Source organism: Nicotiana tabacum, chromosome 11 (assembly GCF_000715075.1).
Source record: "Nicotiana tabacum cultivar K326 chromosome 11, ASM71507v2, whole genome shotgun sequence".
Taxonomy (NCBI): domain Eukaryota; kingdom Viridiplantae; phylum Streptophyta; class Magnoliopsida; order Solanales; family Solanaceae; genus Nicotiana; species Nicotiana tabacum.
Window position 1 is genome coordinate 99,421,174 of NC_134090.1, and position 72,089 is coordinate 99,493,262.

A 72,089-nucleotide genomic window follows, 5' to 3' on the forward strand; every position below is an offset into this window, starting at 1 on the left:
ACGCCCTCGATCTAGTTTCCACCGCCTTGCAGCAGGCCCTTTAAAGCAGTATTGACGACATTGAGCTTGTCTGTCAAGTCGTCAATAGTTTGTTGCATGGCAGTCACTTTGTCTGCCTCTTGTGCCTTGTAAGCTAAATCCTCGGCACGCTCCTATTGGAGTCCATTGAATTTGCCAAAAATTTTGGCTGCCTCTGTGGCTGCCATTTGCCAGTCTCCCTCGAAGTCACGACTGATGTTTTCTATGTCAATTTCGGCCTGGAGCACCCTGCGGTCCAGGTCGTCCAACCTTTTCCCTAGGCTGGTTCTTAGTTCAGGCACCGTATCCATGATGGGTAGTAATCCGTCGACCATCTGTTCAAGGGCTGCAATGCGGTTCCCATGATTCACCATGGTCAAAAATGGTGGTAATGGCAATGCGTTCCCTCGTCCGATGTCGAGCCTAGGCTCTGATACCAACTATTACACGACGCCTTCCTGAGATTCCTTGGAAGGGCGACGTAAGGCTAAACAATTGATGTCAGTGCAGTTGTTGTCCGCCAACTGAGGTGTCCTCCGTACGCTAGACTAGATTGTCAGTGCCGTACGGGAAAACCAATGTCAAGAGCAATTGAGAGAACAGGAATGAGAATTGAGAATGAAAGAAATCTTGATTGAATTAATGAAAGCTATTACAGAAAGACAACACAGTGTTGAGGGGGAGAGACACCAGTATAGAGAACTTTTGGCTTGCTAGAAAGTTTGATTGCTTGATCCCCCCTAATAATACTTAAAAAAATAAACAAAAGCTTCAAGACTAGACTTGATTAAGCTAGAGAAACATAATGGAAGTACATGGAATAAAACTACTCTCTATTTACAATGAAAAAGACTTAGTTTTCTATAAGGCAAAAACAGGTCCGTTGTCAGCAGCATAGTCTTTGGCATCAGGGTCTGCGCGCGCGGCGCTGTTGGCATCCGCCTGCGGTTGGGCGCTGGTGAGGGATATCGGTGGGGCGACAGAGGCACATGTGCGCTTGTCACTTGGAGCGGCTAAGACCCCGGGGTTATTCGTGGCGCTAGGCATTGGGAGGCTTGGTAGGACGGGGCGCGCCCAAGGGGTCATGGTGCACGGCTGGAAGCCGCCCATGACATTATATATGCATACGTATGCTATTTTGAAAGTATTTTGCATATGAAAAATATATAGGAAAAAATTGGATATCAACACACAGTCTACAATCATATGTGAATCCATCTTCAAGATGCTAAGAAAGGATGCCGCAACAAGCTGGTCCGAGGATTGCCAGAAAGCTTTTGACAAGATCAAGGAGTACCTGTCCACACCACCAGTTCTACTCCCACCAGAACCAGGATGACCTTTGCTACTTTATCTATCTGTATTCGATGGGGCCTTTGGATGTGTTTTGGGACAACATGACGAGACATGAAGAAAGGACCAAGCCATATATTACTTGAGTAAGAAGTTCACACCTTATGAATCACAATATTCTCTACTTCTGTGCCTACACTATATACCTCATATCCAGGATGGATCCTTTGAAATACATATTTCTGAAACCCATGCCTACTGGGAAGTTGGCTAAGGGACAAATACTACTAAGTGAGTTCGATATCATCTATATAACTCAGAAGGCGGTGAAGGGACAAGCATTGGCAGATCACCTTGCTAAAAATCCGGTGGGAGGAGAATACGAACCCTTGAAAACATATTTTCCTAATGAAGAAACATCATTCATAGGAGAAGACATTACCAAAGAATATGACGATTGGAGTATGTTCTATGACAGAGCCGTAAATTTCAAAGGAGTAGGCATTGGAGTAGTTTTGTATCAGAAACGGGTCAGCATTATCCGATATCTTCCAAACTCAGATTTCCCTACACAAACAACATGGCAAAGTATGAAGCCTGCATATTAGGGCTCAATATGGCAGTTAACATGAACATTCAGGAGCTGCTGGTGATCAGTGATTAAGATTTGCTTGAGCACCAAGTATAAGGAGAATAGGCCACCAAGAATTCCAAGATATTGCCATATCTGCACCATGTGTAGGAATTGAGAAGGAGGTTTACAAAGATAGAATTCCGACATGGGCCCAAAATTCAGAACGAGTTTGCTGACGCATTGGCCACTTTGTCATCCATGATACAACATCCAGATAAGAACTACATTGATCCCATTCTGGTGAGGATCCATAATCAGCCGGCATATTGTACTCATGTCGAGGAAGAAACGGATGGAAAGCCTTGGTTCCATGACATCAAGGAATACTTATCGAAAGGAGAATACCCGGAGCATGCAAATCCCATCTAGAAATGCACACTCCGGAGATTGTCAAACCACTTCTTCCACAGCAGAGGAAACTTGTACAAAAGAACTCCTGATTTGGGTTTACTAAGATATGTTGACGAAAAGGGAGCTTCTAAGCTACTTGAGGATGTGCATGCTGGGACCTGTGGTCCACACATGAATGGTTTCATCTTATCTAAGAAGATACTCAGGGCAGGTTACTTTGGATGACCATGGAGATGGATTGCATTCAGTATGTCCGCAAATGCTTTCAATGTCAAGTTCATGACGGCATGATAAAAGTGCTGCCAAATAAGCTAAATACAACAAGCTCACCTTGGCCATTCGTCGCCTGGGGAAGGGATGTTATTGGTCCGATTGAGCCCATTGCTTCAAACGGACATAGGTTTATTCTGGTAGCCATTGATTACTTCACGAAATGGGTTGAAGCTGCATCTTACAAAGCTGTAACTAAAAAAGCCATCGCAGATTTTCTCAAGGATTGTATTTTCTTCCGATTCGGACTTCCCGAGTCCATTATTATTGACAACGCTGCCAATCTCAACAGTGATCTAATGATAGCTATATGTGAAGCTTTCAAAATCAAGCACAAGAATTCCATAACTTACAGACCTCATATGAATGGAGCCGTAGAAGCCGCCAATAAAAATATCAAGAAGATACTAAGGAAAATGGTAGAGAACCACAAACAATAGCACGAAAAGTTACCCTTTGCTCTATTGGTGTACCGCACCACAGTTTGCACATCAACAGGGGCAACTCCCTACATGTTGGTTTATGGTACCGAGGCTGTCATCCCAGCCGAGGTGGAGATTCCTTCTTTAAGAGTCATACAAGAAGTTGAACTCAGCGATGTGGAGTGGATAAGAAGTCGCTATGAAAAATTGGCCCTTATCGATGGAAAGAGGATGAACGCAGTGTGTCATGGCCAACTTTATCAGAGTAGAATGTCCAGAGCTTTCGACAAAAAAGTCAAACCAAGACAGTTCGCCCCAGGCCAGCTGGTATTGAAGAAAATCTTCCCACATCAAGATGAGGCCAAAGGAAAATTCTCTCCCAACTAGTAAGGTCCATACATGGTTCACAGAGTACTAATGGAGGAGCACTCATACTTGCAGAAATGGACGGAGAAGTCTGGCCAAAATCGATCAATTCAGACGCAGTCAAGAGATACTATGCTTAAAACTTTATATTTCCTCATTTGATATAATTGAACTACGCTTGACCTGATTCCTATTTAAGTGGGGATACATAGGCAGCCTGATGGGTTCGGTCATATCATAATAAAATTTTCATTTCCCCCAAGAGTAGAAACTGGGGTAGAATTTTGAGGAGGACCCTCAAAATTCCGGAGCAAGTCTAGTCAATGCCAACATGTGTCAGACGGTCAATAATCAGTTAAGAAACTGGGGCAGAATTTTGAGAAGGATTCTCAAAATTTCGAAGAAGGTTCAGCAAGATCCATTATCCATAAACAGCCGAAGGATCATCTACTAAACTGGGGCAGAATTTTGAGGAGGGCCCTTAAAATTCCGACATAAGAGAGTTGCAATGTCTTTGAGATGTGTTACAGTCACTAGTTCATCTATTTTTTCTGAAATAACTCTATTTTTATCAACAATTGCGTATTTTTCGAAAAACTCTATTTCCATAACAGTCAGGTGTTACCTAGGGGAACTCTAAAAAGGATTTCAGAACGGAGCATAGCAAGGCCAACGGACGAAGCACGAACCAACCTCCCCCTCACAAAACTTACAATTTTTCTTTGAACGCAGGCACATTTGATGTAACGATAGAACTCTCAAAACATGTATACACAAAGATAATTTACTATCAATCAGGCCATCAGACATCGAATACATCTTCAGCTAATACATATGCTACTTTTACTTATTACTTGCTCTCTACATGAGGCTAATCCTTGCCTTCATATTTGTTTGAGGCTAATCCCTGCCTCCATATCTGCATGAGTCTAATCCTTGACTCCATGAGGATAATCCCTACCTCCATACTTGCATGAGGCTAATCCTTGCCTCAATAACTACATGAGGCTAATCCTTGCCTCCATACTTGCATGAGGCTAATCCTTGTCTCCCATTTGCATGAGTCTAATCCTTGACTCCCTATTTGCATGAGGCTAATCCTTGACTCTCTACCTGCACGAGGCTAATCCTTGACTCCCTACCTGTACGAGGCTAATCCTTGCCTCCATATCTGCATGAGTCTAATCCTTGACTCTATAAGGCTAATCCCTACCTCCATATTTGCATGATGCTAATCCTTGCCTCCATAACTGCATGAGGCTAATTCTTGCCTCCATACTTGCATGAGGCTAATCCTTGCCTCCCATTTGCATGAGTCTAATCCTTAACTCCGTATCTGCATGAATCTAATCCTTGACTCCATATCTGCATGAGTTTTATCCTTGACTCCCTATCTGCATGAGGCTAATCCTTGCCTCAATATTTGCATGAATCTAATCCTTGACTCCATATTTGCATGAGGCTAATCCTTGCCTCCACATTTGTATAAGGCTAATCCTTGCCTGCACATTTGCATGAGGCTAATCCCTGCCTCTATACTTGCACGAGGCTAATCCTTGCCTCCATACTAGCACGAGGCTAATCCTTGTCTCCATACCTGCATGAGTCTAATCCTTGACTCCCTATCTGCATGAGGCTAATCCTTGCCTCCCTACTTGCATGAGTATAATCCTTGACTCCATACTTGCATGAGGCTAATCTCTGCCTCCATACCTGTATGAGGCTAATCGTTGCCTCCACATTTGCATGAGGCTAATCCCTGCCTCTACATTTGCATGAAGCTAATCCCTGCCTCCATATTTTCATGAGGCTAATCCCTGCCTCCATACTTGCACGAGGCTAATCCGTTCCTCCATACCTACATGAGTCTAATCCTTGACTCCCTATCTACATGAAGCTAATCCTTGCCTCACTACTTGCATGAGTATAATCCTTGACTCCATACTTGCATGAGGCTAATCCCTGCCTCCATACCTGCATGAGGCTAATCCCTGCCTCCTCACTTGCACAGGACTAAGCATTGTCCCTCTTTGCACAGATATTGCTCTATTTTACTAGCTATTTGCTTTCCAATCGGGATAAGCACTGCCCTCCATTTCAGAAGACTACATTGCCTTGATGACATCATGACTATTGCACATCATGGGCTAAAATATCGCCAACCTATCCAAAGGTGTCATAGTCTAAAATGCATCATCCTCATGGCCGGAAGACACCATGCCATGGCCTGAGGATCTCTCAAATTTGCATATCATTATTCAAAGGCATCATGGTTCGGAGGCACCATCTTCATGGCCTGAGAAAATCATTTCATGGCCTGTGAATCCCTCACTAAACAATTCATGGTGCAGGACGTCATGGTCTGAGGATGTCATCTTTAACCGTCCGAAGACAACCTTCATGGTCCAAAGGGAATTTGCATCAAGTTTAAAATTTTCGCAAGTGCATGTTTGTAGAATCTTTTATCTGTAGGTAACCGGCAAGAAACCATTATCCTAGCAAGAGTGATCTCGCTCCAGTTCCCTACAACCGTCCCGAACTTTAACCGCTCACCGTAGCCGCTTCTGAATCGCATGTCCGTTCTTGCAGTAATTTCATCGGCTTATTCTGCAGATGAACCCAGAACTACACATGGACTGATTCTTGTAAAAGCAGGGATATGTAGACAACCCAAAAACCAGAGCCTGTCCCCTGTCTTTCAAATATCCCCGTCCGGTCAAAATTGGCCATCATTTCTTTACCCGAAAACTCTTTCATCCTTCCCGTGTAAAGAGGGGCATCTGTTGATACTCAGTTTTCCCTATATATTTTTAATATACATAAATACTTCCAAAATAGCATATATATATATGCATATATAAGTATGCACAAGGTTTCTATAATTTTTCCCATAATTTTAAGGATTTAAATCGATTTATTTCCTTCCCTTTTACTCATAAAATCCCCAATAATTATCCCTCAAATTAGTGTTGTAGCGATTTAGTCATTTAATTTCTATATTTATGCCAAAATATGGTTAAAATATTTTGTTATGCATTTTATAATTGCATTTTGTATTTTTAAAGCTAAATTGCATATAATTGCAATATTAGCCCCATTAATGTATAATTACATTTATATGCGTAAAATTGATTTCCTATATTTTAAAAATGTTAAATATATATTTTAAATCATTTTAGTACATGAAATTATTTTTTAGAAATTATTTATCATTTATTATAAATTATATAGGGAAAATTGTCTATTTAAAATATAGCCAGATTTGCATTTCAATTGTAGCCCAATTTAAACCCACCCCAGCCCAATTTCAGATTAAAAACACCCGACCCAAGCCCTGAACCCCCCTACCCGACCCAAAGCCATATTAAATCCTGGTCGTTGATCTTTTAGATCAACGACCCTCGTCCATTCTTACCATTTTTAATTCCAACGACCCCTAACCCTAGCTCATTGTTCAGGTACCACCGTCTATGTATTCTCTCTTCTCCTCTCCTCTCTCAACCACTCAACCAAACCCTAGCTCCTTCAACCACCGACCTTTTTCTTCGGTCTTCTCCGGTGATCTCCCTTCAACTCCTAAGCCTCCAATGGCTCCTCTATTGCCATGCTCGCCTTCCCTAAGGTCTTCAAGGGCCGTGGGCCATGCCGACTTGTATATAGGGTTTTCTATTTGTCTTATTTTGGATACTTCAGTGTGATTTCAAGCAAAATCATGATATGCTTGTAACTATCCTTGGGATTCTAGACAGGTTCTTTCATCTCTATTTGGGTTTCTTCTGACACCCTAATTTCTGCCTACATCTCCTTAATCTGTACAATTTTAAAATGATTTGAGTTTTCTTCTTTAGAATTTTACACTGTTCTTGGGACACTTTACAAGAAACATCGATTTCAAAGGGTTTTCATCTTCTTCTAAAATTAGGGTTTTTGGAACTCCTTTTAAAACTTTGTTTAAACTAATTCCTTATGTTTAAACTTCCATCTCTTGCATATTTCGACTGATTCTATGATTTTACTATCTTTTCAACTCGCCTATGTTGAAAGCCCTAATTTTCTAGACTTCTTTGTTTGGTTATGTGTATTAGCATGACTGCTCGTTTCTTGTTTGAGTTTTTATGACTATCTTGCTTCGAATATGTTTTTACTGTGTTTTTAGCCTAATTTATATCACCTCTATGTGCTTATGTTCATCTTGATTGTTCAGACTTGCCTCTTTCTATTGATAATGTTTAACCTGCATGCTTGCTAGGTCTGGTTATTCTTATCTTCTCTATTTATATGATGAATACAAAATCGTGACTTCCTCTTTGATTGATTCTAGATTCCCTATTTTTTGGGTTTGGTTGAATGACCTTCCTTTAAACCCTCAATTTCTACCTCTTCTATTCAAATTAACTGATTCGTCTACCTTGTCTGCTGTGGTACTTTATTCTTACTACTATTTCCTTAATTAGAGTGTTCTGAACTTAGCCCTAGTTGTTTACCTTATACTTACTGAATTTGACTCTTTCCTTATTAGAAATACACTGATTTCTTTCCTTATCTGTTACTTGTTAGTACTGTTTGAATTAATTCCCTTAACTTAAGGGAGTACTTGTCCTGATTTTGCTCTAATTGATTCTGAGTTCCATAATTACTATGCTACTATGATTCTTACCTTATTTTTATCTAATTTCGAACTACTATATATACACACTCTCTCATTAACACATACACCTGAACACTTTGGTTCAAAAGCTCTCTCTCCCACACTTAAACTTTCTGCTCTCTATCTTTTGTGCTACTTGCTACTATTCTACGTTAGCCGGCTGCAAGCCAAGGCTAACTATTGTGCACTCCTACTCTTTTACATTTGCTTAGTATCTTCTTTACTAGTATGTTCTAATTTCGTTTCAAATTCCAAAAAAATATGGTTCTTTTATTGCTTCAGATCATTTACCCCCTCTATGTCTGATCAATTGTTTTTGTGCATGTCTGTACCAATTACATTTTTCTGTTATGTGTTTACAATCATGTGCTCTATGTATCCCAAATCCCCATCACCCCTGTGTGTAGGTTTATTTTGGTCCTATGAGTATTGCTGATGTGGTTTTGGACTCCCTATTTGATCTACTGTTGTCTAATCATATAACTCTCTCTTTTCAAAGTTGTTTTACTCCATGACTCCCTCTTTTACTCCACACACTATTTCAAACAAACCTCCTTTTTATACTGTTTTCCTGCTGAAACCTTTCAACTTGTGTCAAGCACTTTTACTCTACTCCTAAGTCAATAAGTTTTCCCCCTCCAGTATGTGTACTACCTTGGGATCCTCTTGAGAACCCTCTGAACTCTGGCATACTGAGGCTGGCCCTTCCACACTGTACTCATTTTATTTGGTTATTAAGTCTAGGTGTAAGCACTGCCCGGAATCCTTGAGATTCTTAGGGAACTTTGATGCACCTAGACTATGACATTGTCTATAGAATTAAGGCTATTGGAGGCTTTGTAAACCTGGGCCTATCTGTAGGCTCCTTATAGAATAACTTTTTATTTTCTTATTTACTTATGTAATTCATTCATATGGTATGTAATAATTTGTAAACGAATATTAGGGTAACTAGTGAAAAGGGGTGGGTAGTTACATGTTTGGGGGATAATATGGGTAGGAACCATGCCTATAGGACTTTACAATTTGCTGTGTTTGCCTTTATAAGTAGAAACCATGCTTATAGGACTTTATAATTTGTTGTGTTTGCCTTTATATGTAGAAACCATGCCTATAGGACTTTTGTATCTTGTTATATTAGAAGTCATGCCTATAGGTCTTAATTGATTTCATAATAGAAATCATGTTTAATAGGTCTTAAATCAGTTTCACAAGTAGATGCCATGCCTATAGGATATAATTCAATCCAGCTTCTGTTATAACAAGTGTTTACATTCTTTTCATTTGTAATCATGCCTACAAGTCTCTAAAATCAGTACTAAAATTAGATATCATGCCTATAAGGAACGACACCAGGAATTCTGCCTATAGATCTAAACTAGCTTAGTTTTAAAATAAATCAATCCAGTTAACGATTAGCTCACTTCTAAACTGGTTTTATTAATGGTCAATTTTCTTGAAACGAGTTCTTTCAAAAACTGCCTCAATTTGTCATTAGACAGCATGCCTATATGGATTAAAGAGTCCATTTCAAAACCTGCCTTATTTCACTATATAAAAGGTAGTCATTAGTATTCCGTGTATAAGTAAGCCTGTAGGGCGTTTTCAAAACTTGCAATTCTGAAGCTGTTTCTGTGACTTAATGTTGTTCTGGTTTAAACAAGCTTTAAAATTAGTAGGCAACTGATAGGGTCATTACTTCTGAGTTTATAAAACAAACTTCCTATTTTTTGTACATTCACTTAGACATCATGCCTTAGGATACTGTTGTCACACCTCCTTTTTGCGCGCCCAGCCCTGAAGGATTAAAATGCGCGGGTGGAGTTTTTTCCAATTTAAGTGACAATATTCGAAATGGGATTATTTATTTAATTCAGAGTCGCCACTTGGGAAAGGTTTGGCTTTTGGTGTCCCAAGTCACCGGTTTATCTTGAATCCCAAATCGAGGAAATTTTCGACTTTTCCAAATGAAGTCTGCGAACCAGAAATTCTAAGTAAGGAATTCTGTTGACCCAAGGGAAGGTGTTAGGCACCCTCGAATCCCGTGGTTCTAGCACGGTCGCTTAAATTGTTATAATGGCTAAATATCTGATTTAAATACATGTTGTGACTTATGTGCTTTTATTAAGTTTTAACCGCTTTTATTATTATCATTTATTTTACAGAATTGCAACATCGTGAAAATGCATCTCGAACCACGTCACAATCAATGCACCCGTGATTGTCGACACATTTGGACTTCGTTGAGATTTGGATTTGGGTCACATCAATGTGCACCCGAATTTAAGAATGTGATTTAATTAAGCCGCGCCAACAGAGTCTAACGCGTTATTATCTTTGTAGAAGGCCATGAAATTTATTAAATGGCCTATCTTGAATTCTAAATAATTATCATCAGTTGTTGAGGGCCCCGCAATTGTTTTTTATTTTTATTTGGCGAGGCTTGTCTTATTATTTTTAGAAGGGTATCCTACAGTGACTACATTTCTATTATTTTTATTTCCAGAGATAGAAGAAAGGAAAGTGTGTGTGCTAATTGAAGTATATACTTCAGCTTAAACCAAACTCCTGTCAATTTTGATTGATTACTTTTAAAGTAAAAAAAAGACGTCATGCCTTTTACGAAAATGATTTGGTCGAATAAAAGATTACATATGAGATAGATGAAATGCAATACTTAATCCGAACATTTCTTAATTTGAACTTAACTGAACTTATTTGAATTAGGTTAAAGGATAAGTGGCGAAGTAAAATGCTTTAATTTGACAAGGAATCATATACGAGTTAGCGAAATACAACGTTTAATCTGAGCATTTCTTGTATTGAACTTAACCAAACTTATATGGACTAGTCTTACTAAAAAAGAACTAAATGAAATAGAAAACAATATTGTGTAAAGTCGAAATATGCATACTTATACTAACAGACAATTGTCGAGCTCAAATACAGAGGGGTGAAACTCAGTCGGCTATCAGTATACTCTTTTGAACTATTGAAACATAAGCTAAATCAATTTCCACAAGGCCTGTTAATGTACTATGAATATTACAGCAAATGCTTGAACTTCTTCAACCTTTTTCATTTCATGCTTTCAAACTGTTCCAATTACATCAATATGGGACTTGAAATGTGTACCTGAAAATGCTGAAAGTGCAAAGGAGAAGAAGAAGAAGATGGGAATCAGCAGCAGCAAAAAGGCAGAATTAACAGTAGCAGCAGGACAAAAATGCAGCAGCAATAGCGACCAAGATAGCAGCAGCAATCAGAACAGCACAACAGAAAGGATTCTGTTGCGAGATGGAACTAGAGTTGAAGGAGAAACAACTCGATGAAACAGCACACAGTGCGATACTCCAGACAGTCCAATTCCGGAATATACCAAATGCAGCAGAACACTAACAATAATCTCGATTGAAATTTAGAAGAAAGAACACTGCCTAACGTATTGACAATAAATGAACTTCAGACAAACAAGACCAAGTTTCTGATTTCTTAATCTGTTTTCTCTCTTTCTTGCTCTCTTTCTATTCCTGTCAACTCTCTCTTTTCTTTCTATCTTCACAGTGTGTGTGTGTTTCTTTTTCTCCTCCCTCTGCCTCTAATTCTGTCTCTCTTTTATAAGCCTAAACCTCAGCCCTTTATCAGCCTGTTGGATTAATCAAATACCCCTCCCATGTGCTGCCCCTTTTCAGTTCCACTTAGCTACTTAAGTATTAACCCCATCAATATTCCCTAGCAGGCTTTCCTTTCCTATTTTATTAACTAAAAGCAAGCATGGGCAGTAGAATATATCTGACAGCATATGCTGTCAAACCATTTCTAAATCAAAAGCCCTTTGTACAGGGACCAGGCTGTGCACAATGCACATGCTGTGCACAAGTGCACATGCCATCAATTCAGATTTTAGTTAAAGACCAAGCCTTAGGTTTCTGAAATCATATTAACGACTATAATTAACAGGACTTGGTTCTTAATTGATTCAGGCAAATGTTCAACAGAAGCAACTCGATTTGTTATTGTTTGGACAGTTGAAACTAATTGACGACACATGTCGACTCGACTATATTAGCATTAACACATACAATCGTAGCCAAAAATCAGACATTTAACAGTATCACATAAGGGGTTCATTTTGCAATGTCAAACAGAAAGGCCCTAAGAACTAAATGGATGACCAGTTACGGATTCAATTGAACATACATTTATACACACGCATTATGAAGAAAGAAACTGACTGAATACAGAGGTCCGGCCAAGGTGGACAATAGCAGTTCAAAAACACAAAACAAAAAGTTTGGCCATGCGGACAGGCCTTTAACAACACACAGACATACGAACTGAAATAAAGAAAAGAAAATTAACTCACCTTAAAACAAATCAGAAAAATCCACTGGCGTTTGGACGGACCTTCTTTAAGGTTGAATGGACTTTTAAACGAAGTATTTCTCGGATGAGAAACACCTCGATTAAGGTCCATTGGGCCTTAATCTCTTCAGTTTGAACAAAGCACGGAACATGCACAGGGAAAACTAGAGTTCAAAAACTTAGATTTGGGATTCGTGTTTCCCTGGTTAGATTCGGACCAAACCAAGTATGGTTTGGTCACGAGGGGGGCCTGGGGAGTGTCTGGTATGATTTCAAGGCAGATCGGTGTAGATTAGGTTCCGACTCGAATCTTCAAATGAAGATTCGAGAAGGCGGGATAGGATTCGAGGTATGTGGTTGGTAGATTTGGGTTCAGGACGTCAAGGGGGTTCTATGGTGTTAAGGGGAAGGTCACCGGCGTTCATGCCGCCGGTTTTCATGGTGGGGGATACTAGGGCGGCTCTAGGGTTTGGGGGTTGTGGTGAGGACGACGAAGGCTGGGGTTTGGATAGGGGGGGCAGGGTAGTGTTAGGAGTTTATATAGTTAGTGAGCAAATGGATCCTGGCCGTTGGATGAGATGAGATGAAGGGCCAGGATCCTTTGGCTAACCAGGGACGACGTCGTTTCAAGGATAAAGGTTTGGGGTCGGTCCGGGTGAGACGGGTCGGGTTTGTTGGTGGGTTACGGGGAATGTGATCTTGGCCGTTGATCAATTTGAGATCAACGGCCCAGATCAGACTGCAGTAAAACGGTGTCGTTTGGAAGGCCCCCTGAGGCCAGCTGGTCTGGACCGGGTTTACATGGGGTTTGGGCTGAGTTTGTTTGGGCTTGTTTTGTTTTAAAAACCGGACTGGCCCAAGTCCGAAACTCCTTCTTTTCTTTTTTTTTCTTTTTAATTCCTTAAAATAATTTGCCAAATAATACCATGTAAACATTGGACAACAATTATCACACAATTAACATTTAATTATACTAAACACTTAATGACAAAATACAATGAAGGACGCACATATTTTATTTTTCTTTTAATAAACAGATTGCGGTTCACACGACATATAGACATATATATTTTTTTATATTTATTTTTTTGAATAAAACAACCATGGGCAAAATCAACAAATAACTAACAAAAAATGCCACGTAAAAATCCAGCAAATGTACAGTAAAAACCAATTGCTATTATTTTGTTTCTTTTGGAGTGATTGTCGCGTAAAACAAAAATCACGTGCTCACAGCTGCCCCTCTTTGTTCGGAAACACGAAGAGTTTTCGTGCAAAGATAAAGTGAGCGTGTATGAGCGATTTTTGCCTATGGATCACTCCGTACGAAGCATTTTTGAAAGATCTGACCGAATCTTGCTTCAAAGATTTCCTACATATCCTGGGCTAAAAAGGAATCGGGTCAATGTAGTTCAGGAAGTTTTGGTAGCTGGGACTACCATGGGATGGCAATGCTTGCTGCTACTGCTGTTGCTGTTGTCACTGCTACGTCACTGACCGCCTTACTACAACCAAACGAAAATTGGAAACTGAACTAACTACTTATATGCATGTCAACTGCTAGTTACAAGATTCCTATCTATGATTCTCTTACGACTTGATCTTGGGTCTTAGCTGCTCCTGCTTGTAGACTCCGATCTGAATCTTGATGCTTGCGAGTTGCGGCGACTCGTTCAACCTCTGGGATACTGAGTGAGACACGATTGGCAGGGTTTAGGACCTTAGTCAAACGTTGGAGTCGATCTGCTCTCCATTCACTCTGATATCTCTGGATTTCTTCTCTTTTTTTTTTTTGATTTTGAGTTGAGACTCATCTCGTGGGTCATTTCGATCCGTGTAGCTCGAGGTTAGACCTGCGGGAAAAAACAAACAAACGAACGAAATTTTCTGCCCCAGTTTCACTAGGAAAATTTCGTTAATTATTCACCAGGAAGTTCATAAAATTGATGAAGAGGATATGCATGCTCAGTTTAGGGCTGGAGTCCTAACACCGGCTAGCTGGGGAGAGGTTCGGTTTGGGGTTTAAAACCCTAACGCCGATCAAAGGAAGAACTCAGTTTAGGGTTTAAAACCCTAATGCTGGCTGGAAGAAAAAGTTCAGTTTAGGGTTTAAAACTCTAATGCTGACTAAAAGAAAAAGTTCAGTTTAGGGTTTAAAACCCTAATGCTGACTAAAAGGAAAATTCAGTTTAGGGTTTAAAACCCTAATGCTGATTGCATGAAAAAGCTCAGTTTAGAGTATAAAACTCTAATGCTGGCTGAAAGGAAAATTCAGTTTAGGGTTTAAAACCCTAATGCTGACTGCATGGAAAAGCTCAGTTTAGAGTTTAAAACTCTAATGCTGGCTGAAAGGAAAATTCAGTTTAGGGTTTAAAACCCTGATGCTGATTGCATGAAAAAGCTCAGTTTAGAGTTTAAAACTCTAATGCTGGCTGAAAGGAAAATTCAGTTTAGGGTTTAAAACCCTAATGCTGATTGCATGAAAAAGCTCAGTTTAGAGTTTAAAACTCTAATGCTGGCTGAAAGGAAAATTCAGTTTAGGGTTTAAAACCCTAATGCTGATTGCATGAAAAAGCTCAGTTTAGAGTTTAAAACTCTAATGCTGGCTGAAAGGAAAATTCAGTTTAGGGTTTTAAAACCCTAATGCTGATTGCATGAAAAAGCTCAGTTTAGAGTTTAAAACTCTAATGCTGGCTGAAAGGAAAATTCAGTTTAGGGTTTAAAACCCTAATGCTGATTGCATGAAAAAGCTCAGTTTAGAGTTTAAAACTCTAATGCTGGCTGAAAGGAAAAAGTTCAGTTTAGGGTTTAAAACCCTAATGCTGATTGCATGGGAAAGCTCAGTTTAGAGTTTAAAACTCTAATGCTGGCTGAAAGGAAGATTCAGTTTAGGGTTTAAAACCCTAATGCTGATTTGCATGAAAAAGCTCAGTTTAGAGTTTAAAACTCTAATGCTGGCTGAAAGGAAAAAGTTCAGTTTAGGGTTTAAAACCCTAATGCTGATTGCATGAAAAAGCTCAGTTTAGAGTTTAAAACTCTAATGCTGGCTGAAAGGAAAATTCAGTTTAGGGTTTAAAACCCTAATGCTGATTGCATGAAAAAGCTCAGTTTAGAGTTTAAAACTCTAATGCTGGCTGAAAGGAAAATTCAGTTTAGGGTTTAAAACCCTAATGCTGATTGCATGAAAAAGCTCAGTTTAGAGTTTAAAACTCTAATGCTGGCTGAAAGGAAAAAGTTCAGTTTAGGGTTTAAAACCCTAATGCTGACTAAATGAAAAAGCTCAGTTTAGAGTTTAAAACTCTAATGCTGGCTGAAAGGAAGATTCAGTTTAGGGTTTAAAACCCTAATGCTGATTTGCATGAAAAAGCTCAGTTTAGAGTTTAAAACTCTAATGCTGGCTGAAAGGAAAAAGTTCAGTTTAGGGTTTAAAACCCTAATGCTGATTGCATGAAAAAGCTCAGTTTAGAGTTTAAAACTCTAATGCTGGCTGAAAGGAAAATTCAGTTTAGGGTTTAAAACCCTAATGCTGATTGCATGAAAAAGCTCAGTTTAGAGTTTAAAACTCTAATGCTGGCTGAAAGGAAAATTCAGTTTAGGGTTTAAAACCCTAATGCTGATTTGCATGAAAAAGCTCAGTTTAGAGTTTAAAACTCTAATGCTGGCTGAAAGGAAAAAGTTCAGTTTAGGGTTTAAAACCCTAATGCTGATTGCATGAAAAAGCTCAGTTTAGAGTTTAAAACTCTAATGCTGGCTGAAAGGAAAATTCAGTTTAGGGTTTAAAACCCTAATGCTGATTGCATGGGAAAGCTCAGTTTAGAGTTTAAAACTCTAATGCTGGCTGAAAGGAAAAAGTTCAGTTTAGGGTTTAAAACCCTAATGCTGACTAAAAGGGAAATTCAGTTTAGGGTTTAAAACCCTAATGCTGATTGGCCGGGGATAAAGCTCGAGAATATCACACGATCTATTTTTGAGTTTTCTTGTTTTAATAGAAGATACAAGGGAGTTTTGCGGGAACTTACCTTTTGAGTGAATTCCTTATTGCCAAAATGTTTCTTGTACCCGTGTACCTTCTTCTTTGGGCGACACCTGCTTCTTGTACGGTTGTCTTGGATTAACACCTGTTTCAATTTCTCAGACAAAGAACAATTGTTAGTTCGAAAATGACGGTCGGTTTGGTGACCTTGATCGTTCCCAATTGCTTCGTTGCGTCTTTACTTCTGTTGCGAGGTCCCGCCATTGATTCGAATTGAATGGCGAAACCTTTAGACTGCTCAGGTATGTATTTCCGGATTCTGTGATGATTTGCCCCGTAAGGCCCTTTTTTCTTTTTGTCCCGTTTTGATTGAAGGTTCTCAACGGGGATTTTATTGGAGGTGTTCTGTGGGAACTTGTACAAGAGGAAGCTATGTGGGGGAAATATTTACAAAGTGGATTCTTTGTGCAGATTCTGTACAATGGGGTATGCTGGGTTTTGGTTTCAAAACGGGTTTCCCAGGGTTTGTTGGGGTAAGCTTGTTGGGGAATATTTACAAAAGAACTCGCTGGGGATGTGCTGATGAAATTCCAACAGGGATTTTTTTTTAATGCTTGGTGTACTTTGTGGGAGATTGTACAAAAAGAGAGACTCTGTGGGGTTTTGTACAGGGGGAGACTCTGTGGGGATTTGTCCGAAGGTGGACTTGCTGGGGAAGATTTCAAGATTTCTCTCTTTTTCCTTTACTCCGGAACACCATCAAACGTCATGATTCATCATGCTTGGGTAATCATATCAACGAGATGAGGTGTTTTCCTTCATGAGACGGGATTCCGTGCAAACAAACCTGCCACCTGTCCTTTCCGGTGTGTCCTGAACTCGGGGTTAAAATGCGAAAGGGATTCGAAAGGAAAACAAAGAAAGGGAAAAACAAATCAGAAAAGGAATACCCTTTTCGGGATGAGAAAGACTTATCTGAGGAAGATAAAGCTGGCTTTAAATGACATGACATGCTTTTTGGACTGGACGTTTGACCTTCTAAAAGTTTGCGTTTTCCTGAACCAGAACAGATCTGTGATTCCAAACTGGTGGCACTCTGCCGAAACTTTCTTGGGATGGAGTCATTCTCTTCGGCCAACAGCGCCCTTTTGCGGGTTTTCGCTGGCTGACCTCTCTCATTTCTCTTCCTGTCATCGCTTGATAGCACTCTTTGCGAGTTTTTACTAAACAAGCTCTCTCATTTTGGTTTCTCTACTGTCGTCGCCTCGTGGTGCCCGAAGGTTTTCACCGCCGAGACTCTCTCATTTTATCTCTCTCAATTCAGAGTGTGATGGTCTTCGTTTGTGACGCTTATTGATTCCCCACCATATTTGGTAATTGATTTGAAGGCTTGTGCTTGGTAAAGAGAGGTAGTGATACTAACTTCTCAACTGCTCGACGTGCCCCGGTTTTCAATTTCAGGGTGGATGGGATTTTATTGTTGGTGTGACTGAACCTCAGGGAGAGGCTGCCTACGTATCCTTTCGGAATCAAGTCAAACGTAGTTCAGGCCTCAATCAATGTTTTGTTTTGTTTTTCTTTTCTTTTTTTTTGTTTTGTTTTCTTCTTTTTTTTTGTTTTGTAAGCGGCTCAAAAGTTGGTAGAGAGAATTGGGTAGTTTTTTTTTGGGGAGTAGTGGGGAATAAACACCTTCGCCATTTTCAATGTGTCAGGACTATTGGAGTATGATTTAGACGTAGTACCTCTTGACCGCATCTGCATTTACTGCTGTGTCGGGGTCATTTCCTTCGAGATCACCTAAATACAATGCTCCTCTTGGCAATATTTTCCTTACGATGTATGGGCCTTTCCAATTTGGGGTAAACTTTCCTTTTGCTTCTTCATGATGCGGCAGAATACGCCTCAGTACCAGCTGACCTACTTCGAAATTCCGGGGTCGGACTTTCTTGTTGTAAGCACGGGCCATCCTTCGTTGGTATAACTGTCCGTGACAAACTGCAGCCATCCGCTTTTCATCAATCAACGTCAATTGCTCTAACCGAGTCTTAACCCACTCGCTGTCCTCGATTTCTGCTTCGACAATGATTCGAAGCGAAGGAATTTCTACCTCTGCCGGTATTACAGCCTCGGTCCCATAAACCAAAAGATAAGGAGTCGCTCCCACCGATGTGCGTACCGTAGTGCGGTACCCCAATAATGCAAAAGGTAACTGCTCATGCCACTGTCGGGAACTTTGTATTGTCTTCCTCAAAATCTTCTTGATGTTTTTATTTGCAGCTTCCACAGCACCATTGGCTTTTGGCCGATAAGGAGTGGAATTCCTGTGTGTTATCTTGAATTGCTCGCACACATCTCCCATCAAGTGACTGTTCAAGTTTGCCGCATTATCTGTAATGATAGTCGCAGGAATACCGAAGCGACAGATAAGATTTGAGTGTACAAAATCCACTACAACTTTCTTGGTGACCGACTTGAGAGTGACAGCCTCTACCCATTTCGTAAAGTAGTCTATGGCAACTAGTATAAACCTGTGTCCGTTTGAGGCCTTTGGTTCAATTGGTCCAATGACGTCCATGCCCCAGGCGACAAATGGCCATGGTGCGGACATGGGATGCAGTTCCGTGGGAGGTGCATGAATCAAATCACCGTGCACCTGACACTGATGACACTTCCGAACGAAACTAAAGCAATCCTTTTCCATGGTCATCCAGTAATAACCTGCTCGGAGGATTTTCTTCGCTAAGACATACCCGTTCATGTGAGGTCCGCACACACCTGCGTGTACTTCGTGCATGATCTTTCTCGCTTCCTCGATATCGACACATCTTAAGAGATTGAGGTCCGGAGTCCTCTTATATAACAATTCACCGCTCAAAAAGAAACCACTTGCATGTCGCCTAATGGTCCTCTTTTGATCTCCAGTAGCGTGCTCGGGGTATTCTTGCGTCTTCAGGAACCTCTTGATGTCATGGTACCAAAGCTGCGTATTTGATCCCGCCTCGATTACACTGCAGTAACCGTGTCTTTCCTTGATTTGGATTTCCAAAGGATCGACGTGGGCGTTGCCCGGGTAGGGTAGCATAGAAGCCAGAGTAGCAAGTGCATCTGCCAGTTCATTGTGACACCTCGGAATATACCTGAACTCTATTGAGGTAAAGCGCTTGCTGAGGTCCTCTACATGTTGTCGGTATGGGATAAGCTTGACATCCCGAGTTTCCCACTCGCCTTGAACTTGTCGGATGATCAGGTCAGAATCTCCCATAATCAGTAAGTCTTTGACATCCTGATCGATTGCCATATGTATGCCCATAATGCAGGCTTCATATTCAGCTGTATTATTTGTGCAGAAGAAACGAAGTCTAGCTGTGGCGGGATAATGCTGACCGACAGGTGAGATCAAAATTGCCCCAATCCCTATACCCTTGGCGTTCACGGCTCCGTCAAAGAACATCTTCCAAACATGAGCTTCCTCCGAGATCACTTCTACGGTGTTTACCTCTTCATCTGGAAAGTAGGTATCTAATGGCTGGTATTCCTCATCGACCGGGTTTTCGGCCAAATGATCTGCTAACGCCTGGGCTTTCATTGCCGTGCGAGTGACATAAACTATGTCGAATTCCGTAAGCAAGATTTTCCATTTAGCCAGTCTCCCAGTAGGCATTGGTTTCTGAAATATATATTTCAAGGGATCCAACCTGCTTATGAGGAATGTAGTGTGGGCTTGGAGATAATGCCTCAGCTTTTGAGCAACCCATGTAAGAGCGCAGCATGTCTTTTCCAACAGGGTGTATTTGGCCTCGTAGCTGGTGAATTTCTTGCTCAGGTAGTAGATCGCTTGCTCCTTCTTTCCGGTTATGTCGTGTTGCCCGAGGACACAGCCGAAAGAGTTCTCTAAGACTGTCAGATACAAGAAAAGTGGCCTCCCTGGTTCTGGAGGGACCAAGACTGGGGGATTCGAAAGGTACTCTTTGACTTTATCAAAGGCTTCTTGACACTCCGTTGTCCACTTAATCGCCGCATCTTTTCTTAACAACTTGAATATGGGCTCACACGTTCTTGTCAGCTGGGCAATAAACCGACTGATGTAGTTCAGCCTGCCCAAAAGACTCATCACGTCTTTCTTCGTTCTCGGGGGAGGTAGATCTTTGATAGATTTTATCTTAGTCGGATCTAGCTCGATACCTCTCCTGCTTACGATGAAATCCAAAAGTTTACCCGACGGAACTCCGAAAGCGCACTTGGCTGGATTTAGCTTCAAGTCATACTTCCTTAGCCTCTCGAAGAATTTCCTCAAGTCTTGGATGTGATTATCCTGCGTCCTGGACTTGACTATTACATCGTCCACGTACACCTCTATTTCCTGATGCATCATGTCATGGAAAATGGCGGTCATGGCCCTTATGTAAGTAGCCCCAGCATTCTTTAGACCAAATGGCATGACCCGATAACAGTAGGTGCCCCAAGGCGTGGTGAAAGCGGTTTTCTCAGCGTCCTCTTCATCCATCAGCACCTGATGATATCCAGCGTAACAATCTACGAAAGACTGTATCTCGTGTTTGGCGCAATTATCAACGAGGATGTGGATGTTCGGCAGCGGAAAATTATCTTTAGGACTTGCTCTGTTCAGATCTCGGTAATCTACACATACCCGAGTTTTCCCATCCTTTTTCGGTACTGGAACCACATTCGCCAACCACGTTGTGTATTGGACTACCCGGATCACTCCTGTTTTCAGTTGCTTGGTGATCTCCTCTTTAATTTTGTCACTGACCTCGGTTTTGAACTTTCGTTGCTTTTGTTGAACTGGAGGACAATCAGGATGAATCGGCAATTTGTGAACCACTAGATCGACACCTAGTCCCGGCATGTCATCATATGACCAAGCAAACACGTCTTTGAATTCGAAAAGAAGTTGAATTATCGCCTCTCTCGTTTTCTTGTCCGTGTGAATGCTTATCTTGGTCTCCCGGATTTCTTCCGGGGTTCCTAAATTTACCGGTTCAGTGTCATTTAGATTCGGCTTAGGTTTATTCTCAAAATATTCCAACTCTCGTTTTATCTCCCTAAAAGCCTCTTCCGCATCATATTCTGGTTCTGGGTTCATTAATTCGCAGTTAAATAGCTCATTGTGATCTGGGCGTGAAGTCCGCAAGCATGTCATATTTAAAGCCGCATTATTAGGACTGAAAAGGAAGATAAGAGGAAAAGTAATAAAAATCAGACCAAGAGAAAGAAGAGGAAAGCAATGATGATTTTTTTGTATTTTTGTATATTTCTTTTGGAAAGTTGGAAGACAACAATGTTTACAACTAGGAATTCAAAACAACAATCGAAAAGAAGAAAACGTTCAAGTTATGTCCCGGGGATAACTTGTGATACAGGAAAGGTGGCAGGGTAGGTCTACCCGGACTTCCGTCTAGTCGGGAATGGCGTGGCCTTCCAGTTTTGAAGTTGGGCGTTCGGTCCCATGTACAGCATCTCAGCAGTGCTTGTGCCTTCACCTGGTTGAACCATGTGGACCTCGTAGAGCATTTCTCTCATCGCCCCACATATTTCCTCGATTTCCTCAGCTGTGAAGACCTCATCATCTTCTTCTTCAGCGTACCTTGGCCTGACGAAAGTCGCATATAAATCTGGCAGCGGTTGAGGCAACTTCCAGCCCTCATTTCTCCTTTTCTTTGCCCATTTTTCGTCTGCTGGAGTAGGTTTGAAACCTAGTCCAAAAGGTTTCTTGATGACTGGTAAAGTAATGGGTTCTGTCATCCCCTGAAGGGTTCGTCCAAGCCCCTTCCCCGGCCTAAATCCGTGTCGGATCATCTCTTTGGCCACCATAACCGAAGCGTTAGACAAGAAAGGCTGGGGGCAAGGTACTCCCTCTTCGTGCTGCTCTGCCAGTACCACTTCGAAAGCTTGATAGACCGTATGTTCGCTCCCTTCTCTCGGTTCAAGATACGGGATGGATGGGTCCCGATAAATGGCATGTTCGTCTTCCCCATGGACCAGGATCTCTTGGTCTTCGTACTCGAACTTCACCATTTGGTGAAGAGTGGAAGGCACGGCTCCTGCCGCATGGATCCAAGGCCTGCCAAGGAGGAAATTGTAGGATGTGTCCATGTCGATCACTTGGAAAGTGACTCGAAATTCGACTGGTCCTATGACCAGCAGCAGGTCTATTTCTCCCATGGTGTCTCTCTTGATGCCGTCGAAAGCTCTTACGCAGACGTTGTTGGGTCGGATTCTTCCGGTCTCAATTTCCATTCTTTGCAGCATGGAGAGCGGGCAAATGTCAACACCTGATCCCCCATCCAGCATTACCCGCTTGACATAGTAGTCCTCACATTTGACTGTTAAATGCAATGCCTTGTTGTGTGCTGCTCCTTCCGGGGGTAGATCGTTCTTGCTGAAGGAGATTTGGTTGACGGCGAAGAATCTTTCTGTCATCCGCTCTAATTGCTCCACCGAGGTTTCAACCGGCACATATGCCTCATTCAGGGTCTTCAGTAAGATCTTTTGATGCTCGGCCGACCTTGTCAATAATGATAGCATGGACACCTGCTCAGGGTGCTTGCGCAACTGATCTATCACTTCGTAATCCGGCATCTTCATTTGTTGGAAGAACACTTCCGCCTCTTCAACACTCACAGGCTTCTTTGGAGGAAAGCGCCTTTGTGTGGCGTTGTTCAGTTCTTGGGTATTTGAGTACCCTCTAATGAAAGTATTTTCTGGAAGTTCTCCCACGACCTCTTTTCCTTTGTACATCACCAAGGTCTTTTGATAATTCCACGGCACTGTGGTCGGGTTGGTCATTGGCTTTTGTGGCACGCGTCCGATAACCACTGGCTCATTCAGCCGAGGTGGTTGAATCGTTCCCCGGACCACATAGGCCCCTTTTGGCACGTACATAGGTTTTGTCTTTTTGATCCCGGATTTCTGCGTCTTCTCAGCTTGACCTCGCGGTACGTAAAGAACTCCTCCCTTTGCTGGTACCACTTTCTTTTCCACCTTCTTTTCAGACTTGCTCTCTGTAACCTTGGCCTCCTCCCCCTTTTCTGATTTTTGGTCTATTTCAGGCCTCTTCTCCGTGTCGACAATGGCAATTATGGCTTTCAAAGCAGGGTCGAACTCTTTGTCTTCAAAAATCATGCCGATCAGCGGCCCATTATTGTGAGCGGGCAGTGGATTGTTTGTTACATTCGGGATCTCCTCGTCCCTTAGCACTATTTTCCACTGCTCTATCAAATTTTCGACCACTCTTTTCAATGACCAGCAGTCGTTTGTATCATGTCCCTCGGCCCCTGAATGATAGGCGCATCTGACTCCGGCTTTGTAAGAAGGAGATGTCGGGTTTTGCCTTGTTTGAGGGATGGGTTGCAAGAAACCCAACTGGACCAACTTTGGGAACAAAGTTGAGTATGGCTCACCGATGGGTGTGAAAGTCCGTCGTCGAGGTGGCTCTTGGGGGCGGTAGTTATTCTGCGGAGGTTGTGGGTTATAGTGGTTGCGGTAGTGAGGCTGATTTCTGGGAGGTGGAGCTGGGCCTCGGTTGGCTTGTTGTGGTGGATGGTTATAAGGTTGGGCATTCATGACCATATAAGGTTGATGAGCATATGCCGAATTTGAATGGGGGTAATAGTGTTGTGGGGCTCTTTCCGGAAAATGGGGCCTGGGATGACGATACTCCCTTGCTTCAGAGGCTGCCATAGTCGTTTCTTCTTTCTTCTTCCCCCTTGTTGTTCCTCCAGACCCGCTTTGGACGGCCTGGGAGGTTGCCCTTATGGCTGCTTGACTCAAAATCCTTCCCGTTTTCAACCCATTTTCCACCATCTCTCCAATCTTGATCGCTTCCGCGAATGGCTTACCCATGGCCGACATCATGTTTTGGAAATAGTCAGACTCTTGAGCCTGGAGAAAGGTAGTGACCATTTCCACTTCATCCATGGGAGGCTTCACTCTCGACGCCTGTTCACGCCACTTAATAGCATACTCTCTAAAGCTTTCCGAAGGCTTCTTCTTTAAATTTGACAGAGAATTTCGGTCTGGCGCAATGTCGATGTTATACTGGAATTGTTTTACAAAATCTCTGGCGAGATCATCCCATATATGCCATCGGGACATTTCCTGATCCATATACCATTCCGAAGCTATCCCTACTAAACTTTCCCCAAAGTATGTCATTAGCAGTTCTTCTTTTCCGCCGGCTCCCCGCAATTGGTTGCAGTATTTCTTAAGATGTGCAATGGGGTCACCGTGCCCATCGTATTTCTCAAACTTGGGGGTCTTGAAACCTGTTGGCAGGTGTACGTGAGGAAACATGCATAGGTCGGCGTAAGAGACGCTCTTCTGCCCGCTCAATCCTTGCATATTCTTCAGACTTTGCTCAAGGCTTCTCATCCTTTTGGCCATCTCATTTTGTTCTACGATTCTGGGGTTCTGATCCTGCCCTAGTACAGGCTCGCACTGAGGCGGTAGAGGATTAGTACTGGTGGCAAACCTAGTTGGTTCCATTGAGAACGACGGTGCTTGGAATGTAAAAGAGGGTGAGTCAAGGCTTGGCTTGTACGTGGCAGGCTGTGCCGTAGCTGGGCAAGGCGATGCAGTAAAGATGTTCATGCTTGCATCATTGGCCGACATTCGGGGATGAGGCTCAGAAGGTGATCCTGCAGAGAAGGCGGAGGTGGCTGGGTACCCAAATGGGGTAGCAGGGTAATTTATGGGAACATTAGAAGTCCCACTTGACCTGGAGAATAGTTCAGGGAATCCGGGGACGACACTTGGCAGCTCTTTCCCATTGTTCCAGTCATCCAGCATTTCCAACATGCGGAGCCGTAGGATCCTATTTTCCTCCGTAGTTGCGGATTCAGGTGTGAGGACGACTGAGATTGAGCTCTCATCAGAGACGGGGACTGTTTGCAATGGAATTTCCGAAGACATTTCCACACTTCCTTTTGACCTGGTGAAGTAAGTGTGAGTACTGCTTCTGGTCCTAACAATAGGTAGTTGAACACCTCTCCTTGATCTCGTGAAGTATGAGTGCGAGGCCAGACTTTCACCAAACCAACCGTCTTTTCAAAAACCCTGAAAAAAAATGCTCAATGACAAACGCACGGTTAATTCTGCAGCAAATAATAGATAGTTAATCTCACATTGGGCATGATGCACCTATACAGTTAAGTGGATTACTATATGTTTGCTACGAGAGCATGCGTCATTCCGGCATTTTTTCTCTTATTAGTTTTTCCCCTTTTTTTTTCTTTTCTTTTCTTTTCTCTTTTGTTTTCCTTTTATTTTATTTTTTGTTTTCCTTTTATTTTTTTTATTTTTTTTATTTTTGTAGTAAAAGAAATGCGATCGGATCCGATGAGGATTGCCTACGTATCACGATGCCTACGTGAATTAGATCATTACGTAGTTCGAAAAACACAAATGGACGTAAAAGAAACAACCTCTTCATTGTTGAAATGTTCTATTACAAGCTACATTCTGCAAAAGAAAAAGCAAACTTGGAAAATGAACCTAGACTCAAAATAGACTGAAAATCGCCTTGATGAAAAAAAACAGGCAGAAGATGCTAAAATACAGATTTGACCTATGAATGCATTATGGTTTTAAAAATTGGTTTCCGCGGGGCATCGTTCGGCCTCGCCGCGGTCCTAGGCGTGAGATCCCTCTCAAGTTGCTCCAGCTCGTGCATAGTCTGCTTGACATAACCCATTACTGCCGAGAGGACGGTAGCGCTGGACATGTTCTCACATCGTAGACATCGTCTGGTGATGGCATGGGCAATGGCCTTGATCCTATCTCTGGTTTGCTTCTTCTCTATGAGTAGGTGCCTTATCTGATCACTGCTCGTCTTGAATACCTGTGAGTCCTGTATGTGCTGATCCCTCAACTGCCGCACTTCTTCCTTCATTTGGGCCAACAAGTCGTAACAGTATCTATTCTCCATTTGGAAATCCCTGGCCTGCTTAACTGCTTTAAACTCAAGTGTAGCCATCTCCCTTTTTATTTTGGAAACAACCTTCTCGTGATCACGTTTCAATTGGTTCAAACATCGGCGATGCTTATCTACTCTTGTTTCCCACCGTGCCTTGAATTCTGTCATGACCTTTTCGGATTCTTCTAACCTGTCTCGCCATTCCGTGATCTCTCTTTTCAAACCCTTTATCAACCGCTGGTCTGATTGACTTCTGGGTTGCTCATCAAGAGACAATCTCAATTTTTGGACTTGGGCCTTAAGTTCTTCATTCTCTTGGATCAACCTATTCTTTTCGCTTCGATCCGCCGCGATTTGTACGCTGTTATCGAATTTCAAACTATCTATTTGTAGCTTCAAATCGCCAATCTCTGCTCGATAACCCTTCTCTTTTGCTAACCAGTTCCATTGCCCTTGGGATGATTCTACGAAATCTTTGAGATGCGGCCTCTTAGCCGGTCTTTCGTAAGACAGTCTACCTCTAAACCAAGCGTGATATCCTAGGGCGACTTCCCCTTTTGCCGTATCGATCACACAAGTGTTTGCTGTCAGATGTTGGCATTCACTCCAGATTTGGCGAACTTCTTCTTCAGGGAAATGACCGTGCGGACTGATTTCAATCACTTGGGTACTCAAATCTTCATCTTTCGGTACCACTTGCTACCTCCCAAGTTGCCTCAAAACTCGATACGGTGCATAGGGTTGGATACTTTTCAGTCCCATCAACAGAAAGTGAGGCCGGGTTGCCGGCATGTATATGATTTCCTCGATAGGTGACCATCCGAGCGTCCATTGGATTTGGCTGGCAGTGAGAGTTCGGAGAAATGAGGTCCATGATGTGACTCCCTCAGGTAAATTGAGCCCTTTGATTCTCGTGTAGAATTCTCCAATACAAGTTTTCTCTGGCGAACCATAACCCACAAGTGAGGAGCGATGACATAAATGATCGGTCATCCATACTTGCAACAGTAGGTTACATCCTTCGAAGAAGTCACCCCTGGCTCGACAAACAGTGAGAGCCTGGAAAATGTCAGCCATAATCATAGGCGCCAGAGTACTTTTATCTTGGGTAAGCAAAGTACTGACAACCCCATTTATTCTTAGATCGATGTTGCCGTCCTTCCTTGGGAACACTATAAGACCTAAGAAAGCCGTCATGAAAGCCAATTGACTGTGTTCGTCCCATTTTTGCCGGTTGCCTTTACTACATAGTTTGAAATCCGGCTTATTGAACCCACCCTCATGACCGTATCTAGCATACATGAGATGGAGACTGCAGAAGCCTTTGGCAAGATCTGGATGGTGAAATGTTCGGGGTATTTTCAGAAAGTCCAAAAATCGGTGTACCGTGACGGCTCTAGGTGCAATCAAGTACTTGAACCTTAACGGAGCTTCATCACCCCCAATGTATCCCGCTATTTCCTCCAGCATCGGGGTGAGTTCGAAGTCTGAAAAATGGAATACATTGTGTGCCGAGTCCCAGTAAGTGACCAATGATCTGATAATATCACCCCGAGGCTGAATGTCTAGTAAATCCGAGAGATTTTTCAGATATTTCCTCACTTTGCCTTGCCCTTCTTTGCCTAAGTCGTTCCACCATAATCGCAACTCAAAAGGGATCTTGGTCATTATTGAAAACGATTCATTTTGTATCGTGCTCATCCTGCACATTTATTTAAGGCGATAAACTTTATTAGACTCAAAAATTAAAATTATCTAGATTTTTTTGAAAACGGGAGGTTGGACCCGCCGAGGGTTGCCTACGTATCTCACCCCGTGCGAGAATCAAACCGGCGTAGTTCGGTCATATCGCGAATAGAGAAAATCAAATAAACCTAGTAATCAAGAATAAGCATTTTTATTGTTTTTGGAGAAAGATAAATAATAAAAATATTTTTTTTTGTTTTTTTTTTGCAATATTTGGACTATTAGTCCGAATTTATAAAAGGGTATTACAAAAGAAACAACACATTTTTTTTTTGAATTATGAGTTTTCCATTTTTTTATTTTTTTGAAATAAATACCCTCTTTTTCTTAAAAGAAAAGAACAATTTTTATATGTTTTTTTAATCAGACTAAAAGGCAACTTTTGGTTTTATTCTTTTTTTTTAGAAAAATTCCGACGAGGTTTCGACACTACTTGGACATTGGTTTTATTTTTCCAAAATAAGTAATTATCTCCCTACGCTGCTATTTTTTTTTTAGAAACCGATCAACATGCGGAACCGAAGCAAATAAATGCGCAAAACAAATAAGATGCAGCAGGGTGGCCTTTTCATTTCTGGTTGCTTGTCCTAGACGGACCCAACCCCTGTGTTGAGCCCCCTAAGTCAAATGCAACATGATGCAAATAAGCGTTCCTACTAGGGATCCGGCATGAAGTCGAGTTATACTAGGTTTAAACCTTGGTATTTGTTCTAGACTGTGTACCCGAGCGGACAACTCGAGTCAAGGAGGGGCAACTTACCGGGAACCAAAAGGCCGTCCGGCTTCGTAACTTATCCGTCCTCTTTCTTATTTCGGGTATTGACACTAACAGAATAGGGAGTCTCGACCAGCGAGCTTCTCCCCGGAGGTGAAGAGAGAAGGGTTTCGGCACAGTTTATATACAGTTCAGATAATATCAAAGCGGTAAAAGACAACATTTAGCACGTTATGCAAAAATATGTAATAAAGATCAGATAATAAAGCCGAATATAACAATTATTCTAAGCTCGAACTCTTGAACCCTGAACCAGTGGTTCTGGGTTTTAATCCCCAGCAGAGTCGCCAGAGCTGTCACACCTCCTTTTTGCGCGCCCAGCCCCGAAGGGTTAAAATGCGCGGGTGGAGTTTTTTCCAATTTAAGTGACAATATTCGAAATGAGATTATTTATTTAATTCAGAGTCGCCACTTGGGAAAGGTTTGGCTTTTGGTGTCCCAAGTCACCGGTTTATCTTGAATCCCAAATCGAGGAAATTTTCGACTTTTCCAAATGAAGTCTGCGAACCAGAAATTCTAAGTAAGGAATTCTGTTGACCCGAGGGAAGGTGTTAGGCACCCTCGAATCCCGTGGTTCTAGCACGGTCGCTTAAATTGTTATAATGGCTAAATATCTGATTTAAATACATGTTGTGACTTATGTGCTTTTATTAAGTTTTAACCGCTTTTATTATTATCATTTATTTTACAGAATTGCAACGTCGTGAAAATGCATCTCGAACCACGTCACAATCAATGCACCCGTGATTGTCGACACATTTGGACTTCGTTGAGATTTGGATTTGGGTCACATCAATGTGCACCCGAATTTAAGAATGTGATTTAATTAAGCCGCGCCAACAGAGTCTAACGCGTTATTATCTTTGTAGAAGGCCATGAAATTTATTAAATGGCCTATCTTGAATTCTAAATAATTATCATCAGTTGTTGAGGGCCCCGCAATTGTTTTTTTTTATTTGGCGAGGCTTGTCTTATTATTTTTAGAAGGGTATCCTACAGTGACTACATTTCTATTATTTTTATTTCCAGAGATAGAAGAAAGGAAAGTGTGTGTTAGTATATACTTCAGCTTAAACCAAACTCCTGTCAATTTTGATTGATTACTTTTAAAGTAAAAAAAAGACGTCATGCCTTTTACGAAAATGATTTGGTCGAATAAAAGATTACATATGAGATAGATGAAATGCAATACTTAATCCGAACATTTCTTAATTTGAACTTAACTGAACTTATTTGAACTAGGTTAAAGGATAAGTGGCGAAGTAAAATGCTTTAATTTGACAAGGAATCATATACGAGTTAGCGAAATACAACGTTTAATCTGAGCATTTCTTGTATTGAACTTAACCAAACTTATATGGACTAGTCTTACTAAAAAAAAACTAAATGAAACAGAAAACAGTATTGTGTAAAGTCGAAATATGCATACTTATACTAACAGACAATTGTCGAGCTCAAATACAGAGGGGTGAAACTCAGTCGGCTATCAGTATACTCTTTTGAACTATTGAAACATAAGCTAAATCAATTTCCACAAGGCCTGTTAATGTACTATGAATATTACAGCAAATGCTTGAACTTCTTCAACCTTTTTCATTTCATGCTTTCAAACTGTTCCAATTACATCAATATGGGACTTGAAATGTGTACCTGAAAATGCTGAAAGTGCAAAGGAGAAGAAGAAGAAGATGGGAATCAGCAGCAGCAAAAAGGCAGAATTAACAGTAGCAGCAGGACAAAAATGCAGCAGCAATAGCGAGCAAGATAGCAGCAGCAATCAGAACAGCACAACAGAAAGGATTCTGTTGCGAGATGGAACTAGAGTTGAAGGAGAAACAACTCGATGAAACAGCACACAGTGCGATACTCCAAACAGTCCAATTTCGGAATATACCAAATGCAGCAGAACACTAACAATAATCTCGATTGAAATTTAGAAGAAAGAACACTGCCTAACGTATTGACAATAAATGAACTTCAGACAAACAAGACCAAGTTTCTGATTTCTTAATCTGTTTTCTCTCTTTCTTGCTCTCTTTCTATTCCTGTCAACTCTCTCTTTTCTTTCTATCTTCACAGTGTGTGTGTGTTTCTTTTTCTCCTCCCTCTGCCTCTAATTCTGTCTCTCTTTTATAAGCCTAAACCTCAGCCCTTTATCAGCCTGTTGGATTAATCAAATACCCCTCCCATGTGCTGCCCCTTTTCAGTTCCACTTAGCTAATTAAGTATTAACCCCATCAATATTCCCTGGCAGACTTTCCTTTCCTATTTTATTAACTAAAAGCAAGCATGGGCAGTAGAATATATCTGACAGCATATGCTGTCAAACCATTTCTAAATCAAAAGCCCTTTGTACAGGGACCAGGCTGTGCACAAGTGCACATGCCATCAATTCAGATTTTAGTTACAGACCAAGCCTTAGGTTTCTGAAATCATATTAACGACTATAATTAACAGGACTTGGTTCTTAATTGATTCAGGCAAATGTTCAACAGAAGCAACTCGATTTGTTATTGTTTGGACAGTTGAAACTAATTGACGACACATGTCGACTCGACTATATTAGCATTAACACATACAATCGTAGCCAAAAATCAGACATTTAACAGTATCACATAAGGGGTTCATTTTGCAATGTCAAACAGAAAGGCCCTAAGAACTAAATGGATGACCAGTTACGGATTCAATTGAACATACATTTATACACACGCATTATGAAGAAAGAAACTGACTGAATACAGAGGTCCGGCCAAGGTGGACAATAGCAGTTCAAAAACACAAAACAAAAAGTTTGGCCATGCGGACAGGCCTTTAACAACACACAGACATACGAACTGAAATAAAGAAAAGAAAATTAACTCACCTTAAAACAAATCAGAAAAATCCACTGGCGTTTGGACGGACCTTCTTTAAGGTTGAATGGACTTTTAAACGAAGTGTTTCTCGGATGAGAAACACCTCAATTAAGGTCCATTGGGCCTTAATCTCTTCAGTTTGAACAAAGCACGGAACATGCACAGGGAAAACTAGAGTTCAAAAACTTAGATTTGGGATTCGTGTTTCCCTGGTTAGATTCGGACCAAACCAAGTATGGTTTGGTCACGAGGGGGGCCTGGGGAGTGTCTGGTATGATTTCAAGGCAGATCGGTGTAGATTAGGTTCCGACTCGAATCTTCAAATGAAGATTCGAGAAGGCGGGATAGGATTCGAGGTATGTGGTTGGTAGATTTGGGTTCAGGACGTCAAGGGGGTTCTATGGTGTTAAGGGGAAGGTCACCGGCGTTCATGCCGCCGGTTTTCATGGTGGGGGATACTAGGGCGGCTCTAGGGTTTGGGGGTTGTGGTGAGGACGACGAAGGCTGGGGTTTGGATAGGGGGCAGGGTAGTGTTAGGAGTTTATATAGTTAGTGAGCAAATGGATCCTGGCCGTTGGATGAGATGAGATGAAGGGCCAGGATCCTTTGGCTAACCAGGGACGACGTCGTTTCAAGGATAAAGGTTTGGGGTCGGTCCGGGTGAGACGGGTCGGGTTTGTTGGTGGGTTACGGGGAATGTGATCTTGGTCGTTGATCAATTTGAGATCAACGGCCCAGATCAGACTGCAGTAAAACGGTGTCGTTTGGAAGGCCCCCTGAGGCCAGCTGGTCTGGACCGGGTTTACATGGGGTTTGGGCTGAGTTTGTTTGGGCTTGTTTTGTTTTAAAAACCGGACTGGCCCAAGTCCGAAACTCCTTCTTTTCTTTTTTTTCTTTTTAATTCCTTAAAATAATTTGCCAAATAATACCATGTCAACATTGGACAACAATTATCACACAATTAACATTTAATTATACTAAACACTTAATGACAAAATACAATGAAGGACGCACATATTTTATTTTTCTTTTAATAAACAGATTGCGGTTCACACGACATATAGACATATATATTTTTTTATATTTATTTTTTTTGAATAAAACAACCATGGGCAAAATCAACAAATAACTAACAAAAAATGCCACGTAACAATCCAGCAAATGTACAGTAAAAACCAATTGCTATTATTTTGTTTCTTTTGGAGTGATTGTCGCGTAAAACAAAAATCACATGCTCACAACTGTTTAACAAAAAGGACTTTATTTGTGTTTGAGTTGTTCTGTTTACATGCCTTTTCTGTGGAGGTAAACTGAGCCTCTTATTTGCTCCTTCCTGCTCTTGTTTGCTAAGAGTCCTATGTATTACTGCTTGTCACCTTAGTATTTTCACCTTTAAAACCTCAGGGGTCTGTCTAGAACCACCTATAGGTAGAGGTCCTAAATCCCTCCAAGACCATTAAGAAGGGACAGATAACAGCACGCAATAGAGGTCGCTGACCAACACTCGCTTTAAATGACCACTAAGGGGATGGGAAGGGTAGATATGGGATATGATGACTACGCACTAATGTCACGTGTAGCCCCTCATTGAGGAGTGTTTACTGGACCTTGGGTAATCCTACAGGCTAACCAACTTAGGACTACTCCTTTTCCAAAATTCCTTTTTCTGTTTATAACTTTATTTTATACAACTTATTCAAAATATCTTTACCTTATTATTTGAGTTATCCAACATGCTTTACTTGCAACTTATTTGATTCAACTATTTATTTGTAATGGACTAATTTGTGAATATAAGTTCGGCCGGAACCCACAGTTGTGGACCAAGAGGGGTGCCTAACACCTTCCCCTCGAGGTCATTTCGTTCCCTTACTCTAATCTCTGGTAATGCAAACCAATCCAAGAGTTAATCACTCTAGGTTCCCTAACGTACCATAATCCGTTAGGTGGTGACTCTTCAAATACCCAATTCCCAAAAGGAAATGAGTTATTACCCCCATGAATGTCGAAACCCGGACCTCTCTCCGCGGAGGAAGAAAAGGGGGCGCGACAAGTTATAAATATCTTCTCAAAACCATTCTAAGTGTTTGGCTTAGCATAACAAGTGATAATTCTCTTACATGCCTAGTAGCCTACATATTATTCTCTGTGGGATTCGACCTCGACTCATAATTGGATAAATTATATTGCATACGACCATGTCCATTTACTTTTTAGTAGTAGATTTGGACGTCGTCACAGGTGCTTTGGCTGCCCTATGTAGACGTCCTCGGCATCTACCCCGGCCTCTCGCAGCTCTAGCAGCGGGAGCGGGTGCCTGGTCATCTGATCCGGATGTACGTGTCCTCACCATCTGTGAGAGAATAGAAGATAGAAGTTTACAATTCCAAAGTCAACAATTTCGCACGACAAAGAATCAAAGTAGTGAAATTTTTCCTAATAGTTCCATAGCCTCCCAAAGATAAGTACAGACGTCTTCGTACCGATCTGCGAGACTCTACTAAACCTGCTTATGACTCACGACACCTATGAACCTAGAGCTCTGATACTAACTTGTCACGACCCAATTCTCCCTTCGTAAGATGTCGTGATGGCATCTAGTCTCTACGACTAGGTAAGCCTAACATTCTTAGAATAACGAAAATGAAAGAAAAATTTAACAACTAAACTGCAATTGATAATGAAATAACTAATAAAAATACCGCTCAGCATGTACAATAACCAACACTCGAGTATACACAATATTCCCAAAACCTGGTAGTCATAAGTCACAATCTATAGAAGAAAAACTAAGTATCTCCATGCACCAGAGTCTAAGAAAGTACAGAAAGGTAAATGACATAGGTGGTAATAGAGGGAGACTCCGAGGTCTACGGACGCGAGCAGATATACCTTGAAGTCTCCACAATCTCACTGCTCACTGATATCTGTTGATTCCCAATTTTTCCCTATGTATGTTTGCATACAAAATACTTTCAAAATAGTATGTACATACATATATAAGCATGCCCAAGAGTTTTGGTATTTTTTCCTAATTTTTAAGATTTTAAAATCAATTTATTATCTATTTTTAGCGGTACAAAATCCAATAATTATTCCCAAGATTATCATCTTGGTGAATAACTTATTTTATTCTCATATTTACACCAAAATATAATTAAAGTGATTTTTGTATATTTTTTACAAATCTATTTGGTATTTTTAAGCTAAATTGCATGTAATTGCAATTATAGCATATTTCATGATTAGTAGCATTTTATAATTATAAAATTATTTTCAGTATTTTTAAATTAATATTTATATAGTATTTGTTGGCTCAGTGTTTTAATTTACTTTTAAAATTATTATTACTATTTTTATAAAATAAAAAGGGAAAATAAACTATTTAACACTTAGCCCATTTCTATTTCAATTACAGCCCTTTCACCTTTCAATTTTGGCCCTCAATTTGACCCAATTCCACACCCAAATTAAACCAGCCCAATCCCCAAATTAGCCGACCCCTGACCCGATTTAAAAACTCACCCGACTCCCCTTTGATCCTAGTCGTTGATCATTTTGATCAACGGACATAAACTCCCCTTTACTTTTTAGTTCCCAAACCACCCTTAACCTAGTTCATTTCACCTGAGACGCCGCCTTTGAACCCTCTTCGTCTCTCAAACTCTCTCAAACCTCTCCGAAACCCTAATCATTTCCCACCTTATCTCACCATGTTTCCACCAGAATCCATGGCGTCTCCGGCCATGGACGGTTTGTATTCATCCTTTCTCACTATCAGACCTAAGCTGTTCAAGGTTTGAAGCCCGACTTCAATGTCCTTCTTCATATCCTTCTCAGATATGTAGATCTATGGCTTCTCCGGCCATTATTCCGGCATGTTCAAGCAATATGAGTCTTTTCGACTCAGGATCTGACTTTCCTCAAGACCTTTCTCATTGCTAGGGTTTTATCTGCAACTCTAAGTTGTTTGAGGTTATGTACCCACCTATTTTCTTAGATCTGTGATATGTCTGGGCTTTATTTGACATTTTAAAGGTTTTCCCCAAATTTCCTTTTTAAAATCGTTCAATTTCGATTTTAAGGTTTCTGAAAAAGTTTCTTCAAATATCTTTCTTATTCTTTCCATTATTTCTTTATGTGTGTTTATCTATGTTAGGCTCGTATGTTTTCTTTTCTACTACAAATGCGTTTGCTCTCTTGTTTCTTTTCTATTTTGCGAGACTCTTCTATTTTTTGTTGTCACTCCTATGCTCTCATGTTAATCCGTGTTGTTAATCCTTATTCTTTGCTATATGTGTTTATGGTTGAGTTCTTTGATTTTGTTTACTTTACTGAGTTCTGTTTGTGTTCCTGCTAAGCATATTTCATCTACTTTTGTTTAAAGCTTATATCATCTCTTTCTTCTGAACTTGTTTAAACTCCAAGTTTTCTCGAGCATGTTCTCATGATTTTGAATCAGTGTTCTTTCTGTCATGTGTGTTTGTCTCTCATAAGTCTTTGGAAAAGATTTCTGAGCCTCTCTCAAGTGACATGCATTCTCTTCTCCATTGCCTGACTCAATTTGAAACCCTAGGATTTGGGGGTTTCTTTGGCAAGTGGTATTAGGGTTCCACTTTGGGAACCTAGGCTTTCAGACTCACTATGAGTCTGTAACTGAACTCGAATCCCTTTTGCTTGTGGCTCTAAGACTTTCAATGTTAGACTCTTTTTCTATGAAACCTGACGATTCCTTTTGCATGATCTGTGTGCTTTATATATGAGAAATTCCTCTTTCAAAAGTTTTCACCAACTAAGTGATTGATTCTGAAATCCCTTTAATAAGGCTGATGAATTGTCCCTAATTTTTCTTCAATTGAACCTCTTTTACCTTTCTTGACTTGGTTCATTCGAATTGAGCTTGTAATTTTGGTTTCATGGCTGTTTGATTGATTCTCTTGGCATATTTGGCACAAACCGTATGTCGTTGATTGTTTTCCTTAAATAACTTCTATGTACTTACCCTTTTTGTGCTACTTTGAATAGGTTTTAATTAAAACTTCTTTCCTTAACTAATTTTTACCCGTTGAAATCAGAATCCCTTAGCCAAAGGGAGGTTGATTTCAATGATATTTCCTTGCCTTTCTTACTTGCTTTCTGCACTATCAAAGGGACTACCCTTCTGCACTTTTAAGACACCTTACACCTTCATCTCACACGACCTACGCACTAGCAGTCCTTAACTCCAATTCAATACTTGCACATTTGCAATATTGCTTTGAATTCAATACTCTTTCAACACTCTGCTTTTGCTTGAGATCTTTTGGAATTGCTTGGCTTGCAACTTGGCTTTTTCTCAAACTACTGCTTTTACTTGTTTTCTCCTGAAATTGGTATGTTCTGATTTAACGTTTCTGCCTCACCTCTATGTGCTTATTTACAGTTTTCTGCAATCCTGTTTACTTTACTGCTCATGTTTAATGATTTGTGCTAATTATGTTCATTCCCTGCACCTGTTTCTATTGTGAATCCCTACCCCATATTCCCTTCTACGTGTTTGAGTTAAGGCTCATGGCCTGGCAGTATTCAAATTGTTGGTCAGGTCATAACCTGATCCACAATGGATCCTAACTCTTAAGATTTGGTTAATAGGCTGGTCGGGGGTGTGCCAGCATTCCCAATTGCTGAGCTTGACCACCAGCTTGCCATGGATTTCCCCTAATTCGCCTATGCACTTACACTTATTCTTAGACTCTTAAGTTCTACCCCCTCTTATGAGCCTTGCTTTGGGACCTTGAGTTCCCTCTGAACATGGACATCAGAGGGTTGGCCCTTCCACAGTGCACTATGATCTCAATTCTGCAATGTGTTTGGGCTGTAAGCACTGCCCGGGGCCCTTTGATACTCTTGCGAACTTTGACACATCCCAAATATGAGAAAGGCTTTTGGAAATCTGATCCTGAAAGTTGGTTTATCTCATATTGTTGGACATTGAGTCTGAGTTAGGCTATTTGGTTGTAGCTGGAATTTCTGATGTAATTTTACCTTTTTCTGATTCATTCGGGTCTGTAATAATTTGTAATAACTATTGGGGTTGGCTAGTGAAAAAGGATGGGGATAAATGTATGCAAAGGGTAGAAAACTTGCCTATAGGATTTTTTTTTTATTTCTGCATTTTCATCTTAGAACTCATGCCTATAAGATTTTCTGATTTCTGCATTCTCATCTGAGAAACCATGCCTATAAGTTTTTCTGCACTTCTGCATTCTCGTCTCTTAGCACCCATGCCTATAAGTTTTTTCTGCACTTCTGCATTCTCATCTTAGAAACCATGCCTATAAGTTTTTCTGCATATAGAAATCCTGTCTCTAAGATCTGCATTTCTGCATATAGAAAATTATGATCATAGTTTTCTACACTTCTGCATGTCATTAGGCAAACAATCATAGGTTTAATAATAATCAACTTCTTTCTAGATACCATGCCTATATGACTCTTGCATCTATGTAATCATTTAATACCAATAACGCTTAGATAACTTGCCTATAGGAGTAATCAATTGAATCAACTTCGTCTATTTCGTCCATGAGTCTAAAATCAGTCATAAGGTCGTTTAAAATCTGCAGATCTTTTGTTTATCGAACCAGTAATCCTCTCTTTTGAATCAGTACGCTCTGTTAGATATCATTCCTATAGGTCTCACTTAGGCAAACCATTAGGTCATTAATTAATTGTGTCAATTTTGATAACTACAACCAGACAAGGCTAGTTCAGACTCCTCATATGAGAAATATGTGATAAATCAGCTTGTGCTAACGCTTTTAAAATTAATTGAGACTATAACCAGCATTTGAAGTCATGCTAAATAATTTGCTCCTTTAAGTGAGGAGGCCTGTTTGAGCCCATAAACTGTTATTTGTTTCCCCTACTTGTTTATGTGTTTTGTTTGTCGCATTAGAATTTTGTCCTTTTTAAAAACTCTAAAAAAACCCAACCTCCCTCCCTTTAGGATTAGTAGTCCCAAATGCCTCGGGGACTGATAGGATCGGGATGGGTAATACCATGCATTAAGCAACGACACTATTCCGCGTTTAATACCTTAATGGGGTGGGAAAGGGTAGATATGGACATGATGACCGGTGCGCTAATACCACGTGCGTCCCCTCTTTTGAGGAGTGATTGTCGCGTATTGCATTAATGTGATCCATATTGTTTGTAAACCTAGGACCCCTTCCCCTTTACTTGTTATCCCTTCTTTTTAACTGTCCAGACTATTTGCTTAAGATTTCTGTTTTCTTTATCTCTCTTCAAACTTTTAATTCACTTGCAACATTATGTGTAAATCCCCTTCTATTTGAGACCTTTATTTGCTTACTTGTTAGTTAAAGTCACAATTGTAACATGGTCGGGAACCACACTAGTGGATCTTGGGGGGTGACTAACACCTTCCCCTCGAGATAATTTCTAGCCCTTACCCGAACTTTGGTTTTCCAACTCGAACTCTTCTTGAGTGTCCTAATGCACTTTAATCATTAGGTGGCACTCTTCAACCCAAAAAACTCAATTCCCAAGAGGGAACGAGTTGTCCCCCCAAATGTCATGAACCCGATTTCGCCTTTAGAAAAAAGGGGCGCAACAATATCGAGGCTGATAAGAAGTACCTAGATCTACACACAAAAAATGTACATAAGAGTAGTATGAGTACACCACAACGGTACCTAGTAAATTCCATGCGTAACCTCGGTCGAGTAATGACGAGGTCAAGTCAGGGCCCTTATGGTATATAATAAATAAGGCAAAAGAATATAGCAATGTAATAAGACTGGTAAATTAACAATAGAAACCCACAAAAAAATAGCAGCACAACACATAGGGATAAACAACAGGGGATCTCCGGAGATACCGTTTCGTAGTCCCAAAAGTAAATATGCAAGGAGATCTCCCGAGGTACCGTCTCGTAGTCTCAAACATTAATGTGTAGGGGGATCTCCTGAGGTACCTCCTCGTAGTCCCAAAAATAAATGTGCAAGGGGATCACCAGAGGTACCGCCACGTAGTCCCAAAGTAAACACACAGCTCGAAACTGATGGAAGCGACAATTAACAACAAGAACTCTACAGTTAAGACTAATACAAATCAAGGAAAAATAGGAAATCAACTTAACATGATGAACCGATTTCAAATAAGCATTTAAGATATGTAGACATGCAATATTAGGCTAAACAAGATAACTACACATGCTGGTATAACTCAATTAAAATGTAACATGTTACTACTCAGTGAAAAACCGTATTTTACAACAATTAGCCCATGTATGCACTCGTCACCTCGTGTACATGGAGCTCCCATATCACAGAAGTATCACAACAGTACCAGATCCTAAGGGTATTTCCCCCACACAAGGTTAGGCAAGCCACTTACCTCGAACCAAGCTCAATCAATCAGTAAGAATGCCTTTTTCACAATTTTCCGACTCCAAATGGGCCAAATCTAGCCACAGGAAATTACATACCATAAATATAACTATAAGGAACTAATCTAATTAATGACATCAAGACTTTAACAAGAAATTAGAAAATCGCCCCAAAAAGTCGACTCGGGCTCACTTCTCGGAATAGGGTAAAAGTCAACAATACAAGCACCCATTCACTCGCGAGTTCACTCGTACCAAAATTACTCAAATCCGATGTCGAAATCTCAATCAAAACCCAAATATTTTGTTGAAGAACTTTTTCCATTTTTTTCATAATTTCTCAACTCAAATCTTAAATTAGAAGGTGATAATGATAGATTAGTGGAATATAACCATAAATGAGTTAAGAATCATTACCCAATGGCTTCCTCTAAAAATCCCTCAAAATTTTGTCTAAATCCGAGCTCTCTATCTCAAGTTTTGATAAAAATAGCTATACCCTTGTTTTTTGTCACGACCCAAGTTCTCCCTCCGTGAACTGCCATGATGGCATCTAGTCTCTACGACTAGGTAAGCCTAAAAATTTGTGGAAATAGGAATTTAAAAGTACAAACTAACCATCTAACAGGTAAATATAGATAAAGTGTTTAAAATACCGCTCGACATAAACAATAATAGCACTCTCAACCAATAACAACACTCCCAAAATCCGGAATCTCATGAATCACAAGCTAAACAAAAAAAATGCATAAGGTTTCTAACTCCAGAAGTTTAATAACAAAGGAAATACAGGGAAAAGGCCTATAACTGAAGGGAGAATGTGAGCATGTGATTTTTGTCCTATGTGAATTACTCCCATAAATTTAAGTAAAATAAAATTTTCCCATTATTTGCAATTTCGTGGATTTTTATAGCATTTCTTGTTAATTGCTAGCATTTGTCTGTGCATGTTTATTTTGTTTAATTCATGAAAAAATACAAAAAATATGTTGCATTTGCATTTAGGATTTAATTTTGCATTTTTAAATCAATTAGTAATTTAGTTGCTTTACAAAAATGAAAAAAATCACAAAAATGGTTTATTTTGCATTGTTCAATTTTTAGATTTGAATTTCGTTGGTTTTCCTTTAAGTTGGTATTTAATTAGTTGTAGTAATTATTAGGGTTAAGTAATTTAATTTGCTAGGATAATTTGGGTTAGGAATTAAGTCGGGTTTTGTTTAATTTTTATTTTTTTAAAAAAAAGAAGAAGAAGAGGAATTAAAAAGATTTTTGAAAAGGGAAAAGAAAAGAATCAGATATTTTGGGCCTTTTGTTTAATTTTTCCCCAAGCCCAATTGATTTATACACAATACCCAAGTGGTCCAGCCCAGATCCGCTCGAATATCCGGTCCAGCTTTATTTTAAACCAAAACGACGCCGTTTCATTAGCCCTTGATCTGAGCCGTTGATCCCGTTAAATCCGATGGTCCAGAACTGAAGCTCCATAGGTATATAACTGTCCGAAATGCCCTCACCCCCACCTAGAACCCACCCCTCTCTCACTCGTCTCTCTCAACCCTTTACCTCTCAGAGACCAAACGAAACACTAAGATCCTTGCCCTTTCCGGTGGCGGCGCCGGTCCCAAATCACCCCAAAATAACACCCTACAACCCCCATGACTCCCTCATACGAAATTCATACCCCTTTTCCCTCGAATCTGTCCCAGACTTTTCGAATCTTAGAGTGAAGTTATGAACCCTAAAATCCCCAAAAATCAATCGGCAAGGCTTTTCAAAATTTAAGGTTGAATTTGACTTTAATCGTGTGTTTCAGTCGAGAATACATGATTAGGTTCTATTTCGGCAAAAAAAAAAAATTGAAGATTCATCGAAGCTTGGTTCGAGACTGTGGTCCGCTTAGTTTTGATAGGTATTTCCGGTACTTTCTCTTTTCCATTTTTTCTTATCTTCTTCTATTTTTCTTCTTTTGTTCAGTTTTCTCAAAATCATCCTTGCATGTGTTTCTTTAGTTTAGTTTAAATGTTATATTGTTATTTTTTTTAATTTGTTTGGATTCATTTGATTAGTTTTTGTTTAATTTTTCCCTTTTGTTTTGGGTCGTGTAGAACATTTGTTTCAGAAATCTATTTGACTCTGCATTGCCCTCTTATTTTTTCTGCCCTCTAGATTATTCTGTCTGAATTTCTGAGTTGGACTTGGGTCCAAAGGGAAGGGATTAGCCCAGGTTTTGAATTGAAACATTGGGTCAATTTAACTCATACCCATTTGGGTTGACTGAGGTAAAAACAGAGTGCTCGAGGGGTGATTTAGGAATTTAAGCTAGGGGAATAATCTATAACTGACTTAGAAAGCTGCTAAGAAGGTGCCTTTAGGACTATTCTAAAAATGTGAGTTTTAGGATAGGGGTACCTAGGCAAAAATGAAAATTATGAAAGGTTTTATGTGCAAAACTTAGCTTATTTCTGATGCCCTAATAGCTTGCCTATAAAGGCATCATTACTTGAGATTGAAGCAGAGATGAAGAGATAAAAGAAATCCTGCAAAACTGAATGGCTGAGTTTTTGAGAACAATTCTGAAATAACATTGAATTCTCCACATTTCTTTGTAAAAAAAAGCAGCTCAAATTCTGTTTGGTTTAAGATTTCTGATCTTCCTTGCTAGTTGATCTCTCTGAAAAACCCCAAATTCCTGCACCTGGTTTAAAAATTGTTTGATTTTGTGAACTTGAAGATTTGGTTTGAAGCTTTTGGTTCTTGGGTTCACTGTTTCATTGCTGGGATTTAGGCTGTTTGCTGCTGCTGACTCTCTGCTGATTCTTCATCTTTTCTATTTTTTCTCTTTCGACATTCAGGTACACACTCTTAGGACTTATTGATTGTGAAGATGGATTTGAAGAGTGAAATGAAAAGCAGAAAGTTTAAAGCATAGTATCAGTTTATTTGTGCTTCAATTGTATCTCTTCTTGATTTTGTGTTTTAGTAGTTTAGTTCTTATCATTGTACATTATCATGGGACCATCAAGGTGCTGCAGTAACAAACTTAGTCAAGGCACATGAATCTTAGCCTTGCTTTAATTTTGGTTGAAATAAGTGTTCATGTTTGGTGATGATTTCGTGTTGAACTAGCTATCATGACAAGTATAGGTTAGGGATAAAGTGAATAATGTGTAGGCTGGCATTTAAAAGCACTGTGATGTGTTGTTTTGCTCAGAATTGGTTGTCATTTGATATATGATCATAAACTCATATTGAGGATAGTTTGAGTTGCCTATTAGTCTTGTTTAAATTTTGGCATAAATCAGTTTAATATTGTATATGTTGTGAAATGGGGGGTTTAAACCTATTAGTTTGAAGATGTCTGTTGAGAATCTTCATGTGACCTTTGGGATCCAAGCAATTCACATGCTAATTTTCTGGATTGGTTGTTGTTTATTATTGAGAAGAGTTCGACTGATTTAGGTTTTCTTGAGTAGTAGTTAATGTAGAATCATGTGAAGAGAAAAAGGAAAATAGACAAGGTTGTTTTAAGAATAAAGTTATGCGTTGATTTTCCCAACTGGTTCACAAGCCTGTTTAAGTTGGAACTGATGAAAAATCTCAGAATTTTCAGCTAGTTGAATGGTGTTTGAACTTTTAAAATTCAGGAACAAATTATTAGTTCAATCTCATGCTTCTTATGATCTTGGCCGATTTGCATTTCCTTGATTGTATACAATTGTTTGATTCTGAAAGTTGGGCCCAATGCTGGCCCATTAAATGATGTTCAATATCAGATCCTCTTTGCATGTTCCATGCCCTTGGACGTCCTTCCTCATCAATAATTGGGCTTGTTTTGGGCCCGAGCCTGAAGGCATTTATAAATGGTCTCGTTTAGTTCGCTGTCGGTTGCAACAATTTCCCTTTAGATGATTGGTCTCTTAATATGAGGTTTGTTAGTTCATCAGTAGGGTCGAACTTTAGTTAAAAATAATTAGAATCCCATTAAGCCATCCTTAATTAATTAATTAGACTCTTAAGGTAGACTCGAGGTGCGCCGTGCCAAATAAAATCTCAAAATGCACATCCCTCACTTAAATAATTTTAATCCTTAGAAATCGAGGTGCACCATTTAGTTGAATTTTCCGTGGCCCTCGCAAAGTTGAAAGTGCATAGTTCCTTCAGGCATGCTATTTTAAAAAATTACCTTCCTAAACTCGGGTGTGCATTTATGTGACCCAAATTCAAATCTCAACAATGTTAGATAAAATATGTCGGGGACCGTGGGTACATTTATGTGACGTGGTTCAAGACGTGTTTTAAATAACGTTGAAATCTTCCTAAAAAATAACTAAAAGCGGTTAATAAATTAAAATCTACCATAGGTCCAAACGTGTTTAAAATCAGACAATAATAATAGTTGAGCGACCGTGTTAAAACTACGGAACCCGAGAATGCCTAACACCTTCTCCCGGATTAACAGAATTCCTTACCCGAATTTCTATGTTCGCGGACTGTAAAACAGAGTCAATGTTTTCCTTGATTCGGGATTTGAATCAGTGACTTGGGATACCATAAAATTATCCCAAGTGGAGACTCTGGATTGACCAAAATAATCCCGTTTCGATTGTCACTTTAAGTTGGAAAAAACTCCCTTATGTCCCATCCTCGGGTGTGGTAAAACGGAGGTGTGACAGAGAATAGAGAAGGACTTCTAGGTCTGCGGACGCGACTGATATACCTTAAAGTCTTTGAATCGCCTCGCCTAACGGATAGTATGGCTTAACAGAAGAACCTGGATTTGCACACGAAAAATATGTGCAAGAAATGGCATGAGTACACCACAGCAGTACCCAGTAAGTGCCAAGCCTAACCTCGGTCGGGTAGTGATGAGATCAGGTCAGGGCCCTACTGGTTATATATATATATATATATATATATATATATATATATATATATATATATATATATATATATATATATATAACAAGGTAAAATAATGTGAAATGAGATAGTATAATTAAATGCTAATAGTCAATAAAGATGAAATCACAAAAAGAATAACTCAATACACAGAGATAGCAACCGGGAATCTCTCAGGATATCGTCCTGTAGTCCAAACGTAAATGTGCAGAGGATCTCCTGAGATATCTTCCCGTAGTCCAAAAGTAAATATCCAGTACATGGGGATCTCCCGGGATATCATCCCGTAGTCCAAATTATAAATGTTCAGGGGGATCTCCCGAAATACCAATCCGTAGTCCCAAAGCAAATATGCAGGGGGATCTCCCGGAATACCGATCTATAGCCACAAAGTAAATACACAATAGTCTCAAGAAAGAATCCTACAATTCTATTCAAGTTCGTATCAAGAAAATAGGAAATTTCTACTCTGAACATGCTACACAAAATCCAGGTGAGCAGTTAAAGCAGGTAAGACAGTTAAGTCACATAAGCATGCTTTCCTAAGCTAAACAGGAGGCTTCATATACTAGTGTTGCTCAGTTAAAAGAAAAGATAGCTATTTACTTAATGGAAACGAGGGTTTTCAACAATTAGCACATGTACGCACTCGTCACCTCACGTACACAACATTCATATAACAACAGTACCAAAATCCTAAGGGGAGTTCCCCCACACAAGGTTATGAAAGCCATTTACCTCAAACTAAGCTCAAATCAATCCGAAATCACGTTCTTGCCACGAGTATCCAACTTCGAGTGGCCCAAATCTAATCAAATCAATATTATAACGTAAATACAAAACAAACAACTAATTTAGCTAATGAAATCGAAGCTAAGGCAAGAAAATAGAAGAACGCCCAAAAATCCTCCCTGGGCCCATGTCTCAGAATCGGGTAAAAGTAAAAAATTATAAAAACCCATTCACTCATGAGTCTAACCATAAAAAATTCACTCAAATCCAATACCAAAATCTCGATCAAAGCCCCAAAATTAGGCCTAAGAACGTTTCTCAATTTTCCCCAATTTTTCACCTCAAATCCAAAATCATACGATGAATTCATGTTTAGATTAAGGGGATATAATAAAAAAGAGTTAGGAATCATTACCCACAAACTTCCTTCGAAAATCTCTCCAAATTTTGCCTCCTACCGAGCTCTCAATCCAATTTTTGAGTTATGAACTCAAACCGTCGATTTTGGAATTGAAATTCTGCCCAGATGCTTTCTTCTTCGCGAACGCGAGACCACTATTGCGAACGAGATGAACAAAATCCCACTGGACAAATTTCTTCTTTCGCAAACATGAGGATCCACTCGCGAACGCGTATCTTCACTTGCCAGGACCTTCGCGAACGCGACCCCTTACTCAAACCCCCAGCTGCTCCGCCTTTCCTCTTCACGAATGCTCTCAGCTCATCGCGTTCGCGATGCTTCCACCGGCCAGCCTTCGCAAACGCGATCTCCCCTTCACGAATGCGAAGAACAATTGTCTGCAACAGAAAAACCAGAAAATCTGCTATCCTTCTAAGTCCATAAATGACCCGTTGAGCATCCGAAACATACCCGAGGCCCCTTGGACCTCAACCAAACATACCAACCAATCCTAAACTACCATAAAAACTTAGTCGAGCCCTCAAATCACACTAAAAAATGCTAAAATCACGAATCACCCCCAATCTAAACTTAATGAACTTGAAATATCAAAATCCTACAACCAATGCTGAAACCAATCCAACCACGTTCGATTGACCCCAAATTTTGCCCACAAGTTATATTCAACACTACGGATATATTCCAACTTCTGGAATCAGATTCCGACCCCGATATCGAAAATTCCACTACTAGCCCAAAACTCCAAAAATTCAACTTTCGCCATTTCAAGCCCCTAAGCCCAAAATCACTCAATGGAGCTAACAGAACTGACGAAATTCCATTTCAGAGTCGTCTTCACACTCTTCCGACTATGGTCCAAATTCTAAGGCTTAAGCTCTCATTTAGGGACTAAGTGTCCCAAAACACTCTGAAACTCAAAACGAATTATCCCGGCAGATCAAAATAGTAGAAATAAACACGAGGAAAATAGTTAATAGGGGATCAGAGCATTAATTCTCAAAACGACCGACCGGGTCATTACATCCTCCCCCTCTTAAAACATTCAGTTGTCCTCCAATGAGAATAGAGACATTCTTGAAATGGTGAAATGATGAGGGTAACGGCTGCGCATATCCTGCTCAGTCTCCCAAGTCGCCTCTTCGACTGTCTGACCCCGCCACTGAACCTTTACTGGTGCAATACTCTTTGTCCTTAGCTTTCGAACCTGCATATCCAATATAACTACTGGCTCCTCAACATAAGATAGATCCTTGTCCAGCTGGACTGAACTGAAATCCAACAGATGCGACAGATCACCATGATACCTCCAAAGCATCGAAACATGAAATACCGGATGAACTCCAGCCAAGCTTGGAGGTAAGGCAAGCTCATAAACAACCTCCCCAACACGTCGCAACACCTCAAAGGGACCAATAAACCTTGGGCACAATTTGCCCTTCTTCCCAAATCTCATAATGCCCTTCATAGGTGAAACCCGAAGCAAGACACGCTCCAGCCATATGGAAACATCACGAACCTTCCAGTCCGCATAACTCTTCTGTCTGGACTGGGCTTGTTGATAACCAATTTTTCCCTATATATTTTTAATATCCTATATATTTTAAATATACATAGATACCTTTAAAATAGAATATACATGCATATATAAGCATGCACAAGGTTTTTATAATTTTTCCCATAATTTTAAAGATTTAAATTGATTTATTTCTTCCCTTTTATTAATAAAATCCCCAATAATTATCCCTCAAATTATTATTGTGGTGATTTAGTCATCTAATTTCTATATTTATTCCAAAATATGGATAAATTATTTTTTTTATGCATTTTATAATTGCATTTTGTATTTTTAAAGCTAAATTGCATATAATCGCAATATTAGCCCCATTAATGTATAATTACATTTATATGCGTAAAATTGATCTCCTATATTTTTAAAATATTAAATATCTATTTTAAATCATTTTAGTATATGAAATTATTTTTTAGAAATTATTTATCATTTATTATAAATTATATAGTGAAAATTGGCTATTTAAAATATAGCCAGATTTGCATTTCAATTGTAGCCCAATTTAAACCCAACCCCAACCCAATTTCAGATTAAAAACACCTGACCCAAGCCATGAACCTGCCTACCCAACCCAAAGCCATATTAAATCCTCGCTGTTGATCTAAAAGATCAACGACCCTCATCCGTTCTTACCATTTTTAATTCCAACGACCCCTAACCCTAGCTCATTGTTCAGATACCACTGCTTTTGTATTCTCTCATCTCCTCTCCTCTCTCAACCACTCAACCTAAACCTAGCTCCTTCAACCGCCGACCTTCTTCTCCGGTCTTCTCCGGTGATCTCCCTTCAACTCCTATGCCTCCAATGGCTCCTCTATTGCCATGCTCGCCTTCCCTAAGGTCTTCAAGGGCCTTGGGCCATGCCAACTTGCATCTAGGGTTTGCTATTTGTCTGTTCTTGGCTACTTCAGTGTGATTTCAAGCAAAATCATGTTGTGCTTGTTACGATCCTTGGGATTCTAGATAAGTTCTTTCATCTCTATTTGGGTTTCTTCTGAAACCCTAATTTCTGCCTACATCTTCTAGATCTGTACAATTTTAAAATGATTTGAGTTAGCTTCTTTAGTATTTTACACTGTTCTTGGGACTCTTTTACAAGAATCATCGATTTCAAAGGGTTTTCACCTTCTTCTAAAATTAGGGTTTTCGGAACTCCTTTTAAAACTTTGTTTAAACTGATCCCTAATGTTTAAAACTTCCATATCTTGCATATTTCGACTGATTCTATTATTTTACTATCTTTTCAACTCGCCTATGTTGAAAGCCCTAATTTTCTAGACTTCTTCGTTTGGTACTGTTCATTAGCATGACTGCTCGTTTCTTGTTTGAGTTTCTGTGACTATCTTGCTTCAAATATGTTCTTATTGAGTTTTTAGTCTAATTTATATCACCTCTATGTTCTTATGTTCATCTTGATTGTTCAGACTTGCCTCTTTCTATCGATATTGTTTAACCTGCATGCTTGCTAGGTCTGATTATTCTTATCTTCTCTATTTATATGATGAATACAGAATCGTGACTCCCTCTTTGATTGATTTTGGATTCCCTATTTTTTGGGTTTGATTGAAAGACCTTCCTTTAAACCCTCAATTTCTACCTCTTCTATTCAAATTAACTGATTCGCTTACCTTGTCTGCTGTGGTACTTTATTCTTACTGGCTATTTCCTTAATTAGAGTGTTCTGGACTTAGCCCTAATTATTTACCTTATACTTACTGAATTTGAATCTTTTCTTATTAGTCATACACTGATTTCTTTCCTTATTTGTTACTTGTTCCTACTATTTGAATTAATTCCCTTAAATTAAGGGAGTACTTGTCCTTATTTTGCTCTAATTGATTCTGAGTTCCATAATTACTATACTACTATGAATATTACCTTGTTTTTATCTAATTTTGAACTACTATATATACACACTCTCTCATTAACACAAACATAAGAACACTTTGGTTCAACAGCTCTCTCTCTCACACTTAAACTTTCTGCTCTCTCTCTTTTGTGCTACTTGCTACTATTCTGAGTTAGCTGGCTGCAAGCCAAGGCTAACTGTTGTGCTCTCCTACTCTTTCACTTTTGTTTACTGTCTTCTTTACTAGTATGTTCTAATTTCAGTTCAAGTTCCAAAAATAATATGGTTCTTTTATTGCTTCAGTTCATCCCGTTTCTAGTTTGCTTTTACTTATGGTTTTGCTGTGAAACCTGTAGTTAATATGATTACCTGATTAGCTTGTCATGTACTCCCCTTCCTTAGGATCAGTGTAAATATGTTACCCCCTCTATGTTTGATCAATTGTTTTTTAGCATGTCTGTACCAATTACCTTTGTCTATTATGTGTTTACAATCATGTGCTCTATGTATCCCCAATCCCCATCACCCTATGTGTAGGTTTGTTTTGATCCTGTGAGTATTGCTGATGTGGTTTTGGACTCCGTATTTGATCTACTGTTGTCTAATCATGTAACTCTCTCTTTTAGAAGTTGTTTTACTCCATGACTCCCTCTTTTACTCCACAAACTATTTCAAACAAACCTTCTTTTTATACTGTTTTCCTGCTGAAACCTTTTAACTTGTGTCAAGCACTTTCACTCTACTCCTAAGTCAACAAGTTCTGCCCCCTCCAGTATGTGTACTACCTTGGGATCCTCTTGAGAACCCTCTGAACTCTAGCATACTGAGGCTGGCCCTTCCACACTGATATCATTTTATTTGGTTATTAAGTCTAGGTGTAAGAACTGCCCGGGATCCTTGTGATTCTTAGGGAACTTTGATGCACCTAGACTATGACACTGTCTATGGAATTAAGGCATTTGAGGCTATTGGAGGCTTTGGAAACCTGGGCCTATCTGTAGGCTCCCTATAGAATAACTTCATATTATCTTATTTACTTATGTAATTCATTCATATGGTATGTAATAACATGTAAACAAATATTAGGGTAATTAGTGAAAAGGGTGGGTAGCTACATGTTTGTGGGGTAATACGGGTATAAAACATGTCTATAGGACTTTTACATCTTGTCATGTTTGTCTCACCATGTTAGAAATCATGCCTATAGGTTTCAAGTGATTCCATAATAGAAATCATGTATATAAGTCTTAAAATCAGCTTCACAAGTAGATGCCATGCCTATAGGATATAATCCAAATTCGACTTCTGTTATAACAAGTGTTTATATGTATTTTCATTTTTCATCATGCCTTCAAGTTTTTAAAATTAGGATTAAACACGTAGATATCATGCCTATAAAGAATGATACCAGAATTCTGGCTATAAATCTAAACTAGCTTAGTTTCAAAATAAATCAATCTGGTTAACGTTTAGCTCACTTCTAAACTGGAATAATTAATGGTCTATTTTCCTGAAATGAGTTCTTTCAAAAAAATGGCTTAATTTATCATAAGACAGCATGCCTATAGGGATTAAAGAGTCCGTTTCAAAACTTGCATTGTTTCACTATATAAAATGTAGTCATCAGTATTCCGCGTATAGGTAAGCCTGTAGGGCATTTCTAAAACTTGCAATTCTGAAACTGTTTCTCTGACTTAATATTGTTCAGGTTTAAACAAGCTTTAAAATTAGTAGGCAAATGATAGGGTCATTACTTTTGAGTTTATAAAATAAACTGCCTGTTTTCTGTACATTCACTTAGACATCATGACTTAGGATACTGTTTACCAAAAAAGACTTTATTTGTGTGTCACGACCTTAAACTCGGACCCGGTCGTGATAACGCCCCTCCTGAAGACAAGACCAGCCGACACATTTCCAATTCCATTTTAAGTGATTAAACAATAAGCGTTTAGTTAAATATGATATAAATCCAAAACTAAGCAATGACAATACAAACAATTTGCAGAATACAACCTAACACAGCCTGATACCGGGGTGTCACTACTCATGAGCATCTATTAATCCCAACACAAGTCTGAAAAGCCTACTAAACTATTACACAATAACTGATAAAGAGATAGAAATGAGATAAAGGGGGAGAAACACGGGACTGCGGATAGCAAGCAACTATCTCGTGGACTCTGAAGTCTGTCGGGAGCTCTCAACTCGCGCTAGCAGGATCAGCAATGCTTGAATCTGCACACGGGGTGAAGGGAGTAAAGTGAGTACTCCAACTCAGTGAGTAATAATCATAAATAAACGACTGAGAGATATGAAAACATGTAAGGCACATTAAAGGCTATAATGAAGTAGTAACAGAGGTAAAAATAGTGATTCAGTAAAGATATGTAAAATCATATAAGTTCAGTTTAACTTCATGAAATGGCTATTCAACAATTAAATAGGTAGATGACAGAAAAATAAGAAAGATAAACACATAAAGGTTCTCCCCTCAGGCACAATATCAACAAATCCGCCCCTTAGGCAATATCTCAGAATAATACCAGCTCCTCAGGCTATATCTCGCATCACAATGGGTACTCGTGCTCACATGGAGTGTGCAGATTTCTGGAGGGGCCCCTTATGGCCAAAGTGCAATATCAAGCCATATCGTGGAATCATCACTAGGCTCTCGGCCTCATATCAACAAGCCATGTCGTGGCGTATAAATCTCAGGCCTTCGGCCTCATAATCCTAATCAGTGTTTCCTCACAACATAGGCCCTCGACTTTACTCAGTCAGAACCTCACAGCCACTAGGGCAACAGTAAAACATAATGCTCAGCCCAAAATATCATTTAAAACATCATTTAAGTGTTAAAGTAGAGTAAACATGGCTTAGTTATAAAAAACAGTAGAATATAGCATGACTGAGTTCAAGTATAAAGTCAAAACAGTGAGGAAATATCAATAAAATCCCCTAAGGGTTCAGATAGTTGGCACGAGACCCAAATATGGCATTCAGCCCAAAACATGATGATAGCAAATAGTTGTCATACAAATACGCAGTAAAATAGCCATTCGGGATGGACTAAGTCACAATCCCCAACAATGCACGACCCCACGCTCGTCATCAAGCGTTTGCGTCACCTCAACATAGCATAACGATGTGCAAATCCAGGGTTTCATACCCTCAGGACATCATTTACAATCATTACTCATCTCAATCCGGTCCAAATCTAGCCCGCGATGCCTTTGCCCGTCGAATTGGACTCCACTCGCTCGAATCTAACCAAAATCAGAATTATGACGTCAAAATATGCTAAGGGAACGAAGCCCAAGCGAAAATAATAAATTTACAACTTAAATCCAGAAATTAGCAAAACCCAACCCCCGGGCCCATGTTTCAGAATTCGGTAAAATTAACATCAATAGATTCCTCATCTCCCCACGAGTTCATACATATCAAAAGTACCAAAATCCGACCTCAAATGGTCCCTCTAATCCTCAAGTCTAGGTCTCCAATACCAAGCCCTAGTTTCCCCAATTTTAACCCTTAAATTCCATTATTATAGCTATAATTCATGAAATAATAACATAGGAACGAGTTTTAGGTCCAAAATCCTTACCTTAATGAAGTTCCCTTGAAACCCTTCTTCAAAATCATCCAAAAAGCTCCAAAGCCGACTTAGAAATGGTGGAATAACTCAAAAATCACGAAACAAACAATTTATATGTTCTGGCCCAGGCATTTTTGCATCTGCGGTCAATCCACCGCATCTGCGGTACCGATTTTGCGGTCCAAGAGCCGCTTCTGCAGTTTTTACTTATCCTCCAACTTTTGCATCTGCGATGCACCAGCAGCACCTGCGCCATCGCAGGTGTGGTTCACCAACCGCTTCTGCGGTTTCTGCCTCCCTCACTTTCTTCCGCTTCTATAGCCTTCCCCCTCAAATCTGTGGCATCGCACCTACGGTCCCCAATCCGTATGTGCGGAAACACCAGAAGCAGAAAATTTGCAGCTTCTATAAAAATTTCAAACACTCCGTCAACCATCCGAAACCACCCCGAGGCCCCCGGGACCTCAACCAAAAGCACAAACATATCCCATAACCTTATTCAAACTTTTACCAATCTTCAAAACACCTCAAACAACATCGGATTAACCAAAGCACATCGGATTCAAGCCTAAGTTTCCAAATTTTTCCGAATTACGCTTTTGATAAAAAACCCAGCCAAATAACGTCCGAATGACCTGAAATTTTGCACACACATCCCAAATGACACAACAGAACTACTAAAACTCTCAGAATTCTATTCTGACCCCTATATCAAAATTTCACCTATCAATCGGAAAACGCCAAAAATCCATTTTTGCTAATTCAAGCCTAAATATATGTCGGACCTCCAAAACTCATTCTGATCATACTCCTAAGTCCTAAATCACCTATCGAACCTACTCTGGACCTACCTAAGTCCTCGGGAAAGGATCATGGCAGAATCTCACACTTCCAGGTATTCCGTGCACCTAGGTTCTACGAAAATGTATCATGAACTCAAAGAAGTTTATTGGTGGAATAACATGAAAAAGGATGTGGCGGACTTTGTGGCAAAATGTCCGAACTATCAGTAAGTGAAGGCCAAACATCAAAGACCCGGTCGATTGGCTCAAAGTATAGAAACTCCAATGTGGAAATGGTAGATGATCCACATGGATTTTATGGTAGGGTTACCGCACACTCCACGCAAGTTCGACTCAATTTGGGTGATCGTGGATTGGCTCACGAAATTAGCGCACTTCTTGCCAGTTAAATCTACCGACACATCGGAATAATATGCTCAGTTGTATATCAAATAAATAGTCAGATTGCATGGCACTCTAGTCTCAATCATTTCGGATCGAGGGGCTCAGTTCACAGCCAACTTTTGGAAGAAATATCAGCAAGGTTTGGGTATGCAGGTAAATATTAGCAGAACGTTTCATCCTCAAACCGACATGCAAGTAGAGCGGACTATTTAGACGCTTGAGGACATGTTGCGTGCTTGTACTCTTGATTTCAAAGGTAGTTGGGATGACCATTTGGCACTCATAGAATTTGCTTATAACAACAACTTCCATGCTAGTATCCAGATGGCACCATTCGAGGCATTGTATGGTAGGAGATATAGGTCTCCCATTGGGTGGTTTGAGGTTGGAGAAGCAAAATTTATAGGGCCATACCTTGTGCATCAGGCCATGGAGAAAGTCAAAATGATTAAGGAGAGGTTGAAAACTACTCAAAGTTGCCAAAAGTTGTATTCGGGCGTTCGTCGCAGAGATTTGGAGTTCAAAGAAGATGATTGGGTATTTTTGAAGGTTTCCCCCATGAAGGGTATCATGCAGTTTGCAAAGAAAGGGAAATTGAGTCCGAGGTATGTTGGACCGTACAGAATCATTAAGAGGATTGGTCAGGTGGCATACAAGCTCGAGCTGCCACCCGAGATATCATTAGTACACCCAGTCTTCCATGTATCTATGTTGAAGAAGGTAGTGGGAGATCCGTCCACTATTGTGCTAGTTGAAACTATCGAGGTTAATAAGGAACTGTCATATGAAGAAGTTCCAGTTGCCATTCTTGACAGACAAGTCCGGAAATTGAGAAATAAGGAAATTGCCTCCGTAAAAGTGTTATGGCGGAACTAGCAGGTTGAGGAAACCACTTGGGAAGCCGAGGAAGAAATGGGAAAGAAGTATCCACATCTATTTGTATAACCATGTAATAGCTTTTTATGCATTCGGTCCCTATGAACTCTTATATTTTGATTTGATCCATGTAAAAATGTGCTGTCTTGGTTATATGTTACCTATGCGGCCTTGTTTAGTGTTGTAAAAGTTATGTTATATCTATGGAACGTGTATAAGCTGTTAGGATATGTTTCTGGGGCCTTTTGACAGGTGGATAGGCCTAGTTACAAAGGAAACTCTAGAGAAACTTTTGGAAAATTTAGGGAGTTAGCCAAATTTGGGGACTATTAATATGCTTCATGTTGTGAAAGGCAGAGGTTGCACAAAAAAGTGCTAATAAGTGAATCTTGATCCTCATTCAGGGATGAATGATCTTAAGTGGGAAAGGATGTAAGGCCCCGTGAAAATTTCTACTCAAAAACTTGGAATCTCGTAGTGCCAGTTAGGATCATGTGTTAGAAATTTGTAAAAGTTAAGGAATAATGCTTTCCAGAAAAGTGTGTTTCTGCGGGCCATTATGCGATCACATAATAGCTATACAGACAGATTGATGGTTAATTTGAGGTCAACTATGCGGCCAATTATGCGATCGCATAATCAATATGCGGGCCGCATAGTCATCGCATAATCTCCTTGGAATTTTTATGAGAAGCAATTCTGCGGTGCATTATGCGACCGCATAACAGGTATGTGGACCGCATTTCTGTTGCATACCCAGAAAGTTTGTTCAGGTTTTGGGACAATTTTAGCGGTCCATTTTGCGGGCCGCATGTCCATTATGCGATCACAGATTGTGTCGAGGCTCCTATTTTCTAACTTTTAAAACCCGACCCCATCCCATTAAAAACACACATTAGCCCTCTTTTATGTTATTTTCACTGCAAATAGAGTGAGAGAGGGATCTCTAGATGGAGAAACTAACTCTCAAACCTTGCCAAATCTTTTAAGACTTTCAAGCAAAATTTGCTAAGATTTCACTCCAATAGGTAAGAACTTGAGCCCTAATCTCTGGTTTTCGAAATTCACACTAGAATGAGTAATTAGCTTGGGGGTTCATGGGTATAAGAATGAATTTTCTTGCATGCATAAAAGATAATAGGCTATGGGGAGGTTGTGAACTAAAAAGATAGCAATTTGGGTGTAAAATGGTAGAAATCTCTCACAAAAGGGGTCCTAAAATCACATGGCACACTTAGTGCTTGTTAATTTACTTAAATGAGCTAGAATCTTAATCATGTCTCTAATTCTTGGTTCGATTGGTATTTTTATAAAATAGATTGAAGTTTCTAAGGGTCTCAAAATTTTTGTAAGAATTTAAAGAAAGCTCTATTGAGGTATGTATGGCTAAAACCCCATCCTATTAGAAATTGAGCTCCGTTGGTATGTGTATGTGCAAATGGTAAGACTAAAAACTTGATTGATGTATTGATTGTTATTTTACATGAATTGGTTTTGGAATTATATATATAAACATGAAAGGTGTGCCTCAATGTGTGCAAAGTACTATCCTAGATATTTGAAGATGTGCAAAGAATATAAACCGTGTGTTGAAATTGCCTAGACTTCACGTCAAGATTTAAAACTAAGATTGTCATGCTAATCATGTGAAATCTTACCTACGCTTATAACTTGAATTGCTTTTGTATGTGCCTATGATCATAATCACAAGGTTGACATTGGAAGTGGAAATGATGTGATAATTGCGGCCCTAAGTGCCAATGAATTGATATGATATATGTGGAATAAAAATTCAAATGAGGTGATTAATAAGAAAGGAAGAACGCCTAGGTAAGGCGGCCAAGCCAATCAGGCCGTGATCGGACACCATGCCGCACACATGGTGGTAATGTTCTGATATTGAATAACGGAGAAGGGAGATGAGATGGTGATTGAGGTATATGTCTCAAATGAGGCAACCAGCCAATCGGGTCGTGATCAGACTCTGCTCAAGATAGCAGTGGTATTGAGAACAATGATGAACATATGAAATGCCCCAAACTAAAGTTATGGAAATCATGTGAAAGTTGAACGATTCTTTATTTGATGATGTGGTGTTCGGTTAAAAATATGATTGTTTCTTGTGATTTCCTTGAATTCTTATATGATAGTTCTTTCTAATAAGATGGTATTTCGTTATACATACTAGTACTATTCCATGGTACTAACGCCCCTTTTGCCGGGGGCGCTACATTTTTAAATGAATGTAATTGACTCCATAGCTAACAGTCGATCGCGCGTAGCGGAGTATCCTCCTCTCATGGTCTTGGTGAGCCCTTTTTTTCCTTCAAGGGGTTATGTTGCACATCCTTTTTTGTAGATTTCCACTTTTGAGGTATAGCCGGGGCCTTTTTGCCAGTGTTGTTATACTTGTCTTTTGTATCCTTAGAGGCTCTATAGACGTTTGTATGGGTTACGTACGGGTGTTGGACGGGTCTATGAACTAGGTTGCAATATTAAACTCTTGTTTCTCTAAATTGTAACTGTATGAAATCTTGGAACTTAACTACGGTTTAAGGTTGTGATATAAAATGAACTAACAATGTTGAATGTACAACCTTTCCTATTGTCTAAATAAACGAAGCATGGTTTCCTTAACAATATTGAGTTGGGTAGAAAGCATTTAATAAGGCTTACTCAATTGGGTTCGCTCGATTGAGCACCGGTCGCGCCTCCCGAGGTTTGGGTGTGACAAACTTGGTATCAGAGCCTAAGGTTTTAAAGTGTCCGAGGATGTCTCGGAGCCGTGCCTAGTAGAGTAGATAACATGCCTATAAGGAACGACACCAGAATTCTTCCTATAGATCTAAACTAGCTTACTTTTAAAATAAATCAATCTGGTTAACGATTAGCTCACTTCTAAACTGGTTTAATTAATGGTCTATTTTCCTGAAACGAGTTCTTTCAAAAAACTGCGTCAATTTATCATTAGACAGCATGTCTATAGGGATTAAATAGTCCGTTTCAAAACCTGCCTTGTTTCACTATATAAAATGTAGTCATCAGTATTCCGCGTATAGGCAAGCCTGTAGGGCGTTTTGAAAACTTACAATTCTAAAACTGTTTCTGTGACTTAATGTTGTTCTGGTTTAAACAATCTTTAAAATCAGTAGGCAACTGATAAGGTCATTACTTATGAGTTTATAAAACAAACTGCCTATTTTCTGTACATTCACTTAGACATCATGCCTTAGGATACTGTTTAACAAAAAGGACTTTATTTATGTTTAAGTCATGCTGTTTACATGCCTTTTCTGTGGAGGTTAACTGAGCCTCTTATTTTCTCCTTCCTGCTCTTGTTTGCTAAGAGTCCTATGTGTTATTGCTTGTCGCCTTAGTATTTTCACCTTTAAAACCTTAGGGGTCTGTCTAGAACCATCTATAGGTAGAGGTCCTAAATCCCTCCAAGACCATTAAAAAGGGACGAGTAACAACACGTAATAGAGGTCACTGACTAACACTCGCTTTAAACGACCACTAAGGGGATGTGAAGGGTAGATATGGGATATGATGACTACGTGCTAATGACATATGTATCCCCTCAATGAGGAGTGTTTACTGGACATTGTGTGGGGTGATCCTATAGGCTAACCAACTTAGGACTCCTCCTTTTCCAAAATTCCTTTTTCTATTTAAAACATTGTTTTATACAACTTGTTCAAAAAATCTTTATCTTATTATTTGAGTTATCCAACGTGATTGACTTGCAACCTATTTGAATCAACTATTTATTTTGTAATGGACTAATTTGTGAATATAAGTTCGGCCGGGACCTATAGTTGTGGACCAAGAGGGGTGCCTAACACCTTCCACTCGAGGTCATTTCGAGCCCTTACCCTAATCTCTGGTAATGCAAACCAATCCAAGAGTTAATCACTCTAGGTGCCCTAATGCACCATCATCCGTTAGGTGGCGACTCTTCAAATACCCAATTCCCAAAAGGAAATGAGTTATTACCCCCATGAATGTCGAAACCCGGACTTCTTTCCGCGGAGGAAAAAAAGGGGGCGCAACAGCATGGCGACTCTGCTGGGGATATACTTAGGCTCTTACCATAAAGAACTTATCTTTTTAATAATTAGTCCAAGCACGTTTTATCCCATTTGTTAAGCATTTATGGTTCTTTATCTCTAAAACTGACTTGTCTCTTTGTTTTCTTTTCATGTAACCGTCTTTCAATTATTTAAATACGGTATTCACTGTTTTCTTACATGAAAATACTTGACTACATGTTATTATTTGCTGCATAAATCATGCTCCGCATCATATTCCACTCATGCGTATCAAATCCTATAGCAACACTTTAATGAGTGGTTGCGCACTTCCTGTTTACTACCATTAAATTCGAAAAGGCTTATTTGTGGTAAAACCAGTAGATCAGTGGTGCAGTCGACGATTCCGTGCCTTCCCCCTCGAGTCGTCCGCTCGAGGGTACTAGTCTAAAACCCCATAGAAACCTTATTTTGGTTAAATTTTGCATGCATCATGATCAAACCTAGTCAGGATCAGTTATGTTGTTCGCATAATGATCATTTAAGATAAGCCTTATCCAAAGTCCATCGGGTTTTCCATAATCCCAAAGGACGCAACCACGTTCTGTGCATTAATTTGGAGAACTAAATATCGATATATTGATCATAATGTATAAATGTTCGAGTCCGATGGGGGTAAGGTCTAACCCTTTTGTTTTATTGAAAATAAGGCATTAGGTCCCCAGATTCAGTATGGTTAGCAACATCCCACCATTGCTGCAAGATTGGTGGGAGGACCTTTCCTCAAGCGACAAGAAGCATGTGAGAAATACCTGGGTAACCTGCCTTCCTTGCTAGATATTGAGCCAAACAACAAACTAATCGAGGTTGCCACTTTATTCTGGGATAGTGAAAGAGTTGTGTTTCATTTCGGTGACATAGAAATGATACCGCTTTTAGAGGAAATAGGAGGGCTTGCAGGATTGACTTGGGACAGTCCCGTGCTATTGCTACCAGAAAATCGTACGGGTCGGGGATTTTTGATGATGATGGGGCTGAAGAAGAATGTCGACCTAGTGTGCTTGAAGGACTCCTACATACCTTTCGAATACCTATATGAGAGGTATGACCATAGCATGTCTTTCCGTACTTACCATGATGAGATCTCTCTCACTTCTCTGGGTCACATCCACCGCATAGTGTTTGTATTCATTGTATGCTTTCTAGGCCTGATAGTGTTCCCAATGAAAAAGGGAAGAATCCACACTAGGTTGGCCATGTTTGCCAAGACTCTAATGGAAGGGATTAATGGACAGACATATGTCATAGTCCCCATGATCATAGTCGACATCTACAGGGCTCTGGAGCGCTGTCAAAAAGGGGTCAAACATTTAGAGGGTTGTAATTTGTTGTTGCAGTTATGGTTGTTGAAGCATTTCCAAAAGGGTCGCTATCACCAAGAATTTCCGCGAAGGGCTTGGAACGACCATATTGCCTTCCATCACCCTAAGCAGATGACCTACATTCCAGACAGATTTGCTTAGCTAGAAAGCGCCAAAGAATGGGTAGAGTTCTTCGACAATCTGACCAAGGAACAGGTGCAGTGGATGTTTGAATGGTTCCCAACAGACTAGTTTATTATCAGATCCAAGGATGCTCTGCACTTGGTGCTGATCGGGTTAAGAGGTATATACCCATATATCCCTATACGAGTTTGAGGCAAGTAGGCAGAAAATAGGTTGTACCAAGGGTTGTCAAAATGAGTCATTTCAGGGCAGACTTTGAAGATGACGACGTCCCTCACAAGTGCCAAGCTCAACACATGTGGCACTGCAAAATCATTCTAGAGAAAAGCACCGTTGAGCCAGACAGGTATCACACAGGGTGCGAGCTTCTCTATTCGGCATGGTTGGAAGATAATCTGAAAGGAATGGTGACACCAGGGACCGGTCGAGGGAACAAAATCATAGATGAGGAAGCTGAAGCTCAAGTCAAATACAACAGGCTGCGCAAGAGTAGCACCGGGAAATATATGAGAGGAATTTGAGGTTGATCGAGAAGTGGAAAGAGATGGCAATCACTTCCAACAGGAAAGTAGAATATCTGGAGCGAGGAATAGTAGAGTTGGAAGGCAAAGTCATAAAGAGAATTGAAAATTGCTAGAACGCTGATGGAGCTGAAAGAGGACATCTGGCCAAAGCCTATTTACTGCTGGGACCACACGAGCTGGGGATCAATATATGATAGAGTCCGGAAGATCGAATATGGGGAATGTCCTTCTGGGATCAAATAGGCTAGATTTACTTGATTTTCCTAAAATGTAATAAGGCCAAGTTCCAATAGTGACATAGTTTATTATTATATTAGTGTCGTTTTGGGATTCGTCTATTTTTATATTATGAAATGAAGCATTTATTGGCATTAAAAGTTCTCCAAGTTTATTTGTTACTAGGCCTACCTCGGGTACAATGAGGTTCCCAAAATAGGACACGAGTTTATATTTTGCAATATGTGCTTAAATACTGCAAACGTTTCAGAATCCTTGCTGACTTGTTACCTTTTGTTTTTCTTTATTTTTGATTATTCCCATCCCCTTAGGTTGGTTCACTCATACTGGCCTCGTCAGCATATCATACCAGATCTAGAGTCCCTCCACCTCCTCCTCCTCCAAGCAACACAAAGGGCAAAGGAAAGACAAAGATGCACGACTTAAGTGGAATCCGAAAGGAAAATGTCGAGAACGCAGAGACATCAGATGGCCGTAGTACTCTGGCCCCAAATGACCTGGTTTTGAGACTGGGACAAAAGATACTTGAATTGCAAGGAGAACTTGAGCGGGTTCGCAACGTGGAAAATTTGTCACTCACCCTCAGTGTTCCCGATATTCATCAACAAAACACAAAGAACCCGACACCTCTTCAGAACACACAAAACCAGCAACCACAAAATCCTACCGCACCGAATTAATACGCAACCACACCCCAAAATATCAATCTGCTGCCAATACCGACTCCACTACAACATCACCATCAACTAGTTCAGTACCCACTTACCACACTACCCAAAACACACAACCCATCCCTGATCCACAAAACTCTACCAATGACCATCACTACACCCAAGTTCCTAGCACCCATCAAAGCAACCCCATATATGTGGAAACTATACCTCATTCTACCCAACCAATCTCCTGTGCACCGGAATCTTCCGAGAAGGACCTGTTTATTAAGAACATGGCTGAAGAACTGAAGAAGTTGACAAGCCGAGTTTAAGGTGTTGAAGGTGACAAAGGAATAAAGGGTTTGAACAATGAAGATTTGTGCATACAACCGGATGTCGAACTGCCCGAGGGGTACAAACCTCCCAAGTTTGAAATGTTCGATGGTACAGGTGATCTCGGGGTTCATCGAAGGACCTATTATGACAAGCTTGTCGGGGTCGGGAAAGATGAAATGATCCGGATGAATCTATTTATGAGGAGCCTTACTGGGGACGCTTTGTCTTGGTATATCATCCAAAATTCCAAGAAATGGTCCAATTGGGTAAATATGGCGTCAGATTTCACGGACCGATTCAGGTTTAACATAGAGAATGTACCAGATGTCTTCTACATTTAAAATCTTAAGAAGAAACCTACTGAGACTTACTGTGAGTACGCTACTCATTGGAGGTCGGAAGCAGCCAAGGTCAGGCCTGCTTTGGACGAAGATCAAATGAATAAAATCTTCGTTAGAGCACACGATCCACAATATTATGAGAGGTTGATAGTTATCAAAAATCACAAGTTTTCTGGCATCATCAAACTCGGAGAAAGGATAGAGGAAGGAATCAAGAGCGAGATGGTAACGAATTTTGAGGCACTGCAAGCCACAAGTAAGGCTCTTCAATAAGGTGGCATATCGAAGAAGAGAGATGTTGGGGCAGTAATGGTTGCTCAGGACCCAAAATCTCCACTTACCTATCAAACATCTCCACCTCCATATCAAACACTTCCACCCACATATCAAATACCTCTACCCACATACCAAGAATCACCTCCTACATATCAACCTTCATCTCCCAGATATTCCCAACTAGCCACTGTCCACCACACCTATAATTCCCAACCATCCCACTTCCAATCACCACCAGCTCACCAAAATTATCCAAGACCAAATCCTAGTTTCGACCGCAAGCCACCCAGATAGTACACCGCCATTGCTGAGCCCATCGACCAATTGTATAAAAGGTTAAAAGCTGCAGGTTACGTCACTCATGTTCCCGCTGTGGCATTAGAAAATTCATCCCATTAGGTCAATCCAAACAAAACCTATGCATACCATTCTAGTATGAAAGGGCACACCACTGCTGAGTGCCAAACTTTGAAGGATAAGATCCAAATGCTAATTGACAACAAGGTCATACAAGCAAAGGAAGCCGAACCTAATATACGCAACAATCCCCTCCCTAATCATAGAGGTAATGGTATACATGTGATAGAAACAAATGAAGAATGAGATCCTGAGGGGTCAATCGGGCTTATTTGAGAAGGCAACGACTTTAAGGTTGCAGTCACACTTTCTCCCATTGTGGTTCAGACTCAGGCACCAATTGATGTTGAGGTAACTGCACCAGTCCCATTCGAGGTGGAAGTGGCTCCGCCCACAACTACCTCTGCTCCCTTCGAAGTAGAAGTGGTCACACCTTTTACTATGATGGTATCAACTACACCCCCATTCAACTTAAAAGCAATACCTTGGGATTATGTTGCCGAGGCTCAACGAAAAGGGAAAGCCAAGATAAAGGAATCTGATGCTGCACAAGGGATGACTAGAATTGGAAAAGTCTATACACCTGAACACCTGGGAGGTTCAGGTAAGGAGGCCACTACTAGGCAGCCTATCGTTTAGACCGGGCCAGATGACCTGTGGAGGAAAGTACATGCAAATGGGTATTCTATTATTGACCATCTAAACAAAGTCCCTGCTTAGATATCTATCCTGTCACTATTGCAGAATTCAGAGACACACAAGAACGCTTTGATGAAAGTACTGAGCGAGGCTTATGTATCCAATAACATCACTGGTAGAGAAATGGCCAACATAGTTGGGAAAGTACTAGAAAGTCATTAGATTATCTTCCACGAAGATGAGCTACCGCCCGAGGGTTTGAATCACAATCGAGCATTACATATCACAGTGCAATTTGAAGACAAGTTCATTGCCAGGGTCCTGGTGGATGGAGGTTCGAGCCTAAATATTTGTCCATTAGACACTCTGAAGAGGTTGGATAAAGGTTTCCACGAGATACAGGTAGGAAGCATGAATGTGAAGGCTTTTGATGGGTCCTAGATGGCCACGATTGGGGAAATCAACCTTTGCTTACAGATGGGGCCAACTTGGTTCGACGTTGAATTTCAGGTGCTTGGCATACCAGCCTCATATAATCTTCTGTTGGGTCGGCCATTGATCCATGTTGTTGGGCCATGCCTTCCACACTACATCAAGCAGTGAAGTTTGAATGGAACTGCCAGGAGGTAATCATTCACGGAGATGGAAGTAACCCCATCTACACTAGTCAAACCATCCCAACCATTGGACATAGAAGAAGGATAGGAGGGGAAACCTATCATCACATCAAATGGGTCAATGCCGTCGAGAAGGATAAGTGGTGGAGTAACAAAATAGAAATCATACTAGCATGGTCCGGATATGAATTCGGCAAAGGTTTAGGAAAGAACCTCCAGGGTATCACCAAACCAATACAACTGAAAAATCATGGTACCACTTTTGGGCTCGGATACCAGTACACATGGCAAGAGTACAAGAATTGGTCGCCTCCATGGAGTGGACCATATTACCCTCTTGAGCAGCCAGTGCCACGTTTAGAACAAGCTTTCCACCAGCCTGACACAATATGGGGGACTGCAGAAGAAGAAGCACTAGCTGGGTTGAAGAATTTGTTCTTGGAAGATGAGGACATCGACTGCGGTGCCATAATTGAGGAGGAAGAGGAAGAAGGCCTCACTATTCAGACTGTGGCGAAGAGAGTTGTTCTTAGAAACTGGACCGCTACACCATCCTGAGCCCGCCGAGTCCCTGGGTAGCTTGGCAAAATTTACTTCTATAGCCGTTCTAGGCATTTAAAATTTCCTGTAGTTTCGTTTTAATCTTTACTTGTTTCAAAATAAATGCTCGATTCATCGAGCCGTGCTTTGTCTGAACAATCTTTTTCAAAGTTTTAATAAAATGCATTTGTTCTGTATTATTCACTACTATCTTTACGCTCTTTCTCTCCACAGCGTTATTATTACTTTTCCTGATGAACCAGTGACTATGACATGTAACAAGGCAATGCAACATGAGAATAGTGATTCAGAGGAAGAAGATGAGATACCCGATGAAATCGTCAGGGAGGTTGAAAATTTTGAAAATAAGCCTAAGTCCAATCTGGATGAGACCGAAGTAGTAAATTTGGGAGACGCCAACACCATCAAGGAGACCTGCATCAGCATTCACTTGTCACCAATAGAAAAGGAAGAGTACATTCGTTTCCTAAAAGAATACGAGAAACATTTTTGCATGGTCATATGATGACATGACCGGTTTGAGCACTTCCATAGTGGCTTACAAGTTGTCTACTAATACCATATGTCCGCTAGTAAAACAAAAACTCAAAATATTCAAACCAGACATGAGACTGAAAATCAAGGAAGAAGTTACCAAGCAGATCAAAGCTAAAGTTCTCAGGGTGGTTGAGTACCCAACCTGGTTAGCTAACATTGTGCCAGTTCTGAAGAAGGATGGGAAGGTCAGAGTATGTGTTGACTATCGGGATTTAAACAGAGCAAGTCCCAAAAATGATTTTCCACTGCCAAATATACACATCCTGATCGATAACTGCGCCAAGCATGAACTCTAATCCTTTGTAGATTGCATCGCGGGTTATCACCATATTTGGATGGATGAAGAAGATGTAGAGAAGACATCGTTTATTACACCATGGGGTGTATATTGTTACAAGATGATGCCATTCAGTTTAAAGAATGTGGGGGCCACCTACATGAGAGCCATGACAACCATCTTCCATGATATGATACACAAGGAAATAGAGGTGTATGTGGACGATGTCATTATCAAATCCAAGAGGGCCGTAGATCACATAGCAGACTTGAGAAAGTTCTTCGACAGACTAAGGAGGTACAATTTGAAATTGAACCCCGCAAAGTTTGCATTCAGGGTTCCCGCAGGGAAGTTACTGGGATTCATCATCAGTCGTGGAGGGATCGAACTGGATCCGTCTATAGTCAAAGCTATTCAGGAGTTACCACCACCTAAGAGCAAAAAAGATATGATGAGCTTCCTAGGACGTTTCAACTATATCAGTTGCTTCATAGCACAGTCCACGGTCATATGTGAACCCATCTTCAAGATGCTAAGAAAGGATGCCGAAACAAGCTCGACCGAGGATTGCCAGAAAGCTTTTGACAAGATCAAGGAGTACATGTCCACACCACCAGTTCTGGTCCCGCCAGAACTATGACAACCTTTGCTACTTTATCTATCTATATTGGATGGAGCCTTCAGATGTGTTTTAGGACAACATGACGAGACATGAAGAAAGGACCAAGCCATATATTACTTGAGTAAGAAGTTCATACATTATGAATCACGGTATACTCTACTTGAACGCACTTGCTGCGCTCTAACCTAGACAACCTAGAAATTGAGACATTACTTTTATGCCTACACTATATACCTCATATCCAGGATGGATCCTCTGAAATACATATTTCAGAAACCCATGCCTATTGGGAAGTTAGCTAAGTGACAAATACTACTAAATGAGTTCGATATCATCTATATAACTCAGAAGGCGGTCAAGGGACAAGCATTGGCAGATCACTTTGCTGAAAATCCGGTGGGAGGAGAATACGAACCCTTGAAAACATATTTTCCTAATGAAGAAGCATCATTCGTAGGAGAAGACATTACCGAAGAATATGACGGTCGGAGGATGTTCTTTGACAGAGCCGTAAATTTCAAAGGAGTAGGCATTGGAGTAGTTTTGTATCAGAAATGGGTCAGCATTATCCGATATCTGCAAAACTCAGATTTCCCTGCACCAACAACATGGCAGAGTATGAAGCCTGCATATTAGCGCTCAATATGGCAGTTGACATGAACATTCAAGAGCTGCTGGTGATCGATGATTAAGATTTGCTTGTGAACCAAGTATAAGGAGAATGGGCCACCAAGAATTTCAAGATATTGCCATATCTGCACCATGTGCAGGAATTGACAAAGAGGTTTACAAAGATAGAATTCTGACATGCGCCCAGAATTCAGAACGCGTTTGCCGACACATTGGCCACATTGTCATCCATGATACAACATCCAGATAAGAACTACATTAATCCCACTCCGATGAGGATCCATATTCAGCCGGCATATTGTACTCATGTCGAGGAAGAAGCAGATGGAAAGCCTTGGTTCCATGACATCAAGGAATACTTATCGAAAGGAGAATACCCAGAGCATGCAAATCACATCTAGAAACAAACACTCCGGAGATTGTCAAACCACTTCTTCCGAAGCGGAGGAAACTTGTACAGAAGAACTCCTGATTTGGGTTTACTAAGATGTGTCAACACAAAGGAAGCTTCTAAGATACTTGAGGATGTGCATGCTGGGGCCTATGGTCCACACATGAATGGTTTCGTCTTGGATAAGAAGATACTCAGGGCAGGTTACTTTTGGATGACCATGGAGATGGATTGCATTCAGTATGTCTGCAAATGCTTTCAGTGTCAAGAATATGCTGACATGATAAAAGTGCCGCCAAATGAGCTCAATGCAACAAGCTCACCTTGGCCATTCGCCGCCTGGGGAATGGATGTTATTAGTCCGATTGAGCCCACTGCTTCAAACGGACACAGGATTATTCTGGTAACCATTGGTTACTTCAAAAATTGGGTAGAAGCTGCATCTTACAAAGTTGTAACCAAGAAAGTCATTGCAAAGTTTGTCAAGGATCGTATTGTCTGCCGATTCGGAGTTCCCGAGTCCATTATTACTGATAATGACGCTAATCTCAACAGCGATCTAATGAAAGCTATATGTGAATCATTCAAAATCAAGCACAAGAATTCTACAACCTACTGACCTCAGATGAATAGAGCCGTAAAAGTCGCCAACAAAAATATCAAGAAGATATTAAGGAAAATGGTAGAGAACCACAAATAATGGCACGAAAAGTTACCCTTTACTCTATTGGGATACCGCACCATGGTTCATACATCAACCGGGGCAACTCTTTACATGTTGATTTATGGTACCAAGGCTACCATCCCAGCCGAGGTGGAGATTCCTTCTTTAAGAGTCATACAGGAAGTTAAACTCAGCGATGCGGAGTGGATAAGGAGTCGCTATGAACAATTGGCCCTTATCAATGGAAAGAGGATGAAAGTAGTGTGTCACGACCAACTTTATCAGAACAGAATGTCCAGAGCTTTCAACAAAAGAGTCAAACCAAGGCAGTTCGCACTAGGGCAGCTAGTATTGAAGAAAAGTTTCCCATTTCAAGATGAGGGCAAAGGGAAATTTTCTCCCTAGTGGCAAGGTCCATACATGGTTCATAGAGTAGTAACAGGAGGAGCACTCATACTTGTAGAAATGGACGGAGAAGTATGGCCAAAACTGATCAATTCAGACGCAGTCAAGAAATACTATGCTTAGATACTTTACATTTCCTCATTTGATATAATTGAACTACGCTTAACCTAATTCTCATTTAAGAGGGGATACGTAGGCAGCCTTATGGGTTCGGTCATATCATAATAAAATTTTCATTTCCCCCAAGAGCAGAAACTGGGGTAGAATTTTGAGGAGGACCCTCAAAATTTCGTAGCAAGTCCAGTAAATGCCAACATGCGTCAGACGGTCAGTAATCAGTTAAGAAACTAGGGCAGAATTTTGATAAGGATTCTCAAAATTCTGAATAGGTTCAGCAAGATCCATTATCCGCAAACAGCCAAAGGATCATCTACTAAAATAGGGCAAAATTTTGAGGAGGGCCCTCAAAATTCCGACATAAGAGAGCTACAATGTCTTTGAGATGTGTTACAGTCACTAGTTCATCTATTTTTTTTTAAATAACTCTATTTTTATCAATAATTGCGTATTTTTCAAAAAACTCTATTTCCATAACAGTTAGGTGTTACCTGGGGGAACTCGAAAGGGGCTTTCAGAACGGAGCATAGCAAGGCCAGCGGATGAAGCACGAACCAACCTCTCCCTCACAAAACTTACAATTCTTCTTTGAACGCAGGCACATTTGATGTAAAGATAGCACTCGCAAAACATGTATACGCAATGATAATTCACTATCAATCAGACCATCAGACATGGAATACATCTCTAGCTAAGACATATGCTACTTTTCCTTACTACTTGCTCTCTGCATGAGGCTAATCCTTGCCTCTATATTTGCATAAGGCTAATCCCCGCCTCCATATCTGCATGAGTCTAATCCTTGACTCCATGAGGCTAATCCCTGCCTCCATACTTGTATGAGGCTAATCCTTGCCTTCATAACTGCATGAGGCTAATCCTTGCCTCCATACTTGCATGAGGCTAATCATTGCCTCCTATTTGCATGAGTCTAATCCTTGACTCCCTATTTGAATGAGGCTAATCCTTGCCTCCCTACTTGCATGAGTCTAATCCTTGGATCCCTACTTGCACGAGGCTAATCCTTGCCTCCATATCTGCATGAGTCTAATCCTTGACTTCATGAGGCTAATACCTGCCTCCATACTTGCATGAGGCTAATCGTTCCCTCCATAACTGCATGAGGTTAATCCTTGCCTTCATACTTGCATGAGGTGATTCCTTGCCTCCCATTTGCATGAGTCTAATCCTTGCATCCCTATCTGCACGAGGCTAATCCTTGCCTCCATATCTGTATGAGTCTAATCCTTGACACCGTGAGGCTAATCCCTGCCTCCATACTTGCATGAGGCTAATCCTTGTCTCCATAACTGCATGAGTCTAATCATTGCCTCCATACTCGCATGAGGCTAATCCTTGACTCCCATTTGCATGAGTCTAATCCTTGACTCCTTATCTGCATGAGTCTAATCCTTGACTCCCTATTTGCATGAGGCTAATCCTTGCCTCCATATTTGCATAAGTCTAATCCTTGACTTCATATTTGCATGAGGCTAATACTTGCCTCCACATTTCCATAAGGCTAATCCCTACCTCCATATTTGCATGAGGATAATCCCTACCTCCATATTTGAATGAGGCTAATCCTTGCCTCCATACTTGCACGAGGCTAATCCTTGCCGCCATACTTGCACGAGGTTAATCCTTGCCTCCATACCTACATGAGTCTACTCCTTGACTCCCTATCTGCATGAGGCTAATCCTTTCCTCCCTACTTGCATAAGTCTAATCCTTGACTCCATACTTGCGTGAGGCTAATCCCTGCCTCCATACCTATATGAGGCTAATCTTTGCCTCCTCACTTGTACGGGACTAAGCACCATCCCTCTTTGAACATATATTGCTCTATTTCACTAGCTATTTGCTTTCCAATCGGGCTAAGCTCTACCCTCCATTTCACAAGACTAATCATTGTCTTGATGACATCATGACTATTGCACATCATGGGCTGAAATATCGCCAACCTATCCAAAGGCGTCATAGTCTAAAAGGCATCATCCTCATAGCCGGAAGATACCATGCCATGGCCTGAGAATCTCTCAAATTTGCATATCATTATTCAAAGGTGTCATGGTTCGGAGGCACCATCTTCATGGCCCGACAACATCATTTCATGGCCTGCGAATCCCTTACTAAACAATTCATGGCCCAGGACGTCATCTTTAACCGTCCGAAGACAACCTTCATGGTCCAAAGGGAATTTGCATCATGTTTAAATTTTTCGCAAGTGCATGTTTGTAGCATCTTTAATTTGTAGGTAACTGGCAAGAAACCGCTATCCTAGTAGGAGAGATCTCGCTCCAACCATCCTGAACTTTAACCGCTCACCGTAGTCGCTTCTGCACTGCGTGTCCGTTCCTGAAGTAATTTCATCGGCATATTCCGCAGATGAACCCTGAACTACACATGGCCTAATTCTTGTAAAATCAGGGATATAAAGGAAACTCGAAAACTGGAGCCCGACCCCTGTCTATCAAAGCATCCCGTCCGGTCAAAATTGGCCATCATTTCTTTACCCGAAAACTCTTTCATCCTTCCCAGGTAAAGAGGGGTAGCTGTTGATACCCAACTTTTCCCTATATATTTTTAATATGCAAAATACTTCAAAATAGCATATATATATATATATATATATATATATATATATATATATATATATATATATATATATATATATATATATATATATATATGCATATATAAGCATGCACAAGGTTTTATAATTTTTCCCATAATTTTAAGGATTTAAATTGATTTATTTCCTTCCCTTTTATTCATAAAATCCCCAATAATTATCCCTCAAATTATTGTTGTGGTGATTTAGTCATCTAATTTCTATATTTATTCCAAAATATGGTCAAAATATTTTTTATTTATTTTATAATTGTATTTTATATTTTTAAAGTTAAATTGCATATAATTGCAATATCAGTCTCATTAATGTATAGTTATATTTATATGCGTAAAATTGATCTCCTATATTTTTTAAATATTAAATATCTATTTTAAATAATTTTAGTACATGAAATTATTTTTTAGAAATTATTTATCATTTATTAGAAATTATATAGGGAAAATTGGTTATTTAAAATATAGCCAGCTTTGCATTTCAATTGTAGCCCAATTTAAACCTGACCCCAGCCCAATTTCAGATTAAAAACACCCGACCCAAGTCCTGAACCTGCCTAC